The following is a 72,089-nucleotide window of genomic DNA, read 5'->3' as shown; positions in this document are numbered from 1 at the left end:
TTTAGTTCTTTCCTGTTGTGAATGTTACAGCTCTCATGTTGCATTGGCTTGTCTTTCTTTAGTTTCTCATTTCAGAATTCCTGTGATGCCAAGCAATGCCTGCAGGATTTGGCTCTTTGCTGGAGGAAAAAATCCAAAATTATGAGACATGAAAAATACCTGTGTAAATGTGTTGGTTCCCTGATAGGGACAATGTTATGGTTTAAATAATTTCTATTCATCTAGTCCCTTGGGCTTCATTCATGTATGCAACTTTCACATGCATGGACTAAAATTAACAGAGAACATGAGATAATGTAATATCTCATATCTACATTCTTCTTCTGTACAGATGCAGTTTTGCCAACCCACCAAATGGAGTCCTTCATGATGCCTGTCTTCTAGATAGATGGAACTGTTAGAATATCACGACTTTAAAATTGCTTGATTATTAGATTCAAGTAATGTTGCCAGTGCTCAGAGATCTTATTCAAACAGAGGAAAACAGCATACAGATGCTAATGTCCTGCCTTCCTCAAGCTTTTGCTGTAAGGAAGCCATCTCATTTGTTTACCTATGAAGGTTTAATCAATATTAGATTTGAAAAGCAAGATGAATATTAATAACAGGTAAGGAACAGAATACCATCCATGCAGCAGCTGCTTTGTGAAGCTTGCTGCTGTGGGATGACCTCATTTCACCTTCCTAATCCTAATTCTCAGAAGTGCTTTTGCTCACAGTCAGACTTACAAGCCAAAGCCAAAGTGATGTGATGTGGTTTAAAGCTGGGGTGCTCCCTGACATCCCAGCCTCTCCTTGGCTTGTATTGCCAAAACCCAAGTAGTTGTGTGGGCTTGCACAGACTCAGAGATCTGTGTAATGCTGAAGAAACTCCTAAGAGGACTCTTTAAAGAGGAACCCCATGGATAAGCCAAGTCCCAGCCCCTGAGAGCCTAGCCAAGCACACTGGAAAGGATGCACCACTGAGTAGCAAGACAAAGTATTCTCCTTTGGGCTCATGAGCTGGGGACAACTTCCCTGCATCCCAACAAGGACGGAGAAGAGAGTCCTACCATGGTTTGTCTGTCCATGGGTCTCTAGGCTTCTCCCTCCACAGCTCTGCAGGTCCCTGCAAAGAGCCTGCTCCAGCATGGGATACCTGGATATCTGCTCCAACATGGATTCCATGGGCTGCAGGGGTGCAGCTGCCTCACCATGGTCTTTACCACAGGATGCAGGGGAATCTCAGCTCCAGTACCTGGAGCACCTCCTGCCCTCCTTCTCCCCTGACCTTGGTGTCAACAGGGCTGTTCCTCTCATGTGTTATCACCCCACTCTTCTCTGACCACAGTTACATCTGTGCAATGACTTTTTTCTTTCTTAAATATGTTGTCACCAGTCATTACTACCGTCACTGATGGGCTTGGCTTTGGTCAGCAGCAGGTCCATCTTGGAGCTTCCAGGGATTGGTTCTGTTGGACATGGGGGAAGCTTCTGAAAGTTCTCACAGAAGCCACCGCTGCAGCCCCCTCACTACAAGAACCTTGCCACACAAACCCAATACACTTAGATTCAGAGCTCCTAAAGTTCCAGAAGCTTCATCTCAGTTTGCAGCAGAGGAATGGCTATCTTTAGCTAGTGCCTGGAAAAACTTTAGAAATGCAGCACCTTTTTTGAATTCACAAATTTTGGAAATGTGGGCTGGGATGGTGGGGTGCAGGAGGGGGTAATAAAATTAAAAGAGAGAAGATTTTATGAAACAACTAAGCTGTTTGATGCTCCGTAGTAAAAGACATTGACATATTGGAGAAAGTCACAGAGTGTGCTGAGTTGGAAGAGCCCCATTCATTGAGTCCAGCTCCTGGCCCTACACAGGACACACCAAGGATCACACCATGTGCCTGAGAGTTATGGTCACCCAAACAATCAGAGTCCTGGGACTCACATAAACACTGAGAGATCTGAGTCTGCTTTAAAAGGGAATTCTAAATAGAGAATTTGCTGTTCTTTTCAGCTGTTTAAGGGGAAAATCATACAGAAGATTAATTCGTTTTGCTCTCAGACCTGCACAGTAAAAGAGGAAACAAGCTCAAAGTGAAGAAAGGGAAAAGCCAACTTCATTCAAGAAAAAGGTTTCACCACAACAGTGGTCAAGAACAGAAACAGGTATCCGGAAGTTGTGGAATCTTCATCTTTGGAAGCATCCAAGGACAGACTGATCACCCTGACCCCAATCTTGCTAGGAGCATGGGCTTGAAGAGAATAGCATCCCATCCAAACTACATGATTCTGTGATTCTAAACAAATAATAATAAAAGGTTTGCTTTTTTGCCTAATGTATCCTCATACCCAACAAAATATCTCTAAAATATGAAAACAACATTAGGTAAATTAACCTTCTCCAGTTTCTCTACTGCTTATTCAACAACAACAGACCTATTAGATGCTATTTTTCTTTGGAAGACCATGAATCAGCGTCCTTGAAAATAACCTGTACATTTTGTCAACAAACCTTAGTCCATCTGGTTTATGCTAGATACTCTCACTTTATTAAATTAAAGTTTGGATATGCTATCTATCCAACAACAGAGAAAAACATTGCTGTAGACAATTGGTCCAGTCTGATCTCTCTCTGCTGTGTAAGGGCAGGATCTTCACTGAAGTCAAATGAATTTATGCTGGCATAATAGTGGTTCCTGGGGGAGTAGAACAGATCTTGGCTGCCCACATCTGTTTGACAATAGAAGAGAGCAGTTCAGCAAAAGCTAATGGGTTTATAGTGCTTACTTCTGTAGTCCCTAGGAAGGCAGAATACTTCTTCAATTAAAAATTTCATGCCTGGCTACATTGGGTCAACAGCACAAAATCACCTCTGGCAGAACAAAGACCTGTTCACCAGGTGCTGGTGGGAATTGCTGTCATGTATGGGCAAAGCATTCAGTGTGTTTGGTGTAGGGTTATAGCAGCAAGCAAAGGCTCAGGAAACACTCTAGAATTCATCTATCTTAATTTTATTTTTGTTTTTATGTCTCTGCTATCTGAAGCTGAATTAGCTCTACTGCTATCTGAGCTGATGGAAATGTTGAAGAACAACACCTGCAACCACCACATTGATCTTTGAGGAGGCCAGACAGAATGAAAACTGTGGGGGCTTGTTCCCTTTTATGGATGAAGTTTAATAAATACTCTGCTTGCAGCCTACTGATGAATTGCTCTGCTTAAGATGAGGAGAAGGATTGCTAGTGTTTTGTTCCGGGAGCCAGGAACACAAGATATGTAAGAACACCAGAATGTGACATACTTGTGGATTGGTTTGTGTTTTCTGCAAACATTACGTCTGGTCTTAGTCTGCACACTACTTATAGCCATCACACTAGAATCAATGAAAGCAAAGACAATTCAAGGAGATTAAAAGAAAATTCTGTTAAATAAGAGCTGAAGCAGTTCTCTTCCAAGGTGATACAGACAAAAAAGTTTAAGAAGGGAGCATTGGTAGTACATATGCAATCTCAAGAAAGCAGTAGAAAATGCTTTTATTGTTGCAAATAAAAGAACTTTACAATTTATTAAGATTTCCAAACCTCAGTTTTAAGGCCTTCTATCAATTTATGTTCCAGCAATGCACTGCTTTAAAACTTCTGAAAGTCTTCATAAGGAAAACATGAATAATGAACTCAGAAAATACAGATGCAAATAGCCGATCTGAAGATTTATAAAAGCTTATTTGGAAGAGGGCTACAGAAGATTGCCTCCATGAAAATTAGCCTTAGAAAAAACATCTGCATTTCTTAAACTAAATCAGCTGAAGTTTTGTGTGCCTTTAAGAAAATAATCTAAGCTCAGTCTTTTTAGGGTATATGCTTTTTCAAGCATATTGAGACTAATTTAAATTACAGAAGGTCCTCTCTGGTTGAGCAACAGCTTTCAATCTGAATATCACTTTTGGTACAATAGACTTTTATACAATTCAAGGTGGGCTTTTGTAACATCCAAAACTAGATGAAGTCATTACTGGGTGCTGCACATTGAATCATTACAGTATATAGAAAATATACATAAATGTACATAAATATATGTTTTTTTTCTACTTCTGCAGAAGTTCTGGAACTATCTTTGTTTAAACTGAGTTTTCTATTATTGCCTCACATCACACCTGATATTTTTTCTGAGTGTGTGCTCCTTCAACTTTCAGTCTCAGAACAGAGAGGGAGGCAAATGAAAGGTGTCAGGCCCATGTAAGTCTGCCTTGATTTTGCCCCATATCCCACAAGAGGCTGGTTTCAGGACAAGAGAAAGGGTAGGATGGGCTTTAGATCCCCTTCTGTATTCCAGATGTTAATATTTTGAGTGGGTACACACAGGAGGCATGACTTGTATTCCTTTGTCAATGGCACATCCCTCCCTCACACCATCCCAAGGCAGCTGGAGCTGGCAGGACATGTGGCAGGGACACTGCCTTTGCTGCTGGTGGTCTGCTTGTTGCTATGCTCTTCAGATGAAATCACCCACTTAAATTTTGCTTTTATTTACACATGAACAGTAGCTAAGTTATTCAAGTTCTAGCAAGCCTTGCTCAAAACAATCCAGCTAAAAGTAAAAGATGAACAGCAGCATTTGCATTTTAGGAAAACAATAGCACCTTTGAAGTAATTCTTGAGTGCTGTAACAATGCACAGGAAAGTGCAGGAGCAATTAAAGTAGGGATCGATTTGAGATTGAGTAATGCAACAGCGTGTGCTGCTGACAGTGCCAGAGAGCCAGGGAGAACTCAGAAATTATCATGTGTTCTGTCTCCATAAAAAAGAACCAAGACAGCCCTTATTTCCAATAATAAAAGGAAATTTACTGACATCAAGAGCTAATATGGGATTAGTGACCAACATACGACCAATTACCAAGGAAAGTTCCTCTCCATACCAATAGAGGTAGCAGGTGGAAACCTGCCTTTGACGTTATCCAGAGCCCTCCAGAGCCCTCACTGTAGCAGTCTGGTATTAGCCATCAGAATCTTAGCTGACCATTTCATCTAAAAGGCCACAAGGTTTTTACAGGCAGAAGGATGGCAGAAATTGCAATGAAAACTATATGAGCATTGCTGACAGCTGGTTTGCCCCTCTGAGAATTGAGACAACTTCTCCTGGGGGATATGGCTAGCGACTGTACATGGCAAGGATATTCCTTCTCTCACCCCAAAAAAATATCTGCTCAGGTTCACCAGAGCTAAGCAGCTTCAGTCAACAGAAGTTATGCCATATGAAGTGTGGCATTGCAATTTAAAGTAGACATAGTGCCTAGCCAAATGGGAGCCAATTGCAGCTGTATGGCATTGTGTACCTGGGTGTCAGGTGCTCTGCACCTCACAGAGGGCTCCTGAGGACACTGAGAGGCTGCAGCAGCGAATGCAGTAGCTTTGCTTTCCTGCATCCTAACCTGTTGTCCCTGACTGCCAGCACCTGTTCTGACACAGACCCCAGAGGAAGCTGATCTCCATCCTGTGGCGCAGCAGGAAAAGGCACAGCCAGCAGCAGTGGGAAAGCCCTGCAGCTGCATCCACAGGGTGCTGTGCTCTGCTGTGCATCCCCTGACTCCCAGCACAGCCCAGTCACTTGAGCTCATGGTTATCAGTGTCTGTGTTGGACCTCAGGCCTGGAGCCCAAAGTTTCTTCGATCAGCTATCCTCAGTTTTCTAAAAGGCAAAGATGGCCTCTGAGCTTGCACCAGACCAGAAAAAGTTTCGGCTTCATAGTAGGTTTTATTCTTCCCAAGCTATGCAGTCCTGGGATTTGAGAGGAGCTGATGTTTTCCATTCAGCTGATATATTGTATTAGCCTGCTCTATGAATGCCATTATAATTAGACACAAACCTACACAACTGATAAAATAAGATGCTAATTGTTGTATTTATTCCCCTGTGAAGGCACACTCTGGCACTATTAATTGTACTTAGTCACAATCTGTTCATCATCTAATTGTTTTCCACAGAGCTGAAGAGAACCAAATATTTACCCACATGAATGTATTAATATCCACTCATGAATCATTACTGCTCTACAACTATTTCTTTTTAAAGCCAAGAAAAAATGCAGAAAATGAGACTTACAAGAAAGAACAGAGTTTGGGTGTCAGGGCTTTCTGGGGACCAGAGCTATGGGGCCTCTCTGGAAGTCCAGGGCTCATCCCACCACCCTGTCCAGGACAGGGACAGCCCCATTCCTGGGCATCACCGTGGGTACTGTGGCCATGGGGGAAGGGGCTCATGCCCTGCCATGCGGGCACAACTGCAGCTGTCGGGACCTCTCAGCCTCTGCGTCCAAGAAATTCTCTGAGGATGTAATCCTGGCCTCAGCTGGCAGCTGTTCCAGACCTTGTTTTGCCTTGTCTGTGCTCTCAGGGTGATACTTCTGCTGCGTTTAACTTTAAGGCAGATTAATCTTTTAACTGCTGCAGCGACACCTTCTCTAAACCCAGCGTGAATTAAACGCATGAGCAGGCACTGCACTGATCAACCAGTAGGAATAATTGACTTTCCCAGCATGTCATGGAAGAAATGTACCAAAAATACTTCTCTGATAATATACCAGGTATTTTCAAACTCTAAAGAGAGAGTCCTCAAGTCCCCCAGAGAACTACCTTTGGTGCAAAGGTGTGAGGTGGGCTGTTGGCTCACATTAACTCTTGCTTTTTTCCAGATAGATTCACCCCTTTAAAATGTACATTTGCTGTGATCATAGATGTGGTGAATTGTTCGATCATCTTGTAGGGAGAAAAATGTTAGACTTTTCTTTAAGTGGGAAGGGACATTTTCCTTTTAACACATTGTAAAATACGTAAAAACATTATGTGCTTGGTAAAGCTCTATTTTGCAAATAGAGTCAATTTCATGATAAGAATTACAGGGGATTTTATAACTTTTATGTTGAAAATAATGCAAACTCTCTCACTGCCTGAACAGCAGCCAGATTTAAAGAGAGAAAATTGGTAAAATAGGTAACTGTAGTACAAAGTGAGTCTTATCAAAGCACACACAGGAACTGTGGTTCCACTGCACATTTTATAAGAGAATATAAATGTCCTCTGTGATCTTAAATTTGGTAATTTGAGGCCTCCCCTTTCCCTTTGGAAGTTATGCAGCTCTGAAAGCTCTAGAATATATAGCATGGATAGATATGTAAATATTCTTTTGCAGAAAACATCTTCCCCTTTGTTCTGGTGTTTGAAAGCCAAATTTACAGATTCAAATGTACCTAGCAATATTTTTTCTATAAGTCAAAGTGAAATTTATCTTGTTAAATTACTTAAAATACAAAGTACTAGAAAGTTGGATGTGCATATGTGACAAGTCCAGTGGATGTAGTACTTTGCTTGGGAAGCTTGAATATATGAAGTAGTTTTAAGTCTGATGAAACTCTGATACTCACTTATCATGACTGCTTCTCCAGAATCAGATTAAATCCAGAGCACAAATTTATGTTTGTAAAGATTGTGTACCTCATTAACTACATCCTCCCTGAGACACTATCTCAAAGTAAAACCAAATATAATGAAATACTGTTTTCTTTTACCACTGTCTGTGGCTTGCTGTATAGGATGTCTGGATAGAACTGCTATGTTTGATGACAAGGATGTATCACCAAAATAAAATCTCCTGAAAGTAAAAGTTCAACGTAACAATAAAAATCTCAAAAACAGATATCCGTAGTAATACTGATTTCTAGAAACACTTAGAGTCATAGATCTCAGCCCCTCATCTTTGGGGAAGGGCCATCAGAAGATGCCTGTCCCACTTCAATCCCATTGCTATGCCATCCCTATACCCTATCCCATGCTCAGAGTAGAGATAACTGATTTATACTAGTTGCCCTACTTGGATGACAGTCAGGCAACAGGAATCCCAATCTGACATTTCCACAACCACCTTGTATCCCCATCTCCCCTTCTTCACTCTCTAGATAATCATAATGCAGAATGTTGTGAATGAGGTACAATTGTTTAAGTTATAAATGATGCTGTATTACTTTCTGGAAAAAAGCTTTTTCCCCAATTCCTTAGAATTACAAACGAAAGGTAAGGCAAAAATTCTCTCTTCCTCTAGGAGTAAAAATAACAACCCACTGTAAACTCTCTCAAAAACTCTTCTTAAACAATTTTTTTTGCAGTCCACACTCCAAGGATCCTACATTGTGTCTATTTATATATGAGGAAATCTACATGACAGGGGAAAAAAAAGAAGATTCTGGAATAGACATTGTAATTTGAAATGAGTATTGTGATCATACTGGGCATTATATTGGACCTTCTTTTCTATCTCTATTTTCTCACTCTTTGTTGTCAGCATTTATATCTACAGTAACTCCTACAAGTAAGTATTTTGTGTCACTTTGTTGGGGCTGTTACCTGAAAATACAAAACTGTCCATGAATTTTGCTGAAAGCACATCTACTTAAGCAAAGGATTTATCCCACACCATTTTCTTAAGCTTTTGTGAATAAAAAAGATATGAATGAATTGCAAACCTATGCATTCTGAAGGTTTCCTAGAACTAGTTGATAGGGAGCACAGAACAGGAGCATAACAAATTCTTCTCCCCATTCTTGAAGTTTTGGTTGTTGCCAAACATTTTATTAAAGGTCAAGCCCATAAGCAGTTTCAGCTCTGCATTTTGTTATGTGAGCTATCTTCCTAAAGTGCTGAAGATGCAGCTTTTTTTGCATTTGGCAGAGTACTCCTGTTCAGTCCCTTCCTCTCTGTCTACTGGGATGTAGATGTGCATCTTCCCTCAAGGTGCTCCTCTGTGGCTGCAGGAGAAATGAGGTCCTCAACTTAGTGTTTGCCTTTGTGAGAATATCTCAGTGGTGACTAAAGCAATACATGGAATCAAATTCCATACATGATGCCATGCCTGGAGAACCTTTCCCCTGCCCTGACTCAAAGTGATGCTGTCTCAGGCCATTCTTTGGCCTCTCAGTGAGGGCATTCACTGCAGCACTGGGTGATCAGGAGTCCTTTGCTTTACCCAGGTAAGGATCTTAACCAGGAGTCACTGCTTTTCAGCCATTGTCTTACGTGGAGAAAGGCTTTCCCAACCCATCTTTCTCCTGAGTTTGGTCCATATGATGAAGTATAACATATTTTATCATGTATCACTGAGATGCCTGTTCTATCAGTGCTGTGTATTTCACCCTGAATTTTTAGATTGTTTCTCTCATTGAACTCATTCATACAAAGGTTGAACACATCTCCTGCTGTCATGCCATTAGTGTTACTGTTTTACTTCTTCTCTCTGCTGCTCTATTACCTTGCAAGGTAATAATTATAGAGATTTCTTCTTCTGTAAGTCCCAATCTAGAAGGGTTTTCTTACTGAAGACAGTCCTGTTTTCATGGAGAATATTGTGCCTCACCAGAATAAAAGTTTCACTGTCCCAGACTGAGGAGAAAATGAAATGTATGAAAACCTGCTTCAGAATTTGTTCAGACCTCTAAGTTTGCAGTGCAAGTCCCACAGAGAGTAAATCAGTGTGTTTCTTTTATTTATTTTAAATGCAGTTGAATTTTCTGCTTTGAAAAATATTTTTAAATAAATCTTCTGAAAAACTCGAGCTGGAGCTTGGTCAGTGTCTAATGATCTGGAAAATTGCTCATTCAGAACCAATTGCTCTGTGCACACTGGTGAAGCAGATGCTTGGCAAGGCTGCTGAAAGAGAGGCAAGATGCCAATTCATAGCAGAGAGAAAGGCTCCCCAAGTGCATCTTTGACTTCTTTGGAGTAAAATACATCTTATTGTCAAACTTTCCAAGACATGCAGATGGGCTCACAGATCTCCCAGGTTACTCCATTATGCAGATATTCAACCTATATAAGCACACTGGATTGAAGGGACTACTTTTTATTTCTTATTCTTAAAAATTCTACAGACATGTTTTTTTCCCACTCACTTAAGTAGTTTTGTCTAATTTTACTTTCACTGAATTTGCTCACATAGACCTGACATCTCAGGAAAGGGTGTGTGGAAAAGATACACATTTTTGGAACTCATACTAGAGAAATCTGAACTTGATCTGAAGCCAGCATGGGGGGAGAAGAAGGAGGTGAAAGCAGGTTCATACAGATGACTGAGATTCAGGATATGATGGTTTTGCTCTGTTTAACCACAAATGGAAGTACTCTGACTTGAAGTACTATTCCTCATCATCTTTATCCCCTTTTATGCATGATATTAATTCTATTAAGCATTCTATATGAGAATAAGCAACAAAAAGATTGTTTCAGAAATTGGAGCAATACTTACCCATTAATCACCTGCTATCAGAATAAAAGTAAGTTAGGGCATCAGAGTTGGGAGAACCCTTCCAGCAAGAACCAAATCTCCACATTAATAACCACAGTCACACTCAAGCAATGCAGCCAAGGATGGGCTGCAAACCATTCCTATTCAGATGTAAATGCATGTTTTACATGAAGCAGGTATTTTAATCACACTTAATTAGGTCAGTTTTTCTCTGAATGAGATCTTGCAGTTAGAAAATGGCATTAGCAAGTGATTAATATCCATTATTGATGGATATCTTATTGGATGGAAGCTTATGATATCAGTTTAAGTATGTGCAATTAATCCTGGTATATAGCAGTGCCCTGTCCATGTCTGCAAATCTTAGCTGGAGTCACTTAAAAGTTAGCTACCTATTTAATACTAAGATAAAATTGTTTCTCATAATGGCATAACCCACCATTTCCCATGGAAAACTTGAGTGGAAGAAGCCAGGTGCAAAAATATCAAAATTTTTTTTGTAACTAATACCACAATATTTCAAAGATTTCTTTATTAAAGTATTTTTTCATGTTGTCTTTAAGTTGTTTCTACTGTCTGACAGTAGAAAACAAAACAGTCTTGTGAAGTTTCAAAATGCATCAGATTAAAAGGATGTGTTCCATTTTTGGTAGCTGCATTTGTTTAGAAAATGGATAAAGAAATTCTTCTAATATCACTTCTTTACTCAAGAGTAACATCTCATATAAGTTTTATTATTTATTCCTTCAGACTTCTTTAAATATAGAGCATGGCTTGTATCCTGCTTGCAGATTACTTACTACAACATGATTAGTGAGAAATGCAATCACCTTTAAAAAAAAATTTATAGATACATACCATTTTTGGAGGATAATCTCAGGTTCCTCAAAACAGAACTGCCCAGAGAGGATCCCCTTATAAACTGACTTGACTTTGGTTACTGACTTAAAGCAAGTAGAAAAATGTAGTGAGAATTATCTAAATGCACCTTTGGGACATGGGCATGAATGGCCACATTGCAAGGGCTTTGGTATTTTTTTGGACTCTTATGTTACTAAAAAAATTAAAAATAACAAACCAAACCAAACAACCCAAACCCAAAAAAGAAAAAGAAAAACAAAAAGAAAAAGAAAAAACAAAAACAAAAACAAACAAAGCAAAAAGGAATGCAAAATTTTAGCAAAAATTGAGTTAGGTTGTCTACATATTGCTAAAGTAGTTGATATTTAAGACTGTAGGTAAGTGACACATCTCTCTAGATCACAGCAAGGCAGTTCTCAAGCCTCTGTGTTCTAGTGTTGGATGCCTGGCTTTTCACACCAAATTTCCCAGGATCATTATATGGCTGCAATTGCTACAAGTAATTTTCTAAGTGGCATAAGTTTTTCATTCTTAGACCAGTTACACATTTTCTGAAACAACTGTTCTGTAAAACTCTCTTGTAGAGTCATTTAATCAGTGGCAGACAAGGTCCCTCGAGATCAGGCTTTGCTATGAGCAAGGTCCACTGTGTACATTTATCTTTCAGCCTTATTCTAAGATACTTATTTTGGAGTAACCATACCCCTTTTCTCCAGAGCCAGGTACACCACAGTAGCTCTCACCTCACTGCCCCTGCATTGGCCTGAATGCTCAGTAGGCTTCTCCCTTTCACCCAGCTATACCCTCAGCTCTAAAACACAGTGTGGCAAGCCTGTAGCCTTGGTGTGTCAGGTCAAGGAGAAGAAGAGAAGCACACCAGCAGCGTCACAAGGACTCTGATGACACCAGGTGTGAGTCGCTTGCTCCTGCTTTCTGCCAGACTACCAGGAGAGAGACCTGTGCCTGGAACCTGAGTTGCACACCCCTCTCAGGACCTCTACAGTCACTAGTTATGACAATAAAGACAGTGCAAAATTCTCCCCTCGCAGAGGACATGCTTGGGCACTCCTACATATACCCAAGCTATATTAATCCATGGAACTCTGTGTTTTGTAGGATTCCCACCGTGAGCTGGCTGAGCCACAAAAGCAGTGATGTGGTGAGCTTGGGGATGGGGCTCCTTCTCTCTATCCAAGGTTCCCTCCAAGCTCTGGGTGCTTGACCGGCACTCCCAGCAGCTTCTCCAGTACACCTTCGGTCCTGGGACATGGCTGAAGTCCCTCAGCACCTCTCTGTGCAAGCTAATCTTCAAGGCTGAATTTACACAGGGTAATTTAAAGATGAAAGAATAAAGGAGAGGATGACAGGTATTTCAGCTTTTTTTTCCCAAATTCTTTCTCAGATTTACAGCTGGTTTAGAGATGACATATGCTGATGGATATTGAAGAACTATAGTAACCACAAATGTGACACCTACTAACAGATTTCCAGAATTTCTGAGGCATAGGCCGACATTCATAGTATTATGACAGTCAGCATCCTTCAGAGCTGCTCTTGAACCAAGCATGAGTCAACACAGTTGTTTCAGCCATGAAAAACTGGAATATTTGTAAGAAACTGATTAACATGTACACTCATCTGTGAAATTCATGTGAAATTTGGGGAGGAAAGTAGTCAATAATTCCACATTTTTATACATCTCAGTGTCCTAGCGACACCAGGTTCCCCATGGAGCAAGTCAGTCCAAGCAAGCTGACAGATATGGGTACACAGTGGCCTAAAGCAGCAATGAGAACACTTCCCAAAAGAAATGAAATTGCAGTGAATCACTATGATGAATAGCCTGGGGCAACAGCTCATCCTGTGAAGGACCATTTAAAAAATGTTTTTCTTTTCTGTCAATGAAATATTATCCCATCAGAAAGCACTGATGAATGAGTTATGCTGGACCCATCTCCGTAGCAAGATGAATCTGCCTATTCCCAGGGAATGCAACATGAGGCTTAGTGAGCCCATCCATGAACCAGAACACTCTGCAGCACTTTGGTGCAGGCAAGGATACAAAACAGCAGTTTTTGGCATGGCAAGGCTTGAGAAGAGCTGAGCCAGCAGCTCCCTCTGCAGTGTCCTCCAACACTCATCGGGTGCAACAAAAACTTGCTCATATATGATAAAACAAGGGGAGCTTGGGGCTGCAAAACAAAGCAAAGGGCTGTAAACCTGCTTCTAAGTGAGCCAATCATTACAAAATCAGTTATCTTGTTTTTCAAGAGCATAACAAGGTTTCACAATGGAAATTAGGTCAGATCTGTGTTCCTCATCTTAAACAGAGGTTAGCAGAGACCTATTCAGAACATATGTGCCATTGTCATACATTTAATGAGTAAAGCAGATTTGAAAAAAATGAGATTGAAATAGGGAAAACACCATGCCTTTAAAGGCTCAGGAATATTTCATAAAGATCACGTGCCACTAAACTCACAGCAAGGAAACAGGATTAAATATAACCCATTCATGCCCACACTTATGGAGAACCTCTTCTAGCTAAATTGAGCCAGACTGGATCCTGTAAATCTATAATAGTTTGAGGCAGTCATTCTCATCTCTCTGACAAACTCAGCTTTCAAAACAAATCTGAGGAAATTGCTAAGAACTGGGGAAGGTTGAGGTCTGCATCTGTCTCAGGACAGCAATATTGGACAAGTCCTTGCCACTAACACCTGCTTCCCACCTAACTCTGTGATTAACAGTCAGACACTACTGACTTTGGGTACAATTTCAAAGCACAAGGTCCTCTTCTGTTTCTTTTGTAACTTAACAAAATGTTAGCACTTCTTTCATGTTAGCTGCATTTCCCAGCAAACTTCTAATATTCATTCACTTCTCATGACAGCCCACAGTTAGGTGTTTCTGGGTGTCTCAGCCAGGACTCCTGAGCTAAGAAGTAAGTAATGTTTTCCATGTCTGGAAAGACTGACATTTGGAGATCTTAGCATCCTTCTCACTGAAGCTTTGGCAGAGGAGAAGGAGGTAAGACACCTGCCCACTCTTCCAGCACCTTCTGTCCTTTGAATCCTGACAGCACAGCAGCTTCTACAGTGGCATCCCTAAAATTCACTGGATGGGGCAGAAAATATCCAGCCTGTCTTTTCTAGTGATGCAGCAGAATTTTTAGATCCATTTGAAAATTGCTATTTTCTTTCTTTTCAGAGACAAAATGACTCAGGTTTACAGTGGTAGTTAATAACACATCCATAATAACCTCATAAAAATTTCATTTTTTATTTCATTTGCTAGCAAAGGGATTTGGATGTAAATTTGAACTCTGAGAGGGTTAGGATTACTAGGGATATATAAAATGTATATGCAGGTGAGCTGCTCTTGCAGCACTACCTGCAAGAAGCTGGTATCAAACATTTCAAATATTTTCAAATTTTTATGCTAAGAAGAGCCTTCATCGTATGTTTTACCAAGAGGTGATGACAAAGTTTCTTCCCTAACAAAACAGGCTTGGGACCCCAGGCATCCTGCAGTGAAGGATTTCACCTGGACAGGTGAGCAAGGCTCAGTACTCCAGCCCAGCTTCTGGGGAAGCCGTGCCAACAACAAAGAGCTGTGAAAATGAGTGTTGGCAAGGTCAGAGGCATTTGCAACATCTCTATGATTAATGCAAACCATGCTTGTAAAAGCACATGGAAAACTCTGACCTGCATTAATCACATTAAGAAGGGGAATTATTTTGCCTGTCACTGTGATTAAGCTGTGTCAGAAGGAAACTTTTTCCATATTGGCAGTTACTAGTATTTACTGAAATTCTTTAAGGCATTATTTAACTAAACTTCATTTCACTGTGAGTAAAGCCTTCTCTCTTGGTCTTTTCACCCAACTGCCTTCATCATATCAATAAAGGGGCTTTTGTCCCCATTTGTTGTAGGGCTTGGGGTTTTTTCTAGTTACAGAATTTTTAGTGACTTTTTGATTAAACTGAATACTGAGCCTTTCTAGTTTCTGGATTGTTTCACTTTGCTGTAGAAACATGAAGTAAAAATAGTATGCAAGGAATTTTTCACAGTATCTGTGCTCCTCCTGCCTACTCAGGAGGACTACAGAGCTCTCCAGGATATAAGAATTCTCTTTCACTCAGACAAAAAACATCACATAAGATCTGGTTCCATGTAGAAATGACAAACATTTTTCTGGAAAAAATTAAAAAAAAAAAAAAAAAGAGACACATTAGATAGTTTTTAGACAAGCCAGAATAAATTAACATTTGCAGCATCAGCAGGAGTTTGAATCTGGGTCTGCTGCATTTCCACATTCAGTCCACTCCCTCCCTCTCTCTGACTCACCACAATTAAAGCAAGAGATTCTATCTCAAGGGATGTCCTTCTGTAGGGATCTTCATCTTCAGCCAATCTACATTTTGTGATGGAAAAACGCTTCATACATCATACCTTCAGTCAATTGTAATATTTCCAGGAAACATTTTTTTTTTAATCCAAAACTACTCCAGATAGTGGAGACTTTACATCCAAAGATTCTCTTTAATTTACTTTTTTAAATTTCAGCACTGATCCATTAACTTATCAGGGATAATGGAGAGCATGTTGCTTCTTGTGTAACAGTGCTAATGTATTGCATTTATCAGATTTGGTAATTTTCTATTTACAGGAAGCCAACATTTACCAGTCATTAGTCTTTATCCTTTTCATCCTTTGCAGCAAGGAGTGATCTGTATTTTCTCCAGTGGAGCCACTGAGATTTGTAAGCCATACAGCCTTGAATCTGATATTATTCACAATGGGACCACTCTCTCAAATTAACTTATTGCAGAGAAATGTAAATCAATTATGTTTACAGCTCTCAACAAACAGAATTAAAATGTTCCACCAGTCTGCCTCGAATTCCTAATCATTTTTGTGATTAACCCAGTGTCTGGGATTTGCAAGAGAGTAGGAGATGAATTGGTTTCTCTTCATTAGCTGACACAGTTCAGTTATTCCTGAGGTGTCTTAAAAAAACAAGGAGCCAAGCAAATTCCCCTTAAATAGTTATCCACCAAGAAATGGATAACACCCACTGCCATTCCTCAGGACCACTGTGTAGCATATATGCAAGTCAGAAGGTCTTGTTCTTGAGATGGCAAATGAAGTAAATTCAATCCCAGGCCAAGAATGAGCACACAACCAACCTGGCAAGGCCAGCCTGCTCCTAAGCTCTGAGTGAAGGCAAGAGAATTGGGTGCATGAAGAACAGAAATGCAGTTTTTGAAAATAATGAGCAGCATCCAAAAATGTGAAGCTCAAAGTGCCACCCATCTCCCCACCACCACATTTTAATACTGCTCTCTGCAGTAGCCATCTCCCATCTATTCCATTTCATTTGGACCAGTACAATAAGAAGGTTTTCATGATCCCTGGGATCTTTCTGCTTTTGCAATCACATTAAAAGCTAATCCCTAAGTGTATGTTTGATTGTCTCCTGGCTCTGAAGAGTCTTTTGGGGCAGGAGAGGTCTGCCTTACAGCACCCTAAAGATCCTGCTCCCTGATGGAAACCGTCGGGGGTTGCATCCAAGCTCCCCATCCCACTCCTGGGGAGAGCAGGGATGTCCTGGGGGACACCTTGTTGCTGTCTACAACTACTCAAATATAGGCTGTAGTGAGGTGGAGGTCAATCAGTTCTCTCAAGTAACAAGCAACAGGATGAAAGGAAATTACATCAGGCTCTGCCAAGTGAGGTTTAGATGAGATATTATGAAAAATTTCTTCATGGAAATTGTTAAGTACTGGGAACAGCCTGACCAGGTGGAGTCACCATCCCTGTGGGTATTTAAAGGATATACAGAAGTGGTACTTACAGACATGGTCTTTAAGGTCTTTTCCAACCTAATCTCTTCTATGACTCTATGATTCCATTTCTGAAGGACACGTGTATTTCAGGTATGCCCAAAAAATACCAGGGCTGGAGCATTTTACCTTTTTGTACAGTAAGACACCATCATTATAATCACTTTTATCTTCCCAGCACACATGTGAAGCAGGAACTGCCCCATCAGACAGATGGGAGACTCTGGCAGTCTGGGCATCTGACAGCTGTCTAGGTAACCTTCCATAGAAGTGCATTAATTCAGGTGAATCCAGTGTGCTCATACTGCCCAAGAGCCCAGACAGCTTTCCTGAGATACAATGGCTGGGTCAGCTCTGCATGAGACATAGCCTGAGCTGCCAGGCCGACTCACACCACCTCATGAGGAATTTGGCCAGCTGGGAGGGAAGGAGCAGCCTTCACCCAGAGAAGAGATGAGCCTCCACAGCTGCAGGAGCCCAGCTTCTCCTGTGCTCCAGATGTGCAGGCTCCCATGGGACAGGCACTGCAAGCCCCTGCACCAAAGCACAGTTGCAAACAGCAGGAGCACTGCACTTACAAAGAGCTTGCTGTGCTCAGCAGGCTTCATCCATCTCCGAATTTCAACAGCCCAGATCCTTCACATCCATATGTAAATCTCTGCTCAGTCTAGACTGACAAAATACACACCTTACACAAAAGCCTGCACTGATTTCTACAAATCCAGCATTTAGTGGCTTGACACACTGATGAAATATCACATTTTTTATTCCAACCTTATAATCAGAAAGTCAGAATTACAGTAAATGGAATCTTTTCTATCCTCTGTTTTAAAAGGTCTAATTATTTTATTATTCAATGTATGTACATGCAGATAAGTAATAATTATTCTGAGTATTATCCTGCATAATAGAGCCAGTTAATGCTCAGAGATAATAGCACAGAGACAGCTCATTATACCAATTTGTACAAAAATAACACGATTATTTTCTTCTTCTGAACAAACTTGTTCTGGTGTGATAAGAGCAAGTTTCAATCACTTCTTTATTTGCTGAAAGATTAAACGCTACACAGCCAGTAAAGTGATTATTATTTTAATGATGAATCATCATGTGCAATGAGGAATTAGCTATCCAAAGGATTTGAAAACAAATTCGTATAAGGCTACATTAAATTAGGATGTTTCTGAAATGATTGCGTGTCTGTTTCTAAATTGCCTTCTTACCAGAAATATCACTTAGGAGTTCACCCTGTTAACAGCTGAGAAAACTCAGATGAGCATGGAGAGGCAGAAGTGGTGATGTTTCCCAGTCTGCAAGTTTGAGATGCAGAAAAGCAGTTCAGCCATTGAGTGTTTGGTTTCACCAAGGCTTAACTTACACTCCGAAGCCGGACAACAGCAACACAGAAGGTGGCTTTCCTGCAAAAAGACAGCTTTGCTCCCTGATAACCCAGTGGCCTGGATTGTTGTGGTCTGTGGTGGATCTAGCAGCCTGCTGTCCTCAAAGTGGGTATGGAAGTCCTGTGACAAAGTATGTGCTTTATTTTTCCAGCCCTTTTTTCCTTCATCACCACTGATCCAAGCCCACTTCATTCACCACTTCTTTATCTATTCCCTTACCCCACTTTTACCCTGAAATAAAAAACTTTGGAGAAAAAAAAAGCAGAAAATATAAAACAAAAGAAACCAATGCTTGCCACTCTTGGCTTCTGTCTCTCTTACTCCAGCATCTCCCCCAAAGTCACCTGGGCCCCAGAGCTGTGTCCTGGGAGCAGGGCATGGCAGGGCTGAGCAAGCAAGAAGGAGACTGACCTGCCATCATCCCCTTTTCTTGTGGGATGGGGCTGCCAGGGCCAGAGATTCTGGTGAGACAAGCTACTTTCAAAAAGGAAAATAAGGAAGGGCAATGGAAGAACTAGAATAAAGTCTCCATGGAAAAGGAAGACTTTAATTTAAAGTTTTTCTGTCTCGCATCCCTTGGAGTCTATCCAGCAGTGGAAAAAGAAAATCACCACTATATTGAACACAGTTTCATAACTCACTTCTACTTTTAATGAAAACTCCTTCGTGGTAGGTTTTATTCTGCACCAACATTTATGTATGTGCTCAGGGAATGGGAAGTTTCCCCTTAACCAAATGAAATACTGTTCCTGCCCCTAGACAGACATTATGGATCATTGCAATTTCTATCTTGCAGCAGAGCACCTGAGACTGTGAATTTGTCTGCAACTTTGGGGTTTTTTTACACCAACTACATGAGGGTGAGCAATGAGCAATGCTGCTCCTCAGCCACAACCTGTGCTGCTCTGACTGGAAACTCAGGCTGGTTCTCAGGCCAAAATGCTGACAAATCTCCTTCTCTAACACAAGCAGCAGGAGCCTGGCTCCATGGACACAGGTGAACCTTGCCACCTTCTCCCCTGTATCTGGGGCTTACTAGAGGAATGGTGCTTGCTCTTGTTCTCAATTCCAGTTAGTCAATGACTCTGCCAGCTGCAGATCTGATTTCTACAATGCTGATGGATTTATTTTCTGTGGATTAGAATGGGCATTTTTATCATCTGAATTGCATGAGCCAGCAATAAAATTCACCAGAATATAGTACCTCTAAAACTATTTCATGGAAATATGCCTAGTACTATAAACTGTTCCATACCCTGCTCCCAAGCACCATGGAAGCATGGTGCACCCCAAAGGCCTAGGAAGGCCTGTGGTCCAAAGTCTAGGAGGAGCTGCCTGTCCCATCTGTTGGGAAGAAAAGAAACTAAGTCTTGCACTAGCATGCCAAATCTCCATGCAACTCTGAATTTTCGCAGCATGCAATCTGGGCAGAATATCAGAAAGAGTAGAAAAAAACCCTTCGTATTTATGGCAGAGACTGAGTCTAGCAACCAGCCACATTCCTGGGACTTGGGAAGCCTTCTCCATGCTGAATGAGGCTGCCTGGGGATGGCACAGGGCAGGGCAGTGGTACATGCAGCAGAGGTTAAGAGAACAGCTTTATCAAGAGCTTCTTCACACCCTCCACAACCTCTTACTTCTGCTTCTCCCCACCCCTCACCACGCCCTCCAGAGGTGACCTCTGTGGCTGTACCCTCTCCCCCTGCTGAGCAGATGTGCTTTTTATGCAGCAGATGTTGTTGCACACTTGGTACTTGGCACAGGAAGTAAGAATCATTTCTTAAAAATAAATAAATAAATAAATAAAACAAGCAGCCTATTTAGGGGCTTATTGCCAATGTTTACTTAAAAGTTCATTTGTTTTATTTAAAGACATGGCATTTTAAGGCCATGTCCTTTAAAATGTTGGTGTTGCAGGTGCTATGCAGTGACCTGAAGCTAAAAACCACACATCTAAGCAGCCTGTCCACACCAAAGTATCTCAGTAATTTCTGGAAAGGCTCACTCTCAGTCCACGACAGATGGTACAAAGGTTTCCTCCTAATTCTCTCTGTGGTAAGTTAAAATTAATTCAGAAAATCCACACAGATCCATTGGAGTGACGACAGAAGCCCGTGCTCATTTGCACAGAGGAGACCTCTTGCAGAGGCCAGTGCAGTGGCTCCTGAGCTTCCAGAAGCTTCTGATGTTTCAGTAAAATAGCATTGATTTAAAAAATCTTAGCCAAGTTTGCATACCTCAAGCATATTATCTTACCTGCAAAGAGGAAGAGCTAAGAAGTCTTTCTTTCCAAGCCAGGCTTTCCATTTTCTCAGGTGAAAAGCAAAGAGTTCTGGTTAAGAAATGCCTCCTCAGGACTGGAAAAAACACAGTAAGAACAAACACAGCTGGGACCAGATTTGGTTTGATGCAATTTTCAGTTTCTTCCATTCTCTTTCCCCACAAGGTAAGGTAAAGGTTAGCTGTGGGCACACCACCACAGTCCAGAGATGCTTTGCTGGTGTGTTACACAGGGAAGAAGTGAACCCTTTGCAGCCCAAAACTCAGGCTGCTGAGAGCAATGGGCAACATAATGTCAGGATTTCCCTCAGAGATTTGCTGAGCTGTGTCAGAAGTGCCCATCCTCACCACGCAGAGAATGGAGGGGCCAGCCCTGAGTCCCCTGAAACTGGTCACACTGCCTGGGGACGAGGCAGGAGTGGGGACTGTGGGGACCCCCTTTCCATAGGAGGACATTCCCTGGCTCCCACCAGCACAAATACTCCTTTACACCCCAGAGGATGTGACACCCAGTGTTACCTGACTTAGAGGGTAGCCAAATGAAAGACAGAGTGTGGTTTAACCTAATCATGGCTGTATATCATGCCTCACATTTCTGAAACACCCATGCTACAGCAAGCTGTTAAGGATTGCAGCTATTAGAAAACAACAATTTAATCCCACAGGTAGCACTGATATTTCATATTTATTGCTCTCCCCAGCTATCTTTGTGCAGGGAAAAAAAATTGTTCTTATAAATGACTATTCCATCACTAATTACACAGTGATCATTTAGTTATAATAGAAGGGGTTATTAATTAATAAAATTATTAATTTTCTATACCTTTTTTTGTTGTTTTGTGGAGTATAGCCCAGGCATTTTCAAATTTCTGAAGTCTTAGTTACTTACAGGAACTTTTTATACTGGTGTTAAGAGCCTTTGCAATCAGTTTTTGTATTTATTCCCAAACTTGAAAAGAAATAACTCTAATTTTTAACTTGTCAAGTAGTTCTTATGGTAATAAAGAAATTAATTAAACTGAGCAAAAGAAAGAACAGAATCACAGAATCATTGAGGTTGGAAAAGACCTCCAAGATCATCAAGTCCAACCTGGCAAGAACTGTCTTCAAGCTAGCATCAGTGTCTTAACTTGCACATAGCATTTGAAGACACAGTTGGGTTAAAACAATCCCCCAGATCCCTTTCCAATTCTCTAGATGTTTTCTCAGGAGCTAATTTACTCTTCCTTTGAGGCTGATTTTTACACAAGCTTTTAAATTTATCCAGCTTTTAAGATGAGCGGAATCATATTTTGGCCTGTAATCTTGCTAAAAATTGATTTTGAAATAACTATACACATTGTAGGATGTCAATAACATTGAAATAGCTTTTAAAGCGTTGTCTCTAGCTCCACAGACCCCTGATGCTTTAAGTTTTAGCTTTCATATTCTCCAGATTCTGTACTGCATTAATATGTAACTCTGAACTTCATATAAAGTGTTAGCAAGTTCTCGTCACAGTTTAGTTGGACAAAACAATCTTTTTCCAGCCTGAGAAGCAAGGACACTGTTGAAGTGTCAGGCTCAAGAAGTATAAACAATAGTGAATAGAGGAGAGCAGTCTGGGAGGATAGGACTTCAAAATCTGAAGATGTAACCAATTTACCCAAATATGTCAATGGACCAAAACTTATAAAAGTGTGAAAACTCGTGACACCTCATCCATTTTGGGTCCATCCTGGGTGTAGCCATGGCCAGGTTCTTGTACTGCCCAAGGTGTATCCTTTGAAGGCCTTTTAATAAATCCCTGCTTTATTCCTTTAACACTGTCTAGCCTCTGTTCTCTAGGTAGCCTCTCAGGCATCACCACCTTAGCATTCAGGTCGATACTCCTTGCTTATTTTGTCTTACTGTATAGATTTTGGTGAGCTTTTGGTTTGATATCCTGTACAATTCGCACAACAGTTCAACATTAGGGATCAAACTAGTAAATTCCTGCAATATGTCTCCTGCCATCTCATTTTTGGGTTCTTTTTTACACTGAAAGCCATTATCCAGTCTTTTGGTAACTGTCAGACAGCACAGAAATCTGCACACCCTCTGCCTGGCTGCTCTTAATTAGAGGCAATACAGATGTTTAGGAACAGCCAGGAGAAACACTTCTTGCTCTGGGAGCCAGCTGCAGCTTTGCAGAGCTGAACAGTGAAAAAAGAAGAGAAAATGGAGAAGCTAATTCCACCTGATTTACTTGTCCTGCAGCATTTCCACTTGTTGCATCGCTGTTTCAGGACTGACACATGCATCACTGTGGAAAAGCATGTGGATTCAGTTAAATCCTGAGTCACAACAACCAGAAGAGTCTGCTGATGGATCTGAGTGGTCAGGGATGGGGCCATATGGCCATCTTCTTTGCTCCTTCCACACAGGATTTCAATGCTCATAAACAAAAATTCTCCACAATGCTCTGGAACCTGTCTGATCAGTGTTGGGGATGACTTCTCTCTCCACTCCAGGGCTTAAATCCTGCGACATCAAAATACCTTTAGTCTGGCAGAGTCCCACTTTTTTGTATGGATATGTTGGGGGGGTTAAGGGGGGTTTAAGTCCTATTACTCCTAAGAGTGTCATTTTTTGAAATTTCAGAGCTGCTTTCAAATGCTGGAAATTATTTATTTACTGGAGCAATCTGATCAGACACACTTCATGCTTTGATCTGCAATAAAGCCTGGTACAGACTTCATGTGCCATCATCATACCCTTCCTGATCATGTACTCAAGGAACAGGTACATGTTTGCTTCTTACTACACTGCCATACAGTCACTACAGCAGATTTTCCTTCAGCTGATGGACTAGCAAGGGAAGACCACAACCATAGCCATTTAGGAAGAGGTAAAGTCCCAGAATCCATATCCCTGTTGTTGAAATATGCATATTACAGATATAATGTGCGTAGGTCTTATTGTTAAAAGTGTAATATTGCTCTCTTAGCATCTGACCATGAGCAGGCTGCATGAACTATGGGGCTGGAGCAGTGGCTCTGGATAGGGAACACTGGATCCTCCAAAGAATATGCAAGCAGTGGCCGTTCTTATGTTCACTGTGGTCCTAGTCCCTTTTCTAACTTCCTCCTACTTCCTATTCTGTAGAAAGAGACTGCCTTGACACACAAACACTTTTTTCTCTTTATTCCTGTAATCTTTGTTTTTCTTTGCAACACTGCTGAGAGATTATTCAAATTGTAATCTCACGTCCCAGAGGTTTTTTCTGTGATATTTTCATGTTCCTTTTCTTTTTTCTTTTTTTTTTCTTTTTCTCTCTTTCTTTTTTTTTTTGCCCAAGATCAAGGAGAGGGAAAACAGAACAAGTCATTGCTGCATAAACTCTAGTCTCCATAGCAACAATGAAAAATGTTTCCTTTCCTCAGTTTTACAATTCCACTCCTATAGTCTCACCTGAGACTTGGGAGAGTGGCAAGAAGTTATAGTATTTTCTAACTTGCTTGTTCATTGCAGTTTTGAGAATGGGCTACTGGGGTGAGTAGCATGGGCCAAATTAGACCCAAAAACATTCCTGAGATCTGGGGTGTGAGCAGGGTCTTGGGAAAGGCAGGTAGGAAGTGCTGGAATTACTTCTGTAGGACTTGTATGCAGTAAAGCACACTGCTGTAACATGAACTGCCTATGACAAAGGAAGAAACGGAGAAGGGAAAATGTTAACACTAAGCAGTGCCAGTCTTCCTCTGACCATGCCATCACTATGGGATCAGGAAGGCAACACTGTACTAAATCCCTAGAAAATACGGGGCTGCATTGCTATATTTGCACCAAAATCAAAGTAATTGTCCCAGGTTACTGCCACGAACCTGCCACAGCTATGCAGAGAGCGTGAGGCATGCAGGCAATGCCGCACTCCTGAGCACAGGGGAGCTCACAGACATGACCGCTCTCTCCTGCAGTGGACAAGCTGAGTTTTCTGGGACAAACTGTGAATTTTGAGCCTGAGGAAGACTGGACCCCACAGACTGAGTCAGTGTCTGGCTCCAAGACCTTGACTGGGGCTTTGGAGCTCTGTGTGACGGAGCAGCGCTCAGCAGTGGCTCTCCAGAGGAAAGTACCTTCAAGTAACAAGGAATGTTTCGAAGACTTACGTTTCAACAAAGCCAGTTCTTCCTAAATCCTTTCTTCCCTGGCTGCCAGTCGCCCGGGCAGGGGCTGCCAGCAGAGCAGCAGGGAGGGGCTGCAGATGTGCAGCCATGTGTGCCATGCTCCTGTCCACACCACAGCAACGTGTCTGTCACACATCATTAGGCACCCAAGTCGTTTGTGGAGAAGGTGTCGATTCCTTCTCTCTCTGAGTCTGAGCTAAGCTCCCCCATATGAAATCATCAACCAGCAGCATGACTGGCCAACTTTGCTGGCCATTCTGTCTGGTGACCAGTGAGAGGACCTAAGGGATTGTCATAAAACTGTGCCAGAGGAGATTTAGGTTGGTATTAGGAAAAGGTTCTTCATCCAGAGGGTGGTTGGGCACTGGATCAGGCTCCCAAGGGAATTGGTCACAGCATCAAGCCTGACAGAGTTCAAGGAGTGTTTAGACAGCACTGTTGGGCACATGGTGTGATTTTTGGGGCTTTTCTGTATGAGGCCAGGAGTTGGACTTTGATGGTCCTTGTGAGTCGCTGAGGTTATTCTGTGATTCTGTGCCTAGATAGACAAAAGCAGGCTGAAATACAGATGCATCTGAACAAACCTTATTGCACTTTAAAATACACTTAATTTCTTTTCCAAGATGATCTTTCAATTGACAATCTTAATTTGGAATAGCTGAACTGGACAGGAATGGTGTAATTTAACTCAGAAGTAAAAAAAAACAAAAGCAGAGTAGTTCAATTTCATCATTTGTAAAGAAAACCCACAAATGAGTTTTCTTTTTTTACTGTATCTGAGGGTATGTTCTGGGAGCACTGTACAATATCATCTAAGGTGATACTTAAGACAGGTCCATTTTCCCACTACCCAGTGGTGCTCACATTATAAATTGAATAGAATGGAGTTCTCAAATCAGTTTTAACTGAGTATTTGATTAATTTGACTAGAGATTTGTTTTCAGCTTTGAAAATTTCTTTTAATTTACTGGATTATAATCAAAGGTGACTTAACTGATAACAGCGTGGTATTTTTTACCATTTACTCAAGCAGTCTGCTCTGGCAAACTTTCTGTGCTACAGATTCTGTACATTATTCCACCACAGTAAAGCTAAGTGAAATCCTACCTTTGATGCCACTCCAACAGGGAACTTCTATCTTAGATTCCTCTGCATATTTTATTTGTTTTGCTGTTAGTCTCATAGTATAAACACTTATCAGGGTTTCAGATTCTGTACTTGTGTTTTCTCCAGTCAAAACCAGAAACAGGAACCTTTGGGGGAAAATCTGGTAAATAAGTTCATTTGCTTAACACAAATTTCACTTCAAACCTCAAGGAATGTAACTGGCATAAACCAGAAGGCTCGTCAGTAAGTTGTCTTACAAGTGGTGATGTATCAACAAACTACTTATTGAGGGCTTTACAGTGGTAATAAGTACTGATGATCCTCAGTATTTAGAACAAGTTGACAAATATTCAATAACTAGAGGTCATTTTATTAAACAAGGAATTCTTCCTTGTTTATACTTCAACTATCTTTGAAATGGTTACAGAGCAGATTAAATACTGAACTCCCCAGACACACATATCAGTTGTGCGGGATCATATATTCTGTAAATGAGCTTGTTGAAACACCTGATTATTTCCTCATAACACACTGCTACAAGTAGCAAAACCATTCAGTTCTTACGCGCTGAATTTATGCACTGACTTACAGCATTCAACTTCAATGAACAAAGAATACTTTGTATGTACATATGTAAAGGTTGCATCTAAATAAAATTTGGTTCTCTGATCTATATGTACCCTACCTGGTAGACAGATCACTGGAAAAGCTGGAAGGACTCAGCATTGTCAAGGCTGTTCCCAGAGCAGAGCTCTGGCCACTGAAACTGCCAAAAATGTTCTTACCAAAGCCAGTGGTTTTGTAGCAGATGCATGACCTCCATGAACAAGAACAGATCATTTAGAAGTGCAAATGTTATCACTTCTAACACCATTTAATTTGTATCAGTCTTTGCAGCCAACTTCCTGATGTGGCTCAATTGGGAAGACCCCTCTGTACACCATTGTCTTAGGTTACAATGTAAGATGTAACCAAAAGTACACATTCTATTGCCATCTTCATAAGCTTAAAATAGGCGTTATCTTTTCCATGACTCATCCCTGATAACTCCCTCTGGGGGGACTATCTCTGCTAATGAGACATCAGTGTCTCCCAGCCTGACTCATAAAATTACATCATCCCATTGGGAGATGCCCCACCCAGGGGGAGGAACTAGACATTCCTACCTGGATATAAGCTGAGCCTTGGAACACCAAGGAGGCAGTACCACTGGATTCCCAGGGAACAAAAGCTTTATACCCACTCAAGAGAGAAAGACCAGATTGTTCTACAGGATCACAGTTTTGACAAAACCCCATCCATCACTCCAACAAGATTGCAGCCACCACTTAATCAGTGTTACCACCACCCTAACTTGTAGAGGAGACTAATCCCTCTGCAGACAGCCCTGTGAGGGCCCCCTGGAACTTCCTTTGAGATAAGAAAAACTACTTGCTTAGAATGACTCATGTTAGAAAAAAATGTAAGCTCTTCTTCTTATCTTTTTTAAAATATTATTGATTAGGTTTGGTTCTTTATAATTGCTTGTCCCAAACAAAGAAAGATAATGTAGTTGGCCAAAATGTGTTAACCCTATTTTCCATTGGTTTACTTGTGATCCCCCCCAAACCCTATAAAATTACATGTGTGATCCTCCATCTTTGGATTTGTAGCCTGACCCCTTCAAGGACAATAATAAAGCCTGTGGAAAAAGTCTGAGCTGCTCTCCCCATCTTTTTATGCCAGCTGGAAACTGCCGGTTTTTGTGAGAAACCATGAAGCTAAGTACCTGAAAGGCCAGTGCTCACAAACCTTGGAAGTTCCCACTGCCCAACAACAACAACAGGGCAGGGGACACAAGAAAAAGTTACGCTGACTGACACGGTGTCAGGTTGTATTCTGTCAGTTTAAGCCAGTGTTTCTGTACTATTGCCTTTATTTTAATTTTCCTATTAAATTCTAGTTCTGCCTTGCAATCTCCCACTGGTTTGTTTTCAAACTGGCACAACCACTGCCCACCAAGCCTGATCCAGCACCAGGACAGAGCAGTAGGAGGTGGGTCAGGCAGTCCTGTTTATCAAACAAGCCCAGCAGCACCTGTGCTGCTGCATCTATGCCCTCCTGCATCTACACCATCCAGCAGGAAGGATTTACCTTGAAACTCTTTCCAAGAGGTCTGAAAAATCAACAGTTAAGCGGGATAGCACATAGAAATTTATTCTGCCTAGAATGTGAGCTGTTTTTCACAGTGATTCAGCTTTCCCACTACATCAAAAGTACGTTGGTCCTCCATGATCCCACTTGGGTATATCAGTCTGCTGAAGATTCAGCCTTCCCTCTGCTATTAGTTTAGCTATAGAAAGTAGAAAATAATGTACATTATGACAGGCAGGGAAAGGCATGTTTCCTTCATTAATAGTCCAGTATTTTTACCTAGAAGCCAATGAAAATTTGGCCACTGACTCATCCATATATTGTCAGTGTCTCACAAACACGTATTCAAGAAGAAATAGAATGTCCACAAATAATTCAAAAACATTAAAGTCCAAATAGCTAAGGAATAAAATTTCTTCAAAAATCCTACCTTCAAGATGTTACATTATTGATTTACTTTTATGGAATAAATATGTCCTAATAGTTCTTGCCAGGCAGCCAGTTAAAAAAAGCATAAACCCACATCATAGGAGGACTGCTCCCAGCAGGCAGTTTGGATATGTCCACCCTGCTTTGGAGCATAAGAGTTTAGCAGCATGGAAATGGGCTATTCCACTGCATGATGCCATTCATTTAGCTGAAAAGCCTGGGGTCATTTAGAGGGGATACAACAACTGTTTGTGTAGGAAAATGTGAGGGGATGTCAAGGGGAGTGAGGAAGCATTTTTGAGGGGATTGCTGAGGTAACTGAAGGGATCCCAGCAGGCAATTTCTCTGGGAAATCTGAGGCCCTTGGGGAGCACAGCCAGGGCTCTCCAGGGGAAGTAGGGAGGGCTCAGCACTCAGGACTCTGTGTCCTCCTTCCCTGGCAGCAGCCAGTGAGGAAGGCAGGAGAGGCTTCGTGTGGGATGAGGCTGGAGAGAGTGAGCAGAGGAGTAGCTTCAGGCTGGAGAGGGGCAGGAGAAAGGCAAAATGACCTCCCTGGGGCCACAAGGGCAACAGAATGGACACTTGGATGACCAATGGAGGTGAGGAGTGGATCTGAGTTCATCTACAGGGAAATAAGTAGGGGATATTTTGGAGGGAAAACCTGAGGTGAACTCATCACTGACCTTGGCACAAGTTGTGTTTGCACAAAGTGGGACCAGAGGTGAAGGTCGATCCAAAGCCAACTGTGCTTGACCTCTGAATTCCAGGATAGTCTGTTAGCACATGAAGCTAGGAACTGTTGGGAAAAATAAAGCAGCACTGCCATTCTGGACCTCTGCATGATATTCACCCAGAACTTGCCTTTCAAGGACTAAAATGGAACAAAAGATATAAAAGAAATGTAATTCCAAGAGCGAAAATAGTCCACAATAAAAAGTCCACGTGGGCCTGGATGCTGATCCCTATTGCTGGTCCATGACAGCATCTGACAGCTCAGATTTCAAACTGTTTGATTTAACAGGCAACTGGTTTGCTCCTTCTCATGAGTAGGATCACTGGATCACTCGACATTTTCCATCTAGGCAAAGAGTTAGGACAGAGCGTGGTACTGCAGTCATCCCGAGCTGGTGCCCTGCTCCTCACTGCTGCTGGCTGACTGGGGCAGGGGTCGGGGGGTGTTCCTGTCAAGCCCAGCAGTCCTGCTTTTTCTTGCTGACTTTTCAGTTTTCAGAGGACGAGGGATTTTTGAGTGCTGGTGTCTGCTGTCTTGTTCCCCAGCACCACCTTGGTGATGCAATCCTGGAAGCTCCCAGTGGCCGTCCAGGAAAGCCTTTGCTGGTATTGCCAGATATCACTGCCGAAGACAAACTTTGTGCTGAACAGTTTCACGTGGCAAATGCAGAAGAAAGCCTGGTTCTTTTTGCTGATGACACCTGTATAGGTGTTCCTTTCTTGTCCTGTATGTTCTCCCTCCTGAAAATTTGATGGCATACTGCAAAGCATGACAATCAACACTGAAAATCTTTATTTCTGTGCAAATGTTAAATGGCTGAAACAAATAACAAACATGCCATCCCTAGAATTAAAAAAAAAATGAAATTATTGGTGCATTAAATTAAAAAGCTGCTCCATGGGCTTAGATCTAGATTTGGCTTCAATCTGTATTGAAGTAATGTGTAGAAATGCATCTCCTCTTTTCACTGTGAGAACAGTCAGGCATAGAAACAGGTTGTGCAGAGAGAAGCTAAGCAGTCCCCATCCTGGGAGGTTTTCAGACCAGGCTGGATACACCCCTGAGCAACATGGCCTAATATAGTACCTAATCCTGCAGTGACTGGACTAAAAACTACCTGAGGTCACTTCTAACACAAATAATTGTATTCTGACAAAGTATTGTGATAGAACTACTCCTAGTAAGAATCTACGAACATTTCTGTTTGAAGGTTCACCATCACTTACTTCCTTAGACAAAATACCCTCAACTGGTATCCGATAATTTACAAGCAAGATTGCATTTGAAACAAAACTTTGTTGGAGCTAAGTTAGACTGTGATACTATCAAGTGTTGAGAGCCTGAAGAATGATTCAGCAAGAATGATTCACCTTAAAAATAAGAAAACAGACTGAAAAGTGTGGAAAACTTTATACCTGGATATCAAGCATATTTTTCGTACACGTTTTACATTAAATATACTGTAAGAATGACAAAGATCTAATTTTTGATGAACCATCAAGTGTATCTTTACACTGGGAGCAAGAACTTCAATAGGCAAATGTGCTGCTCCTGCCTCCTAATCATTTTTGAATTCCTCATGGACTGAACACAGAGCATTGAGGGCTTCCACTGTCACTGTGAGCTTTCCAATTACTTCACTGGCATCTTGTGAATCAAAAACTAGAAAGGAAACATCTGAAAACAGCATTAGCTATTTAACTTAAGATATCACTTTTGTTTTGATAATTTTCCTTAGTGTTTTTATACAGATTAAAGGACAACTAGCTGTCCTGGTTTACAATACAAGATATATATTCTATTACCATCTGAGAAGGGTGATCATCCTTATCTCTGTGGGAAATGTCTTCTGTTGATGGGCCATAACTGATAAGGGTGATCATCCTTATCTCTGTGGGAAGTATCTTCTGTTAATGGGCCATTGAGTCCTACTGTATAACTGATAAGATTACATCATCCCATTGGGAGATGCTCCAGCCAGGAGGACCAGCCAAGCCTTTCCTACCTAGATAAAAACTGAGGTTTAGAACGCCAAAGGCAGCCTTTTTCCACTGGATTCCAGAGGAAGAACCAGGCTTTTCCCACATCATCGCTGGACCCTTTGGAGGAAAACTGTACCAACACCCTGACTGACAGGGTATCAGGTTGTATTCTGACTGTGTCAGTGGATTTATTTTTTATTATTGCATGTATTTTGTTTTTCCTTTTTCTCTTCCCTATTAAAAATTGTATTACTGACTTGAAGTCTCACTGGCTTTGCTTTTCAAACCAGTACACTAGCACATGAAAATAAAGGAGAAATAAAGAAAGAAATAATCTTGCAGTTCATGTCCTCAGGCTACTGGAAATTATCCACTCTTAGCACTAGAATATACATCAATAAAAGTATTGGTGTTGAAATTCATTCAAAAAGGAAACTATCTGTATAAAAATTTTCTATATAAAATAATTATTTTTCAGAATATGGAAATAAAGATGTTCCAAATTCTATTAAAGTTGTATCTACATACACAGGAATGGTTTTAAATAAAAAAATACATAAATTAATGTGTTTTCTACACTGTGTATGATGGATGGGTCCAAACGAGCCTCAACAAATCACTTAGCGAACTGTCAACTTCAAGAGTAGACTTCAGGGGACTGTATCTTTTTTACTTAAAAGAAGAGCAGAGCAGTTGTAGTTAATTATATCAGAAGATAACACTAATTATATTTTCTCACTTTTTATACTATATTTTTTCTATATTTTTATACTATAATATATATAATATACATGTTAGATGTTTTGACTATAGTATTTTTCAACCATCTTCTTGCTTAGCCATTTGCCTAATTGCTTCAAATTTCACATAAACCACTTTCACACAATCAGCAATGAAAGGAACAAAATATGAAAAATATATGTGGTTTCAATCCTCAAAAAGAATAAAGGAATTTTAGTATCTAACTAAAGAATGACTTCATCTTCATGCAGTAGTGTTCTATGAGCTTCCCTGTGTCTAGGTTTATTATTTTTCCTTAAACCAATATCCAACTCGGAGAATGTGTATAACACTATCTAGGAATTCTGTTTATTGTGCCCTTATATTTTATTGACATCTGTGTCCAGATCTGATGAACTGATCCTTTTACAATGACTTAATCCGAGAAAATATACAGATATATTCTTCTGCCATGATCTGACATACTTTAACATAAAATTAATTAAAATTCTCTGAAACATCTTAATTTTCAGAAAATATGCACGTTTATATGTTATGGATGCAATAAAATCTCCAAAAAACTGTACAGCATATGCAGGAAAGGGGAGAAGCGCAGAAAGGAAAAAAAGTATTTCTAGCCATTATTATAACTTTCATAGATATAATTAACATAAAGGGAAAATTAATTCAAGTGTCTGACAATTAGGGGAAGAAATGCTCCTCACAATACTGAAGTAGTTGTCATTACATGGTAGCTATTAGCTTACAGTAACTAGCAATAAAATCCAGTCCTTCTGGTTCTAATAATTCTCTCAGACGATGATTAGGAATTTAAGAGTTCTGTGAAAAGTGACTTTCAAAAATTATGTTTACATAACTAATCAATCTTATCAAATAGGAATTATGGCAGTTGGAGATATGGTCATAAATTCCAGAACAAAAATCAATTTTCCAGAGAGAGATTACAAAATACATTTTTGGAGGAGCTTTTGTACTTGGAGAGAAATTACTGGTGGAGAAAAGCTTAAGTTGCTCAGCCACAGCAGGAATTGCATCAAATCTGTATATTATTTTTCCCGAGTATGGGAATTTCATTCTTAGGATTTTCCTTATCACGTTCCTGTAACTGAGTATTTTAGCAACAGCATGGATGCAAATCATGCCTGATTATGGGCATGGATAAGAAAGCCTATTTCTTTCCCTCATTACTCAGCTCCCCATTGCTCAAGGTAAGAGATGTATGTAAGAGATTAATGCTTCTGTTCCGAAAAAAAGCTCACTGCTGTTATTTTAACTTATTTTTACCTCAGGTTTGTAAAATATTTAGTATAGTTATCTAAGTATTTATAGTGGAAATTGCAGCACACAGACCAGGTATAGTTTTACTGTGTTAAGGAATCCATCCAGTGCAGGTGGCTCGGGAGCAGCCGCAGGTTGGGCACTGGTGGAGCCCAGCCCAAGGCATGAGGCTGTGAACTACCACCCTTAGCACAAGAAAGGGCCCAGAGACCTGTGGCCCAGACAGGACAGGGACACTCAGAGACACAGCAGGAGCCAGTAACTCCCAGGCAGTAACTCACCTGGCTGCAACTTTGGGTACAGCCAGGTGAGGGACACTTGGGGACACAGCAGGAGCTGATAACCCCTAGACCGTCCTGTGAGGGTACGAAAGCCCAGGAGTTCCTTTGTTCAGGGTCCCTTCTCTGTGGCTCCAACTTGAAATGTTATTGTCTTATTTAATTACTGCACCAAAAATTAAATTAATTTAAGAATCGGGACCTCTAAGACTCAGGGTGGGCAACCTGGGCTGGAGGAAATATGAGGAGAAAAGGGTGTAAAATGCAACCGTCCAGGAGCTCCCTGGGGGCTCCCAAAAACCACCTGGGATACCTCAAAACCACCCAGGATCCCCCTGGTTCACTATAGACATCTCCACTGCCTCCCCAGTTTGGCCCAGTTCAGCCTCACACTGCTCCAACTACAATCCCAGTATGGTCCAGTAGAGGTGCAGTATAACCTCAGCATGGTTTCACTGTCTGTCCTGCACGAGTCCAGTATGATCCCTGGGATGACTCAAGCCCCCCAGGACTCACCTGGGCACCCTCCCCCACCCCTGGCACAGCTCCAGGACCCCTCCCCGACACCAACGTTGCCTCTGGGACCACTCCCCCCTCTCCTTTTTTAGGGGGGGGTGGGGTGAATGCTGCAATTTATTCTGGAATTGCCCAAATCTGGGAGAATTCATAGAAAATCCACTGACCCCTACCCCCACCCCTCCAAATTTTTTTTAATCTCCCCCAGTGTCCCCCCCCCCCCCCCCCGATCCATCCCTCTTCACTCGACTGCTCCTCCTCCTCCAATCCATCATTCCACGCTTGATTGCTCTTCCCTTGTTCGATGATTCTGCACTTGACTGCTCTTCCCCTGGTCCTATGATTCTGCACTCGACTGGTCTTCCCTTGTCCAAGGATTCTGCAATTGCTTGCTCTTCCCTGGTTCGATGATTCTGCACTTGACTGGTCTTCCCTGGATTGATAATTTGGTGATCGATTGCTCATGCCTGGATCGATCGATTAGTTTGGCTATCGATGGTTCAGCGATTGATTGCTCATGCCTAGGTCAAAATATTCAGCGATCGATTGCTCACGCCTAGATCAATCGATGGTTTGGCGATAGATTGTTCACGCCTAGATTGATCGATGATTTGGCAATCGATTGCTCTTCCCTGGTTCGATGCTAGGCCCAATTTGTCCCAGTTCGCCCAGTTCGGGACACCCAGTCCGATACTGGGAGGGGGCGTGGTTAGAGCAGAGGGCGTGGCTGGGACCCATGCTCATGGTGTCACTGTGGGCGTGGCCAGGGAGCCCTGGCCCCGCCTCTGCCGTGTGAAGCAGCAGGTGCTGTGACGTCATTTCCGGGAGAGTGGTCAACATGGCGCTGTTCGAGCAGACACGGGCGAATTGGGGAAGCTGTTGCGGGGCATCGACCGGTGCGGGGAGTACCGGGAGGGCACTGGGGAGCACCTGGAGAGGATTGGGGGGCTCACTGGGGGATCCCTGGTGTGTCACAGACCCCCCCTCTCACCTGCACTGGTACAACCCCGAGAACCTGGTGACCCTGGAGCGCTGCTGCAGGCCAAGGAAAACACCTATGACCTGGAGGCCAGCCTGGCCGTGTTGAAGCTGTGAGGGCTCCGGGGGGCTCGGAGGAGCGCGTTTGGGGATCCCCGAGCCCCCCAGCCCCCTCACCTGGGCTCACTTCTGCAGGAATCAGTTCAAGCCTGCCTTCTTCCAGACTGGGGTGACGGCGCAGGTCCTGCTCAGGGCGCTCACCAACCTCCCTTACACCAACCTCACCCTCTGCAAGTGCATGATTGACCAGGCCCACGAATTCTGGGGGTGGAAATTCCATGAGGAACCCTGGGATTGCATGGGGAACCCCACCAGTTCCAGCTCTGGATCTCTTGGTTCCACCCCGGAAGCTCAGCCCTCTTCAGAGGTTGATGAAGCAACATCTTCCTGAATTTAGGGATTTGGGGGGGGGCTGGATTTGGGGGTGAAACACCTGGAAACCTGCCTGATTCCATAGGGACCCCCCTTTTCCATGCCAGTTCCACCTCAGAGAGATCAAATCTGGTATTTCTTGTCTCAAAATCTCCCCCAAAACCTGGATTTGGGGGACCTGGGAGAGGAAGATTTTGGGGTCCAGCGGAGGGGGCACCTCTACTCTCCCTTTTTTTTTCCTAAATTTTCCCATGACCTCCTCAAAACGCAGCAAGAGGAACGATCTATCCAGCAGATCCTGTACCTGGGAGAGCTGCTGGAGACCTGCCAGTTGCAGTCCTTTTGGGTGAATTCACCCAAAATACAAAGGGAGGGTTCCGCAAAACCTGGGGGGGTGGGGGTGGTCCTAGAGACAAAGGAGGAGCCATAAATGTGGGGGGGACCCCCTTGGAATTCTGGCAGCAAGCGCTGGATGAGAACATGGAGCTGCTGGAGGGGATCACCGGCTTTGAGGACTCCATCAAGAAATGTGTGGGGGATTTGGGGGGTCCTGGGGAGGTTTGGGGGTGTCCTGGGGGGCTCAAGGGGGGGCTGGGGTGGTCCTGAAAGGATCTGGGGGGGCTTGGAAGGAATCTTGAGAGGGTTTGGGGAGATTTTGGGGGTACTGAGTTTTCTTTAAGGGTTTCTGAAGGAAGCTGGGGGTGGTTCAGGGGGGATTTGAGGATCCTTAAAGGAGTTTTGGGAGTACAAGGGGGTCTTGGGGGGGAATTCGGGGCATCCTGGAGAAGATTTGTGGGATTCTGGGGAGGTACCAGGGAAATCCAGGGGTGTTTTGGGGGTTCTAGGCAGTTTTGGGAGGGTCAGTGACCCTTCAGGTCTTTTCAGTGTTACCTGCCAGTCTCTTAGTCTTCTTTCAATCACTGTCCCAAGAAAAATTACTTTTTAAAATAGAGACACTCCTATGAATGATACTTATAAATCCAAACACATTTATTTTTTGAGACAACAGAAAGTTCAGATACATGACAAAGTGAGATTAGGAAAGTATTAAAGTATTAATCAGTGTAATATATGAAGATACTGCTGTTTCTTTCTTGTCTTCCAGTGCAGAAAATTAAATGTTGGCCAGAGAACTAAAGAATGCTGAAACAATGTGAAAAGGAGGCACATGAAGTCCTTAGGACGGCCTTTTCCCCCTACATTGTTACACCCTTCAGCTGATATAAATTGATTCATTTCCCTAGTGAATCCAAAAATATCTAGGAATCCATTGGCATATTAACAGTGACATTAAAACAACTTGCATCAGAAGACAGAAGTGACATAGTACAGCCCACAAACATTCCATGAAGTATCTCTTAATTTTATAAACATTCCATGAAGTATCTCTTAATTTTATAATCAAAACTACTGCCTAAGCGATGCCTTTTTTCTACCAGTAAAGCCCTCTCTCATAAACTAGTCTCCATATGGCTTTGTCTTAAAGGAACAGAAAGGATTAATGGAAGTTCAGTTTCCAAGTCAACCTTGCTTTCAGTCTTTTGTTTTTTCATCACTAAAATTTAGAATAAAATAGCAATTGTTACCTGGACAGATCCAGATGCTATGCTGAACCTGGAAAATTTAAATCAGATTTTATCTCCAAGAAGAGTTACCATACAGTCACTTCAGCACTTCTGTGAATATGTTTGCAGCTTATTCCTGGCTAGTGGAAACATAAATTTCCTTTACTAAAAGTCTGAAAGTTTGCCAGTTGCAATGTCAGCCTTATCCCAAGATGAAAATACAGTGTTTTCATGAAAGCTCTGCTCTTTCAGTGAACTTTGGTGGCAGTAGCACACAGGTAACTAGCACCCCATGCTACAGATTCGCAAGTCATCAAATGTCCCCTTAGCAAATGACTCGAAAAATAAAAAAAAAATCCTGTCCTTGTAAACAAGAATTAGTGTTAGCAGTCTTACAGCTTAAAATACCGTAAGATAAAGCCCAGAGTGTGTGTTAGTAATTAGCCAGCCTGAAGGCTGAATGGGCAGACACCCATTCTCAGAAACCGTGCTCTGGCATGGACTCTACTGCAAGGAAACAAAACCAGGTCAGTGAGACAAGCTGTGCAACGTTTTCCCTGTGCTAGATTAGCACCTATCACTCCACAATACTTGCATTTATTAACCTTCAACTTGCTTCCAACTACTGGAAGTGGATCTATGTAATCCCAGTAATGTTCATAAGACCAGAAATATTCAGAGCTCTGAGTTTGTCCTGTTAGCCATGTCAGTGGTGCCTTTTAAGCCAACTCAGAACTCCAACCCACTGCTTTGCTTCATTGTACTTCAGTACCCTCAGAAGGAGAATTGCACAACTGATGCCTCCCCCAATCACGCTGGAGTCTCACAGCTCAAGGACTGCCTTGGGACTGAAAACATCTGGTGGCAATGAGTATTAATGTATGGCAGAGATGTAAGAGCAGCCCTAAAAATGCAATCCTCTCTTCTTGTCGGACACGTTGCTCCTCAGCGTGTTTTAAACTGAGATAGGTGTCCCGTACCCTAGGGACAGGGTGGACAAGTGCCAGCTGGGTCACAAACCCTTTTCTCAGAGCAGCACGCTGTTCCTGGGCGCTCCTGAGCACAGCTGGGCTGAAAAGCGCTCCTGAATGTATCTAGATGGGAAGGGGCCACAGCAAGAGTGGCTAAAGGCACTTGGCCTGTTGAGCCTGGAGGAGGCTGGGGTCAGAGCTCACCTGGGCTGCAGCTCCTCCCGAGGGGCAGCTCCAGGCTCTGCTCCCTGTGGGAGACAGGGATAGGACCCAGGGAACGGCTGGAGCTGTGTCTGGAGGGGTTTATGTTGGATACCAGGGAAAGGTTCTTCCCCCAGAGTCTGCTGGGCACTCTCCAGGCTCCTCAGGGAACGGGCACAGCCCCACAGAGCTCCAGGAGCGTTTGGACAGCGCTGCCAGGGCTGCCCAGGGTGGGATTATTGGGGTGTCTGTGCAGGGCCAGGGGTTGGACTGGATGGCCCCTGTGGGGCTCAGCCAGCTCAGGACATCCACATATGCTCTTTGTGTTGTCAAATGCTTTGTGTAACCAAGTACCTTTCCCTGGTTACTGTGCAGGTAGATCATATATTCAGAGCTCTGGAGATAAGACTGAGCACTACTGAGCGGTGTGTGGCTGCTGCGCACAGGCAGGTCTGACAGGAAATGAATGCTGAAATGCAGAATGGCCAAGGAATCCTCTGGGGCCTGTGGGGATGTTGCAAGGATGTGAAAGGGCTGCAGACTGTGGGTGACCTGTGCTGTGGGGGAGCAGTGCTGACCCAGGCTGTGTCCCAGCCAAGGAGTTCTTATGTCCCTAGAGGGGGCACCGCAGGGGTTTTTTTTTTTAATAAGGACTTCTGATCAGTCAGTCTGTAGATTCATGGTTTAATGTAAACATTTATTTAAAATTTTGTCTCTGAAAGCAAAGCATTTGTCTCCTAAATTCCCTGCCATTCAGTATCTACTGAACTGGGTGTGCATTTTCCTAAGCTAATAAAAATCCTGCCTGTGATTCTGTAATTTCCAAGGGAGCAGCATGAAATCACTTTTCTTTTTCTTGTCTCTATAGCTTTAGCTTGACTTGTGCTCAAAGACAGGAATGACTCGATAGCTATATGTGGTGAATTGTTATTTTGGTGAGGTTTTTTTGCAAGTCCAGGGCTAAAATATGGTGTAAGAAAAGGCTTTTTTGGTAGCATTAGAAAAATGCTTTTCCATGAGGTGTGGAAGGTCAGTTGTTTTACAATTTCAAGGGGAGTAAACCAAACCAGGCTGATGGCAACACTCCTTTCAGGAAGGCTTGGTATATATTTGAGCAATTAATTCAGTAGGGGGTTTTTGTGTTAATGCTGCTATTTAGGTTGTGTTTGGTTTTCTGTGCATTTGGCTCATTGTCAGTGTTTCTCATACAGTAAGTGTTCCACATAGTGTTTTTCACTAAAAGCAAGCAAGTGTGGTATAAAGCAAGAATATTCTCAAAAAGTGGTTTTGTTTTAGGTTTGGTGGGGGGTTTTGGGTGGGTTTTTTTTGTTTGGTTTTCTTTTTGGGGGACGTGTTTTCTTGGTTGGTTTTTTTGTTTTGTTTTTCCCAACACTATTTAACTTCACTGTATTTAACTTTTAAACTGTGAGTGTTACTGTTTTCTCCAAAAATTTGGAATTAATTTCCCCATTCTGCCACACTGGTAGGCACTGTTTCTCTTAGAAAAGCTTCAAAGCTTCTACCCTCCACCTTCACTGCCCTGTTTTGAAGTTCTGCTCCAGTTTAGCCTGTAGTGATGGGTCTTGCATCCTTTTCTGTTCAGGTAACTAAAACATTTTGTTATTGATGTACCTGCAGCCTACAATCCCATCAAAGAATTGGGAAGAGAGGTAAAGGAGAAAGAGGCTGCTCCCCAAATTGCTCCTCACTCCATTAGGATCCAGGAGCGCAGCTCTGGCAAACAGCATGTTGTCACAAATTGAGACAGATGGAAATGTGCTTCCTTGTCAAAGCTGTTATTTCCCAAGAGCAAAGAAATTTTGTTGTCTTGAACGTGCTGTGGGTAACAGACAGACAAAGGTCCAGAAATAGAACAAAACTGATAATATAAAACTAGGTTTAGAAGATGAAATTAAAGCTGTCTTTTGCACAGAAAGGGGTGTGTTTTTCTTAACAGATAACCCTCCCTTATTTTTCAGTTCCAGCAGTATATGTTACAAGAAGCACACATTGCCTTACTGAAGACTTAATGTATTAGCAATATATTGCTAATGTTTGCCATACAGTATTATTAACAGAATAATTTCTGTGAATGAGTCATTTACAAATTCTGGTCTGTACAAAATACTGCATAAAACGGGATCTGAAGTTTTTAAAGAACCTTTGAATTCAAAGTACAACACAACTCACTCATGAAAGGTTTATAAAAAATTTAGATCCTAACAATAATCTGAATTTTAAAAATGCAGAATTTTCTGCATAAGAGTGATTCAAAGTTAATTTAATAACGACCTATATGTTTTATTTTTAAATGCATTTCACAATAAAACCCAAGAAGAAAACCAACTTCCAATATCACCAGCAGTATGGTTTTCTAATACTGTTCATTTCTTTCCATCAAAACAAACCCACTCTAATACCATGCCTTTGTCTACTGAATCCTCACTAGAAAACAAATGCAAATAGCATCTTTTCCATTAAGGAAGAGGATCATAGACAAATCGAAAGATGTTCTGCCCTACAGGTGCCAAGATTACAAAGCAAGAAACCCCAAAACTAACAACTCCATATTTTAAAAATGTCAATTTACTTTTCCCAAATTCTTTCAGTCTTCAACATCCATTAGCAGGGGGAAAAAAGGAGAGAAAAATAATGCAATTAACATAAAAGTGTTGAGATTATTCCAGTTTTCCATTTATTCTTGCACAGAAAGCCAAACACATCCATTTCGGACAAGTTTTAGCATCAGCAGTGTCCATTATCTCACAGAAATCACATTCAAATACAGCTGAAAAAAGCAGTTTCAAAATGCTTCCATATGCATTAAAGTAATTTTTTAATCCTTTAGGTTTTATATTCTGAGTCTTTAGAAATGGTAATTTTTTTATTAGGTTTGGTAGCCTCGTCCATCAGTTCCTTCAGCTGCCCAATCTGTTCATCACGGAAGTCATTAAGTTTTTCTTCTGTGAGCTGAATTCCATATACAGCCTTTTCTCTCAAGTTTTGTTTGTCCTCATTAATTTGTTGCTGGATCAGTGCTGCATAGTTCTAATGAGAAAGAAATATAAAGGTCACAAAACTGACAAAAAATAAGATATTTTATTGTAATAACATACTCATACACAATCTCCTACAGTCTACTGAGTGACAACAAATGACTAAAACAATTTTCACTTTTTATAAGAAAGGAAACTTATTAAAGCATTTCTAGTATCTACAGTCAACTTTATGTAGCTAATTTAAAATGCATATACATACAGATTAATGCCCTATCTACTACTGCTGAAAACAAAATTTAATTATACATCTAATGTATGTATTAAAATAATCTTTCCTATGTAGCAGAATATTAATAGGATACACTTTGTAAACTCTCACATCCAGAAAAGCATTATTCCAAATTTTCAGCTAAAAGAAACCTCAGCATTGCATACTGAATTGTTAATCCAATTAGCAAAGTAGCTAGAGCCACTGTTTCAGCTGTACGTCCAATAATGCCAAAGAAGCAGGCAAGAAGAAAAATATCCATGAGCCCATGATATATTTCAAAATTATACCATTTACTAAAATAAATACATTGTTAATGAACCATGACAAGCCTCACTGAAGTCAGCAGGATCTTACTAGTCCTGTTGCAAAGCTTAATTCATGGCTACTTAAAGAAAACAGATAGCTAAAACAAACTGGGGCAAACAAAAGTAGATTTTTATTCGTACAGACTCTTGACTCAAACTGATTCTTCAAGGCTCTTCCCAACATTGCCTCTTCTGCTTTTAAATTAAATAGGCATTCAGAAACAGTGACACCACAGTAAATTCACAGTAAACCTACACCTCAGTGCTATTACCTCATGATAGAGCTGGTGTAGGGTTTAAAAGAAATTAAACAGGTTGTTCCCTAACGATTGAACAGTCACATGGTAATAAGACAAAAAATTGTAATGGGTTAATTCTTCAACTTTGCAATTTACAGAATTTTTTATCAAGGCAGATGGACAAATGTGATCTCTGAAGCTACCCAGCAGACCAGTAACATGCTGACAGTTATACATCAACCATTCCACCTCATTCTATTTTATTCTGTCTTCAAATTTCTTCACAGAACAATCCAGTCAGCCCTAACCCTGGACTAGGAAAAAAACAAACAAACAAAAAAACAAAAACAAACCCAAAAACTAACAAACCCACATAACAAAACGCCAAAACAACAACCAAAAAACCCACACAAACAAAAAAACCCCCACACCACTTTCATTATACCAAATAACAACATTCATAGCATATAATTCAGAAACAATACTGAAAGCAAGCAATGCAAAACTCTTCACATCAAGAGATCTGACTGAACATACAAACCCCAAGAACCCCTCCGTGCAGCATCCTACCAGTGCAGGTCCCACAGTGGGAGGAAAGTCCTCCCCACTGCTAGTATCAACAACCTGGGAGCAGCCTGTAGCTATTGCTGCAGGCATGAGCTCTGGTACCTAGAAACAAGTCCATTTAAAAATCAGTTACAGTTTTACAAACTGTTGACGGTTTTCCAAAAATATCAAATTAATTACGGGTAAATAGCCTGCAATTTTTTATTTTTTTTTTAAATCTAACATCACAGCATCTCCTCTCATAGCACATCAGCATTACAGAGCCCAGACCTTGGAAGTGGTGCTCCTCACAAAGCAGAAACACCCACTCTCACAGGTGTCCTGCACCCAGACACGTGGGCATGGACTGCACACCCCCTATTGCTTACACCAGCTGTTCTGCTTCACAGCACTCCAGCGGGCTCCCATCTCGACATTACTGCTGGCTCTTCTTCCCCATGCACCTTCTAGCTCAACAAATGTTTTTGTACATACCAGAAAACCTCAGTGGTTGGAGTTTCACATTGATCTGCAATGTGACCAGAAATTCAAAACTGGACAGTGGAAACATGCTGGGCACTGGTTGGCTTCTGACAGAAAATGGAGCTTTCTCACTTCATTTTACCAAAAGTCAGTGATGCATCAAAGAAAATATGTTTAAGCCTTTATAGAAGTGCAGAAAATAACATTAATTATATGGCATATCTCTTTTTTTCTGCCTGTGTTACCAGATGAGGAACAAATAAAGCCTAGGATATTTAACTGTTTAACACATTACTGTTCCCTCAGAAACCAATACTATTACGTGATCAGTGATTTGTGCAAAGGTACTACATGATTTGATGACACATAGTAATTTAAGATTCAGCTTCTATATAGAAAATGTGCCATTTTCCTATCAGCACGTGAATTTACGTACTGAACTCCAAAGTTTTGTAACAGGTTTAAAAGCATAATGAAAAAATAAAATGGGGAGAAGCTACCATTTGTTCTTTCAATAATATAACTTTCATTATAAAACACAATGATCACACTCCTTCTCAGGTAATAAGGAGCAGTATGTTCATGGTTGGTCTAGTTTTCATTAGAACTTAATAAATATAGCATTTAAATATTTTCCAGTGTCATCTTCCTTACCAGCAGAACTGAAACAAACTCTTGCTTAGCTTCCTCAAACAAGGAAAATTACTTCACTTCTGCCTTTCATTTTATGCTATATTTAACTGCATCTTCCAAATATAAAAAAACTCATTTGTCATCAATCATGACACAAATCCTAAGCAGATTTTGCAAGGGCATCTTATTTCAATGATGGATCACACTGTGCTCACAAAGAGAGATGGGAGACAAAATGGAACACAAGTAATGCTGCACCCTCACAGAGCCAGGCTCAACATACACAGGGGTGGCAGAGGGACATAGGAGCTCTCTTCCCTCGCTGTTTTTTAGGTTGGTTGGTTGTTTCTTTGGAAATAGTTCTTACTGCAACGATCCTCTGCCTGTACCAGCTGTAAACTTTCTGGGCTTTTACATGAAAAAAGCAAGCAAAACCCAAACCACCAGCTGAATGGCAAAAGCCTTTCCCCCTTGTATAGGACTGCCACCAGAAACACAGAGGATCAGAATCAAGTTCAAGTTACAATCACCTCTCCTGACCATTTACCATCAAAAGGTGGCTGATTTATTCCGTATTAAATCCCAGCCTGCTGTTCATCCATATCACAGACACCCTTCTTACCTTAAAGGAGGCCCAAGATAACAGTCCAAAGTGCAGACTGGCCATGTCACTGCATTGCCATCAGTGTGTGCAATCACACAGAGACCCCGAAATCTTCTGTATTGCCAGTGCAGAGGCAGATCCCTCACCTGAAAGGTGTGATGCACTCCTCAAAGGCGATGCTGAACCCAAGCATCAGGCTCTCTTAAAATCCTGCCTGAGTAAATGGTTGAATCTCTAAATGATTTATATAAAAAAACAGAAGGTGTTTGCTATAATCAATAACCTTAGGGGTTTTTTTTGTTTAAATTCACTAGATGAAGCAAATACAGAGTTCTCCTCTGCTCTCTGACTAACAGGCATTCACAGAATGCACAAATCCATTTAAAAGATAAGGGAATGGGTGACATCTGAGGCTTAAAATACCACACGCTACAGAAAGAGCATCAGCCTTGTTTTCCAAGTTGAGAAAGGATCAAACAGAAAAATAAAAGCAAAAATCATACATCCAAAAAGCCCCACTTCCTGACTGCCAGATAATATAGACTCCTACCAGGTCTAGTCCATGCTGACACACATTTATCTCATATGCTAACACAAAGTGCTGATAGGCATTTACAATTTAATCATAAAATTAAATTGGTTAGGAGCCCATTTGCTCATTTTCACTGGAAAGAACAAATATCATTTTTATTTTCTCTGTCATCCTCCTAAACATATACAATGCTGCATTTTAAACAATTGCTCCAAAAATCTCAGTAAGATATGTCTCTTCACAGTAACTACCTGTACAATTCACTTTATAGTCAGATTTTCTCTTTGAAAAAGGTCTAAAATTTTTATCTCCTTTAAGCAGTTGAAATATAAAAATATTCATCCATTCCAAAAAGACGATCTCCAATTGCTGCCAAATTAATGACAGCACTGATAAAAAACATTACAGTGGCCAGATCAGAAAACACTAAGATGTGTTAAATAGGGCACAGTCAGGCACTAGAAAAATGAAATCAGTTTATTTTAAATTTATTCTTTTCAGGATGACATTAAAAAAAAATAGCATGCCCTAGCAGGCCACTGTCATGGCTCCCTGGAAGTTAATTAAGTTAATTTCAAATTGCAGCATTTCAAGTGTTTCTGCTGCTACTCAGAGCAAAATCAAACACATGCTGCTAAGGGTGGCAGCATGAAGAAACAGCTGTGAACGAGCAGCACAGCAAGGAGCACCCTGTCCTTGTTATTGTGCAGAGATATGTTGAATTAATTATTTCATATTCATTCAGATAGAATTCTGCAAAGTATTTACTATTTTTTACTGTAGAATTGTTTTGATGTTAAACTGAGAATCAGAAAAAGGTACAGTATTACAGAAGTGATTTTTAAATGGGCACTACACTCCATGAAATTCCAGAGTATCTTCATACATTTCACTTGGAGCCAGAAGTATAGTTAGAAGTGCACTAATAAACCCAGAAAAATTCTACTACATTTAAGCTCAGCTACATACACAACTACAGAGGACATTTTCATGCACTCACATACACATTAACTTATAACAATCTATGTATTTCACCAGATAAGACCATTTAAAATAGCCCTAAACATTTTGAAAATTGCATAAAATACAATTACTGCTAAATTAATTAACTGATGTTAAAAAACACCTATGTAAAGTCCCACATCCTCTAACAGGAGTAATGAATGATCGATTTCAAAATGTGAATTTCAAATCACTTTTGGTTTTGTAAAGGTCACACCATTAACAGGTAAAAAAAAAATCAATATACTACAAAGAGTTCTGTGTAAGCCTTCCCCCTGCTATTGAAATACCTATCAAATGGTATTTGAATGATATCAAGTAATGACATGTGGCAGCATTGGAAGAGTTTCTTAAGTGAATAATTGGAACAGTAACTGCTAGGAAAAGGGCAACAGAATGAAGAATTAAGACTTTTACTCTGAGGTACCTAGCACAGCAGAGGACCTCTGGAGAATAAAGATGACCAGCTCCTACTGCAAGTCTTGACAGAAGGTGAAAAAGCAACTTTCTCTTGTGGCATTTGAATCACATCAACATCCAGAATATACATATATAAGCAAGAAAGAAATACATAAGCATATACAAGAAAGAAATAGCAAGAAGCTATTATAATTCATGAGAAGCTCTGGAACAAGTTGTGTGAAGTGCAGCTTGGATAAGCTATTTAGTATTTCACTCCATTACTAGATGGAAAAACTTGCAGAGATCATTTCAAGCCAAGTTGTGCACTTGCAGTGGGACAGCCTACACCTAAATATCATGTGCCTAAATGAAGCTAGAGAAGTAGCTTGTCTTTGTGCTGGGCACTGGAGAGAGAAACTTCTGTCTTAAACGTGATGTGATGACTGGATACACTGTCCTCCAGAGATGTGGGTCTCATCACTGAGAAAGCTACTACATGTCTCTGCATCTCTGGCTGTAGATGACTGTCTAATCAACTTCCATGCTTATGGGAAAACGAAAATGTTCATTACTTATTTTGTTTTGTGGAGTTTTTTAATTACAAAAGGCAACAAAAATACCATTTCTCCTTGAATGACTCTACAATATGTCCCCTGGTGTTTGTTTTATCTTTTCCTAATGCTGCTGATAATCAGTCTTGGCAACATTCTGAAGTGGAACACACGAGTGAAAAGAAACTGTACTTCCTCTTTATCTTTAGAACTAACTTTGAATTATGCATAATTTCATTTCTGGGGATGAAAGACCATGTCACCACTTCCAATTACAATGCACAGAGGTAAAAGAGATTATTCCAGAACAACATCTCTGTATCATAAAGAATAGGAGCAAGAAAACAAAGTTTACTAAAAGTTCATCTGAAAGGAAAAGCTATGAGAACTTTATCAATATCAGGTTTACCCAGGATATTCAAGAAGGATGCTAGCATGTGACTATCCACCAATTTCAGGGAACTGATCATATTAACACAGTGATGCACATACTGTAACTATACAGAATTGTTACCATAAGGGGTTTCATTTGTTTTTTGGTTTTTTTTTCAGTTGCTTGCTTGTTTGCAGTTTGGGAGCAAAGAATGAAAAACCGTTCAGCTAAAATGGAGCCAGGGAATTTAATTATGTAATACTTAGCAATCAGCATGAAGAATTATTACCTGATCAGGAAGGTATAAAATGGACTGCTTTTTCTGAACACAGTTAACTAATATTGTTAAACTGGAAGAAATTACATTTATTTAGAGGAACGTGAAAAAAGCTTAAGGACTAACTCAGCTTTTTTTGCAGCTTAGATAACATGCTATTTTAATGTCCTTTTTTAATGTAATATTTATGAGATCATAATTTGAGGTGAAAGTGGGATGTTTATGGCCTGGCCATTGAAGTAAACATATATAAATGCTATGGCATCCAAAATGGAACCCAGCACCATTAGAGTACATCAGAGTGACTACTGTCATTTGTGGAAAAACATGGCTGTGACTATTTCTTTCTTTCTGGGTACAGAATACTTACACCACTATTGTACACTGGGGCCAAAATACAGGTCATTAAAAGTTTTTTGCATCATCTGGTAACAACCATAGTCTTTTAAGTCTTTAAGATTCTCTCCACTTAGGTCAATAAGCTTCATCTCAGGCCATACATTGAAAGCCTGATCTTATTCTAGAGAATAAGGAAGTAAAAAATTGGGAATACTCGAACATTTAAGCAAAAATTAAATGGCCAATTAAATTCTGGAAAGGAAGATCAATCTGAAATGTGGGTGCAGCACATGAAATGAAGCAGGAGGAAGAGATGGGAGGTAGAATGAAAGAAATGGTCATGTAACTGGGTTCCAGTGGACAAAAAAGACTTTGCCATGGTTCTCTATCCTTGGACAGATTGTATCATCCAAAGTGTGAGTTTCACTGGAAAAAAACCCAGTTATTTTACGAGAGACTTAAAAAAATATTCTTCTTTGATGTACATATCTGCATCTGAAAGCCTTTTAAGTTGGTATTGGAGACAAAAATACTTGAAGGAGAACTATATTAAAACCTCTATGAGAAAACTTATTAAACTTAACAATTTAACAATAAAACATGGACAATTATTCAGTCCAGTCCTTCATCTATAAAAATTAGGATAAAAACACACTGTTGCTAACACCAAACTATGAGACTGCTGACAAATAAGGACAAATAAACTACAGACCAGAAAAATTAAATTTCAAGAATATTATTTCATATTTTCATACAAATCCCAAAAAAAAGTCCAGCAATTTGAAAGATGGTTGTTTCTTGATTAGTTCCTATTTACTTTGACATTTTATGTCATGCATGGCAGCTCTCTGGCTAATAAAAAACCAATTTTTTTTCAGGTAAATGTTACTTTATAATCTCACAGAATACTCAAGGATTTATCACATGCTTTTAATTTAAAATAAGGCAAGGGAAAACACTGGAAGTCATAGCATCAGTTTGGTTTTAGGAATTTCACTTCTAATGCATCAGTTATACTGTAATATTTCTATTTAAACATTAAGCTAGGAAATCTTGGCAAAGTGTTTCATTGCAGATGATTCCCAGACAAATATCAACATTAAGTACAGGCATTTTACCTAAATAAAACCCCACTAAAGACTGTTTTAGCAACATAAGCACACAACTATAATTAAAGCTCACAATGCAAACATCACTTACAGACTTCTGTTTCAATTCTTTAAATAGTGGACAAGCATCTTAAATCATCAGTTATCTATTTCAGAAGTATTACTTCTAGATTTTCAAGGAAGATGATGATTTCATATCTAGATATTCACAAAAGGAAAATAAAGCCTGTTTCCAAGACAACCACATTAGTTGCCAGACTCCTAGATACTAAGAACATGCAAAAGAAGATGCAAAAGATGATATATCCCAGATGATAACATTTCAAAGACTTCCATGCATGTTCTTCTACTCAATTTATACCTAATGATGCATTTAAAGTGTACATATATATACAAAAGAGATTTGGTACTCTTATTTTTCCATTGCATGCATTTCTACATGCTCATTACAAACAAAACCTTAAAGTAATACAGTAACGAAGAAAACCTCAAGTAAAAACAAAAAATTTATCCACTAATAGGCATCTTGTATTGATTTCCAAGACACCACAAATAACCCTTCTCTGACAGCATGCTGTATTTTTTACTTTAATGGACCTGTAGAAGAAATACATGCTTGAAAGAATTAAGTAAAAAGTCATGGGCAATATTCAACAAACATACAAGAAGGTCATTAGTGTAGAAGTCAGATTCACTCCTTAGGACAAAGAGACAGAAACTTCCCCAGTTTTAAATGAACATAGTCAATGTTACCAGTTCCAATACAATACATGGGATACTAATTTAGCAAACCAAATTTGGCATCAGAAAACACTGAATCAGAGGCTGCTTTCTTTGGCCAGTATTACCATGGTTCCTCCAGTAACAGGGGACAGAGGCAAGTTCTACCTCAGTGCTTGTGGAGGCATTTAAAACAAACAAGGAGTCATGGAAGTTTATGTATCTGCTTCAACAAGACACAAACATTTTGAGGTGTTCTCTCCACAGAGCACTGCTTAGGAGACCGGCCATCAATAAAAGAAAGCCTACACACAGGTAGACTCATGATTGAAAAAAATGGAAAAAAATACTGCCAGTGGGAAGCACAGGTGAATTCTTATAAGGATGTTACTTATCTAAGTATGACATTTAGTCTGGAACTTCTGTAGGTCCTAGTCAGTCAAAATAAATCAGTGTATTTGGCCACAATCATTTGGTTGCAATTCAGTCCTTCTTACTTTTAAACAGCAGCAATAAGACATCTCTGTGAAAAGAAATGCAAATTGATGTAACTGACATTTTCCCTATGACAACAAACAACCCACTGGTTTATATTTGTAAATTCACTCTGTGGAAAGAAAGCCTGTCACTGCAATTAACATCTACTTCACAGTACTTAATAAAAGGCAAAAAAAGTTAACTTATTACTCTCTGTGCCAGACTCAGTGCAAATTTTTAAAGCTCTTGTTGCTGCAGCAAAATATGTTAAATGGCATTCAAGTTTTAGACCAGAAAAATGCTTTGCATACACATACACCTACCTCTGTCAAATGAAATTAGCAACATACGTTGTTTTAAAAGTCTTCCATATCCTCTATGCAATATAATAAATCATGGCATTTCTTTCATCTTTAGCGTTATTGCTCCCAAAATTGCAACATCAAGTTCCTTAATATACCTAGCCAGAGAAGTCCTCTGGTGCAACTGCAGACAAAGACACTCAGAGAAACTGAAAGTCCCCGTTCTAAACCTGGGCTTATTCTTTCAACAGTTTCTTAAGGTAAAAAAAAAAACTCTAAAGCCTACCAATCCATGTATCTTACCAAGAGTTTTTAACTTGCAGATTTTTATATAGTTTCTGAGCTACTTGAGAACTAGCCACAGAAGTTAACTGAAGAAAACAAATGTGTCATCAGTATGGTCAAGAGCTGCTAAAAGGGAGCATGAATCTTTATTGACTACATGAGAACCCTCCAAGCTGAGAAACCAAAAAACTTCTGTAATCATCTGCAAGTCACTATCCGTTTATCCAACAGCTCTGACATTTAAGAGCATTTTTATAGTGTCTGTCACAATACAGCAAGTGACAACCACATTGTCACAGAATACTGGAGAGATTAAGCAGAAAATGAAAAAGGAAAATTCAGTCATCTGCTAAACAAGTTTTGAAATCTAATAAAGTACTGTAGAGACAGTTAATCTGAAAGTACTTCTGAAAAAAATACATATATTCTGTACTGCTCTTGGGGAGATCAAATACACTCAAGCCTCAACATGTTCTCCTGTAATCTCTACACAACAAATACTTTAAAAGCAACTCACCTATATCTTGTTCTATTTTTTTCTTTCTTTTTTCCTGCTGTTGCTGGAGGTTTTCCAGCTATTAAAGCGGGCTTGCTTTCAATTAGCAAATGAGAGGAAACACAGGATAGGGGGGAAATAAAGGGATGGAAATCAATATGTCAAATAGCTTAGAGCTGTATGTACTTCATTTTTAAGTGAACACACTTGTTAACAAAGCTCTAAGGTTTCACAGAAAAAAAACGGACTGCCTACATATTCCTAAAAATTCCCACCCACCTAGAACCTCTCCTTTTTCTCTGTGCAAAAACAGGCTGTTGGCCCCAAGCAAACAGGTATGTGTTGAACTAGAATAGAAGTTCATTACCTCAATACTTCAAAAAGCATGTGATGAAAATTGACCAGAGCCATGAAAATATCAGGGGAACCTTTCAGAAATGGGGCTGTACCACATTAAGTTTGGTCAGGTGAGCTCAGCTCTGTGCTCTGGCACCCTCACAGGTGCTTCTACAGCCAAGTGCCATGGTCTTCACTTAGAAGTAAAGAAAGCATTAACATTTGGAGCAGAAGGAGCCTGCCTGTGGCAAAGACAGCACAAATGGGAAGTGTCACATACTAGTTCTACTTGTATGTCCAAAACTCCCATGATAAACTACCTCTGCTCTAAGTGGTACCATTTAATCATTTTGGTATGGTGCGCCCACATCTGCTCAGCTGCTCTCTGCACACTAATACAATGATACTCCTATCATTAGCCTCAATGTCAAACCACTGCACTGTTTGCTTATACTCAATTAAGAACCAAGTTCTTTTTCTACTGTATATGATCAGGAGGTTTTAAATTGACTATATAGTAAGTTTAGAAAAATCTCAGCCTGCCATCCACTGATGATGTAATAAATAGTTCCTACCAGTCAGAGAATACTAAAGCTATTCAAGAGGTCTCATTTGTGTTTCAAGACTTCTACACTAAGGAATTATCTCAGCTTGTATTTGCACGGCTTTAAAATTACTCTTATTTAAAACAATGCAATGCTATTTGAGCAATAGAAACTTGAATTATTTTGGAGTTGTTTCTACATTTAATGGATTTTGCTTGCTAGCCAATATGAACATGAAAAAGGAAGTCTTGTATACATCTGCCCAAAAGCACAGCAGGACCTCATGGATCACACTGAATGGCAATTCATGGGGTATTTGTGTGCAGGAGTTTATTTTAGTCTTAAGGGGGGGGGGGGGGGGGGGAGGATGAATATTAGCATGGTTTGCTGTCCTGAAGAATATTTCATGTACCTTAGGAAAAAAGTAATTTGTGAAGGCACCAATTGAGAGGGGAGCCTAGACCAGTCCCACTACATCTGTTCAGTGATGCAGGGGAAGGCCCTCCCCCTCACTTCTATCATGAGATGCAGCAGGTGAGCACAGCACGCCTTGCTGCAGGTCTCAGATCTGAGCATTGGCCATGCACAGGAAGGCATTGGATTACAAGGGTTCCTCTGCCATCCCAGCATGAGCATCATTTCTATCACAGAAGACATAGATAAACTGAAATAAACACTTCTTCCAAAGCCCACTTATGGGCTGCCGTGAAATGTCCCTATGGGCTAGACACTGAAAGTTCCCCATGGACCTCTGACTCACAGGCACATGCACTACATAAAGTCAGCCTGAAGTCCACCTGCTGCTATAGTGAAGGACTAACCTTGACTAGGGACTGCTGCCCTAGAAAGCTGGAACAAAATGTAACATCTCTGCGTCAAAGCATAACATTTTAACCTGAATTTTTAATGTCTCAATAGACAAAAAACACTGAAACAAGACTATACAGCATTATGGAAAAGTGATGGGATCATCTTCACTGAACTCTTTGCTAGATCCACTACAGCAGTGAATTTACAAGTAACAGCTTTGCAAAACATCTTCCTTTACAGAACCCAGCTTGGTAATGATTTATTTAATCAGGTAGGTATAGAATTTCCCTGGAAAAGTTCCACCACAGCTCCTGTTAAAATTAGACCTATTTGAAATGTTTTTCAGAATCTATTGTCCCTCAACAATGCTCCTAACAAGCTATCTAATCACAAATGAAAACAAAAAAGTTCCATTACTCAGGAAAAAGTTGGCAGGTAACTTGGTATGTACTCAGTGATAGGTGCATCACTGTACCAAAAGCTTTAATCAACAAATGGGATATGTTAAATAGTACAAGGGATCATGAGAATTTCATCACATGCAACAGTATTAAACATCTGAAGATGAAGCAAAAAAAGACAAAGCCAAATAAAACAAATTCAAAGTACTCATTCACACTGCAATTAAATCCACTGCACACTGCTCTATGCTTTCTGCTAGACTCCTAAATAAATTCAAGTGAAACTGTTACATATCAATTGAATGCCATGAAAAAGTGGAACTGATTCTTTTAGATACCATGGCATTGATTTTCAAAAGAAAAATATGCACAAACTCGTATACTTCATTTATTCTTATACTTGTTACCATGCGTTAGAAGTGTATATTTGTGCAAGTACACAAACAATCAATCAAAAATAATACAATAAAAATTAATAATTATGTAGACAGTGTTCACATCAGTATAATTCAAGTTTCCAAGCTCTTGCTAATTACCGTGAAAGTTGTTCCACCACAGTTATATTCCAAACTGTCTAGCACATTAATCCTCATTTCAACAACATATGCAATTTATATGGCTGACTTGTGTCTTATAAAAACAGATAAACTAAACTAAAGCATACTAAACAGATTGTTGAAGCATAAACACTGCTAACATCACACCTACATAGTGACATTTGTATATATACTTAACTAATTCTTAAGCAAAACCCAATACAGTATGATTTTAAATTGCTCAGGTTATATTACTCTTGCATTGAAAGGATACCAAAGGATACCAATGTGTGTCAGTGATCATGCACCTTCAGAGTGCTGAGTCAGCACTTGTACTTCAGTACCATTCAGCTGTCCATACCACTTAGGTTACAACTGACTTTTAGAATTTTAGTTAGTTTTGCTTGAACATAAGAAACTCTGGGAACCTTCTCAGCTAACATTTGAAAATTTTACATTAAGTCAAATCTTTTCTACATATTCTCTACATCAAAACCCAGAAGGGTTTGTCTAAAGGACTGGATGAGGCCACAAGCAACCTGATATAAAATGGTCCTTCCAGTCAAGGTCTTCCAGGCAACCTCTGCTTCATTGCTCCATTCATTAAAAACCCAAGATTAGTCCAAGTTATATTTTAATGCCTACCCCAAGTTAGAAATATTTAGAATACAAATCACAGGTTATTGTTAACATCTGACATTATGTTTTGAGGACTATCAGATTTTTTTCAAATGTTTCAGTACTGAAGATATACTGTATCAAGCAGTTTTCCTCTTACCCCAAGGGAATTGTTTCAAAATAACTAAATCAACTACAAAGCTCACTGAGACAGACAAGTTCACATACTTAAAAGATCAGTAATAAAATACTGTCATTATTCAGTAATCAGCTGATTTATTCAAACTCTTTTAGTATACAAGCTTTTACTAACACAAGCTAGTTTCCATCCTATTCTTTCATAACCAACACAAAACTTTATTAGCAGCTATTTTTCAGAAAAGAAACAGACTGTATTTATAACTTTCCTCACTATACCAAAGTCAGTGAAGCTTTACTTGTACAACATGCAAGTGAAAATAAGAACAAAACTTCCTTTCCACTAGAAACACAATACACACTATGCGACAGCACTCAAATCTGATAAAAATTTACTAGCAGTACATCTTAACAGTTCACCAAAATAGGCTCAGTGACAGCATAATTAGAAACACTAATACACAAATTGGCATTACCCAAAGGTTTATTTTCTGCCTGCTTGCCCTTGAGGTATTGTGTAAGATGACAGTAGCTCTAGTTTTTCCAGGGAACTCTGGAGATCCTCTATACCCATCATCACACAAACAAGTTAACAGGGCTTCTTCATGCAGCTTTTCCTTCACCCATACAACACCCTCTCAGAGGCACCACACAAAACAATCTTCCCAAACTCAGTCTCATCTCTGTGGCCCATGAGAATGTAAACCTGGCCCATGACCTTTCAGAAGCAGACCAGTAAAAGGGAATGATGAAAAAGTGTGTGCTTACTTGTCTCATCAACACAAAGCACAACTATCAACAGCAGCTGGACTGTGTTCTCCAGAGGCCTCTGAAATACCAGTGAACACCCCCTTCAAATTGAATCAGAAATGATTTTTTTTAAATGTTAATATTCAAATATTTTACAGATCTAGGATGCAGAGTAACAAGACACATGTCTGGCAATCCCTCCTGGTTAGAAAGACAGTAAAGGTGCCTTTTTTCACTTGCTTTTCCTTCCAGGAACATACTTTTCACCTCCCCAGAGCTGAATATTCACAAATGCTACTGTGCAGACACAGTGCCCAGCTTTGTCACACAATTTCATTGTGGCCTAGAGAGTCTCCTCTCGTTTGACCAGACCAGCAGCAGAAGAGCACTAGAGAGCTCAGATCTTGTTTCTCAGCTTAATCTCCACACAGATTTCAGATCTGTCAGCTCTTGATTTGGAGGAAGGTAGATAAATCCAACAGTTGTTGAAAATCTGCTAATGTGTGACAGAGATAACTCAGAGCAAAAGCAGCACTTGCACTTGGCAGCAGAGGAATCATAGCTCTGTCTGCAGTAACAACTTACAGCAGTGCCAGGGAATGCTTTGAGAAGGTATCAGAACTCAGCCACACACCCTGGGGCTTGGCCCCACAGTCCTGGCACAGGCTTTGATCAAGGATAACCATCTTTATGTGAAACAACTCCAAGTTCATCCAGTGAGACAGCACAAATCAGGGACTGCTCCCAGCAGGCAGTTTGGATATGGCCACCCTGCTTTGGAGCATAAAGTTTAACAGCATGGAAATGGGCTATTCCACTGCCAGCTGCAAAGCAGCCCAAGCACATCAGTTCAACAGGACAGACCACCTTTACCTCGACAATGCTACAGCCAAACAGCCCCCAGCATACTCTGCAAGAGGTGTATTCCTATTCCTAAGCCAAAAGCTTATTTAATACACTGCCTGCTTTTGCCTTAGTATCTCCTCTGTGGTGTGTAGTTTTTGTACTGGGATAACTTTTTCCAAAACCCCATCACTGTGAAGGGTCTGAAAGCTCTGCATGGCACAGTAAAACATTTGAAATGTTGTCAAGCAGAATTAATACAAAGGTTTGCTTGCATGCAAACAGGAAATGTTTAAGCTCTCCAACTGCAAAATTCCAACTCTTTTCTCTTAACTAAACACTGATACATGAATGGCTTTACCTTCATACTTCAGTAAAAGAGCTGAAAGGAACTTCAACTACACCCACAGCTACTGTCCACTGAGGAAACTGTCCAGCACGCTTGCAATTTCAGAAGAACCCACTGAAATCACCCTCTGATTTCAATATGCTTTGCTTCGAGTCAAAGACATTAAACACTATTTGAAGTAGATGGTGCCAAACCTCTGAAATACACCATGCATGTGTACTGCACAGCTATAAATATATGGATACAGAAAAAAAAAATCCCAAAAGGTTGGAAACAGTTAACATCTAGAAAATTAAGTCTGCAAAACACTTAAGCTTGTTAACACTGGATAACTGATACTAACTAATGCTCCAGAAAACATCCTTAGGAGAAACAAGTTTGTTGTAATGTCAAATGAAGTCAGAAACAGTCTTTCCTGAAAGTGATGGGAATAAAACAAAATGCAGAATATACAATTTCCAAGGAAGAGCTGATGAATCCCAAACTACAGAACACAAACTGGAAGTTAAAGGAGAACTTTCCCAGGAAACATGCAGGAATGCTATAAAACTGGCACTGATGGCTTTTTTCACAGTTAATTCTCCAGAGCTCAAATGGCATCCCCAGATCTGCACAGGCTTCCCACCAGCCATAAGAAAGTGGTACACATTATTTTTAAAGTTGAGGAGGTGAAATGTATGTATGTGTGTGTATATATATATACCTATGCACACATATATACCACATCTTCTCTCACTAGGAGTCTAAAACTAAACCCTTTAGAAGGAAACAACACACACAGGTGGTTCTGTGTGAAAAATCAAAAACTTGTTAATCAGGAGTATTTCCATTACTGACAGACAGATGGAAGGAGTCTAGGCTGGAATGGTGATATCCATCATCTCAATCCAGGGTCTGGTGGTTCAACCATATTTACCAATTATCAAAACAGTCTTCTACTGCAGATGTCTACAGAGGCCAAGCCAGGCCTTGCCCATATCCAAAACACCAGCTGTTGAAAAGATGTCTGTGGAAGTTTAGAGATAGCAGTATGTCATTACTCATGTCCCAGGACACATAATCACAGGACAATGTCTTTTCAAAATTTAGAAATGACAAACAGAATATTCTTACCAGGATTTCCTTGTCTATTTTCACTGCACAGCTTCTTAGTTCCTTCTTACACTTAAAACTGGGTCACCTATTTTTCCATATGCTGAAAGGTTTTACAAGGACTTAGCCTTGCAAGCCATCAAGACTTCAGCTTCCAAGGCTTTCTCATTTTATCTTTTCAGTAATTCCAACACAGACACTTTTGCACCTTCTGTAATGCAGCTCCCTGAGTCCTAAAGGATTTCTGGGTCATCCTCTATTCAACTAAAATACTCTGAAGAACAAAGGCATCTTACTCCACACAGTACCATTTTTGCAGCCCTGCAGTTTAATGCATCAGCAGGAAACAAACCTTTGAACAGCTCCATTGTAAAATATAAATATTTAATTGTTTATAGCAAAGGTTGTTCTTATTGAGGAAAACAAAGACAATCCTAGGCAAACTGCCATCAGTGTTTCTAAAAGCAAGGGTCTACCACAACTATTTTCTTCTATTTGGTTAAGTCTGGGAAACTGGTCTGCTGCTGAGGAGTGGCATCTGCTGGCAGACAAGCACTCCACAAAAATCATATTCACCAGTAAAACAAATAATATTTTTTTAAAAAAAATACAAATCAGAGCTCACATTATTCACAAAGCAATTCTCACTTTCTTCTTGATTGATAGGATGATGATGTTTTACTCAACAGTGTAAGTCCTTTCAGTTACACTGAATTGCCCATGAACCAGAACACTGCTAGTGCTACCAATGAGATTTCTTTTCACTTCTCCATCAGCAGCTGAACTCAAGAACAAAAGACATGTCTGCTATTTAATTAAAACCCTTCACATCATGAATCTCTTAAATAAATTCTTAAAATGACTCACTGTAATGGATGTTAAATAGCTCACCAAGGTACTTCACTGTGAAAAACAAACTGAATTTAAAAGACCCAGAAAACAACTGAAAATCATGATTTGCTGAACACCTTAAAATTAATTCTAAGCATAAAATCAAGTTTCAACTATTGCAAATAAAGTACATACACAGAACAAGTAATTGAACATGAACCAAAATATTCTTCATTTTAGAGCAGTCTACTTGTACCACAGCCAAAAGATGACCTGCACCTTCTACAAGGTTTTATTATTGGAACTGTGGCAAACTGTAACTTTTTGGCTTAAAATATCATGGTGGATGACTGACACATGCTGCATTTATTTTGAAAGGGGCAGAATAAAACAGAAAAAGATCCAGTTTAAATGTTTCACTGGCATCCAGGAATAAGAGCAGGAATAAATAATATTTTATACTATATTTTCATTTTTAAAGAAAACTTCCTACTCTAAACAGTACTATGCAATACCAACGTATTTTGTAACAGCAACTGAAATGTGACATTGCTAACAATAAAGTTTTTCATTTGGTGAACAGAACATTTGCATTTGGGTTATTACTATACACTTCCAAAAATACAATTGGTTTAAAACTCAATAGATCCTTTAAAAAATAAACAAAACCAACTTTTTTTAAAGAGTTTTGTATCTACATAACTGAGGCTCCATCTGCTCTGGGCATACTCTCCTGGGGACCACCATGGCTGATCTGAATTTTGTAATCACAGAATATGCCAAGTTGGAAGGGACCCACAAGGATCAGTCCAACTCCTGGCCCTGCCCAGCACCATCCACAAAAGTCACACCCTGTGCCCAAGAGTACTGTTTACCAATACAAATCCAAACCAGAAAGCACATTATGACAATATTATGACTAAACCAGGTAGAAATCCCAGTAAAGTTTTCTAATAGAAAAGCCTTCGCAAAAGCTGCAACAGTAAGTTAGCAATTCTCAGTATATATTTCAATAAATAATTTAGCAATAATTGAATGTGGAGGAATTCCAGTTTATATTAGAAAATTCAGCAGCCTCTTTTTCTAGCATAGGAACAAGGCTTCTCTAGCTAAGTATTTGCTGCCATCATGTGTACACTTCAAAAACTGCAAACATATGAACAATACTTTTCCTTCATCAGGTCAAAAATCAGCCATGAAAATACATATAAGGGCATTACAGACTTCAGTCAGGTGATGAAGTTTCATGGATTGCTAATGTAATATGAATTCTTAACCTCAATACAGACTGCCTATTATAATCCAAATTCTACTACAAAGACCACATGCTTTCACTATGCAGCCAGAAGAAGCAAGAAACTGATTACAAGTAAATGGTGTTTGATGGCCCACAAAAAAATAAACCAGTTCCTCTCACTTATTCCATGCAAATATCAGTACTTCCAACACCACCCAAAACCTTCAGCTATGACATCTCCAAAGAAGCAACAGTGATAGGGACTTAAACCCTTCCACCACATTTCTTCTGGTCTAGGGAAAGGAAGGGAAAGGAAGGGAAAGGAAGGGAAAGGAAGGGAAAGGAAGGGAAGTTGCAAGGCAAGGCAAGGCAAGTTGCAAGGCAAGGCAAGGGAAGTGGCAAGAGAAAAAGGAAGAAAAAAGGAAAGAAAAAAGGAAAGAAAAAAGGAAAGAAAAAAAAAGGAAAGAAAAAAAAGAAAGAAAAAAGGAAAGAAAAAAGGAAAGAAAAAAGGAAAAGAAGAAAATAAAATAAAAAAAGAAAAATTAAATTTAAAAAAAAAGAAAAAAAAAGAATGTTGCAGTGACGTAATGTGCATTTCCTCCAAATTACGGAATAGAATAGTTCAACAAGAAGGAAAAAAATACTATAAAGTTACAAAACTAGTTTATCAAGTTTACACCATTCAGTAATTCCCACAGAGAAAGGGAAGATCCATCTACACTTTGTCTGTTGTTAGCCAGTCTTGAAATATGGGTGCAAGGTCAATCAAGAAAGTATTTTACACATTTACCTAGTTAGTGCAATGAGGAAAAAAGTGCATCATGCTCTCTTTCATCTTAGACTTCTCTGTCTCTAATATCACTGAAACAATAAAAAAAACACAATAACAGGACTCAAATCCCCAACATATCAAAAAGCCTAAAATTCAACACTCAGTAACTCTGCTTCTAGTAGGACTTCTAACTTGTAATTAGAAATGCCTCATTACTACACATCACTTCTGGAAACTACTTTTAAAAGCTAGAAGTCCAAACATTTTATGATACTATGATGAAATACATTTTCTAAATTATAACCTACAAAAATACAGTTTGAAATTAGCAGCTTTGAAACACAGAAACAAAATATATTTCAGGAGAAATTTTCTGCTTGATGGATTCCCAGGAGAGAGCTGCACAAAAAGCAGGATATCTCTAAGAGGACGTATGGTTGTAAGTACAGTCAGCTTCAGCCTCCCAAACAGCCAAAGCTCTCAGCATTACAAAAGACAGCTAAATGAATGGTGATAAAGATGCCACTAAATACAAGATTATGAGGTCAAAACCTGAGGTTCAACTACTTGCAAAAAAGAATATTCAATTAAATTACTTTAATATCAGCGAACTGTGAAAAAAAAACCCTTTCATTCTTCAGTGGGTACACATCAATATGTCTTAAGTGTAGCTCTATATATAAAAAATCTGGGGCTTTAATATCCCCCAACATTCACAACTCTATTTGTGCAACCTCACATTATGCTGGAAGAAGAAAAAAAATTAAACAGTTTCTAAACAATTACTCTGATGTGCTCCAGATGCCATTTTAACTTGCAGAAAATATAAATTTTCTGTTTACACAGGGCTGAAAGGCACATCTATACAGTACATGCAATTACAGCACTCATAATATTATTGCAGTAATTACAAAATATGGTACTTGACAGCACTTGTAGAAAGTTGGCAGTGTTTACAGTGTTGATAGTGGAAATGCACTGACAAGGCAGTAAAACCTACCATGCTTACAAAACACTACATGCTGACAATATTCACACAAGTACCAAATAAATGCTAGAAGGAAGGTGTCAATAAAATACAAACAAGCAGAAATCCTTGTAACTTTGCAAGTGCAATTTATACTCAGTTTGACCCACTACATTGTCTTAAAATGCAACAAAGTTGAGACCTCGACACCTTGTGCTCAAGAGCAGAATGAGTTAAACTACATGAACAATGCACTTGAATTGTTGAAGACTGTACAGCAAGAGCTGTGAGCAAAAGCTATAAGAAAGAACTGTACAAAGTGAGAAAGATACATAAAGAAGGAGCTGCAGAAACTGTGTCCTCCTCCCAAAGAACAGAACTGCCTGCTGTGATAAGTAATCGCACAAAAGAAAAAATATACATCATGGCCTGCTATGTACTAAATTGCATGTACACTAAACAGTTGGAAATGGTTATGCAGAAGCTAGAACAATATAAATATCTCAATATAATGTTTGTCATTAAACGTCCTTGCAGCATCACACTGCTTGGCCTGTCTTCCAATTGCTGTTAACCTTCATCTGAAAACCTAACCTGGTAAGGTTTTCTAAATTCTACTGCAAAATATTTTAAATACTAAAAAAAGGGCTATAACACTGGGGCAAAAGAATCAGAATACCTATCCATTCCCGTTTCCTTTTTTTTTTGTTTTGTTTACACGTAAGAGAAAGCAAGAAATCTGACAACACTCACACACATACAACTTGAAGAAAACCTTTTAAGACACCCATTTGCTTTCAGTAACCTGTGTCAAGTTAAACTTTTTGAAATTGCTGTCAAGGAATACTGAAAAAGAAGAATCAGCCTAATTCACAGCAAATAAGATAAACTTACATTCAAAGAGTATTTGGATATCTGAATGCACAAAATAACAGACTGCTGGTCACTGCAGTTCTAACTTTAAAAAAATCTGCAGGTCCTGAGAATAATGTGCTATACATATGTAATTTATATATAATAAAGAGTTTTGATTCCCTAAGTTTCACACATATACACAAGTACAGTGGCATGTTAGGAACAAGGCTATGCACATGCTGTCTCATATGCCTTGGACAGAATTTCATACCACCACTAGATGGAAACCTGAATTACCTTTTAAACTGACAATTCTGTAAATGCTCCATTACTGGCTCTCCTCCTACCATCTGGCTGTTTTCTTATTTAGAGCTCTATTCTCACACTGGCCATCATTAACCTGTACTCACTAAGAGAGTACAGTACAGGTCTCTGCTTGTGGAGCAGACATTCACAAAACTTCTACAGAATCTTCAATCCTGAGAGCATTAACACTGAGAAATATGCCCTGCCAGTGCTAGTCAATGTAAGGAATAAACTGTTGACACTCATTAGAGATGCATCCCACTTCTACACCAATTCAAACTTCTCATTCTAAGTCACACCTAATAAAAGTGCTATACTCTGCCAAGAAATTTCAGCTCAGGGATTCAATTCATGCTACTTTTTTAATATCAAATGCAAGCTATGAAACCATCTGAAATTTATAAACCAATTTACACATCATGTATTTATACTTGCAATGTACCTGAAGTGACTGGCACATGCAAGTGACTGCTGGATGTCACCCCTATGACTTGGATGATTTCCTGCTGTGTCAAAACAGTTGTAAATAAAAACTTCAACTAGCAGATAAGCAGTTATTAAAACAGTCATCTGACTAGCTACATGCTATCCTAGATATGATAGCATATAAATAATTGGTATGGTAACACGACAGAAGCACTGAGAATACTGATGCCAATATTTATAAAATTTTGAATTCAGGAAATACAGTAAAGGTCTAAAACCAGTATATACACAGGGAAAAAAAAATCAACCCAGCAAGAAATCACTGGCCTCAGAAGTGGCCAGGTAAACCTGAACAAGAACAATGATGTTTTCCAGGTGAGAAGTAACAAATTCCCCTTCCTGCAACAGGTGTGCATCATGCACAAGGCAGTTGGTATCCACCAGGTTATCCCAAATCTCACCACTTCAGAATGAACCCAGACTGCGTGGATTCTCTATGGAAGAGAAACAGACACCAGCTCCTACTTCTAAACCCAAATCTAAAAGAGCATTGAAAGGATGGAAGTGATAGCATAATATGAAAAAGATGTTCTTTGCAGGAAACTTCACAACAGGGATTCACAACAAAAGGTCAACCTTTGCAATTGCACATAAATACTAATTCAGGACACTCACCAAATCATGGGTGCACCCAGGCAAAATTTCATCAGAGGTAGACTTCAAATCCTACAAGCAAGCAGGCCACCAGGAAGGCCAGGTCAGAGCAGCATCCTGATTTTCTGTGGCTATTCATGCCCAAATCCCACATGCACTTCAGTTTATCAGCCACAACTCCCTGGCTCTCAGAAAAGTGCAAAATTCTTTCCTACCTTTTGAGAAATAGAAAAGAAAATAGAGTAAATTTACTCCAATTTAGTTCTTAAAAATTAATAACTAGTGAACACCCTAAGTGGGGAATAAGAAGTGGGACTCAGTAGGAATTTACTCTTAATAAGAAAGTTTTCATTCAGATAGTCATAAAAATCTCTAAAAGCAAATACCAATGTATCCAGTAATGTTAAAATGAAATACTACTCTAAAATCCTATTTCACAACTTTAATAAAAGTAATAAAATAGAAAAAAAAAAACCTAAAGGCATATTTTACTTCCAAAAAAATGTATTTCTTTGTCAGGCAAAGAAAACACCTCTTATATAATGTACTTCACTGAAACTGAGAGCACAGTTCAGAATGCCAGCAGCTGTTTTATACTTATACTACCTACATTATTTGCTGAAAGACAGCACAAAGGGCAACCCACACATCCCATTCCCATTTCAGTCTGACTCCAGTACTGGCCACAATTTCCTCTCCCACCCTCTGACTACTTGCTCTTCAAATTCACCATTCGACATTTCAAACATTTCACATATTTTTGAGTGCAAGCAGTTTAAAAATAAATCAAGAAAGGGAGGGAAGATCATACTCGCCCAGAAAATTAAGAAGCAAAAATTCTAAATGTGTATCCACTCGTGAGTAGAAAAAGACATATCAGAACAACTATATTCTCTGAGATATGACTGCATCCCACAATCATCCCAGCAAATACTGCAAATGACGCAGGCAACTGAAAATAAATCTGATGAATGACAATTATTTGTATTGCATCTGATTCAAAAAATTAGTCATTCCTGAGAGGCTACATGACAGTTCATTTGAAAGCTTGTAAAAAGGTTTTCAGGGTCAAGAGTGGCCAAAGAATTTCAAAGGCAATTTATTCAATCTATTAGATTGAGAAAATGTTGTGTAATTCTGCAGAATGATTCTGCTTGTCTTAAAGACAGTCCAGGCCCTCTCATCTACAGGGTCAGGCTTTTTAAAAAAGAGAAGTACAAAATGGTAATTTTCAAAACTAATGCTTAAATGTCAAACAAATTGTTACTGAAATTATTTAGCTGAATATTGTACCTACTGCAATCTGAAATAATCGATACTATCTCAATATTACTTATCTTATGTAAGCATTCTCATCAGCTATCATGATTCAGAAGACTGCTGAACTAATTGACTTATCATACCTGTCAACATTAATTCAATAGCATTCCAAGGTAATAATCAGTATCAATCTAATTATATCAGCAGTCTCTTGTAAATGAGTACCAATTATTTTAATTAAAATATTAAATATTTAGAAAATAGATAGGAACATATATTAATAATTTATATGCTTAATTTGAATCTACCTGAACAAGCATAATTCCTGAACAACAAATCTTACTTTCTTTGTATCCCCCTTTAATATTTTCCGGCAGGTTTTCAGACACAAACTAGCAATCCAATACCAATGACAGGAAAACCACAATACTTATATTCTTCTACTTTTATATTAACATATATGGACTTGCCATCTATTATTGGTTGTACCCACTTAAAAACTCTTCCAAGAATATTTAATGGATAGTTTCCCTATTTTATAAATGCAAACAGGTCAGCTTAGGCTCCCTACAAAACTCCATTAGCCATCTACATGGTTGGCTCTAACCTCAAATCCCTCAATTCCTGCACATTCTAAACAAGATGAGATCCCTTCTCATCTCTTTTACAGGAAAACAACCTGAACTACTCACATACTACAGCAATAGCATTTCAGAGCTTTTTACCTCTTTTTTCCCCTTTTATTTTCAAAGCTGACCTTAGAAATCTCCCTACAGGTTTTCCACCATGTTTCACAAGAAATAAAGGAAATCTGCGCCATTTGTGAGATACAATCACAGAATCATTCAAACTGGAAAAGACCTCTAACATCATGGAGTCCAATCTTTGATCAAACACAACTTGTCAACTAAAACACGGCACTAAGTCACTAAGGAACATCCAGTCAGCTCCTGAACACTTCCAGGGATAGTGACTGCACCACCTCCCTGGGCAGTCTGTTCTTAACAACCATTTTTGTGAAGAAATTCCTTCTGATGTCCAACCTGAACTTTCCCGTGGCACAGCCTGAGGCTTTCACCCTGTCACGAGCTGCCTGGGACAAGAGGCTGACTCCCACCTGGCTAAACCTCAATTAATTTGCCCAGTTCCCCTGAATCAATATAATTTAAATGGCAAGGAGGGCAGGTGCATTATTTGAGGCAACCATAATGTGACTGAAATGCCAATCCTGTTTTCTAAACGTTTAGCTAATATGTATCAAATTGGAGGACACAAAGACTATGAACTAGTATATTCAAGCACACCCAGAAGGTCTGACTACCCAAAGAGAGCCTGAAGATTTTTACCAATAGTCAAGTAGTTTCATGTTAAAATAAGACATCCTTGGAAATTTTCATTCAAAAAGCATTTCGGATGACTTATTAAGATTACACTTCATATTAAAATCCTCATTCAAAGTCAAGAAACATCACTGCAATCAAAAAATTCATAATCTTTACCCTCTGATGAATATACATAAAGATATATTAATTTAACATAAATTAAGAATACGAATCTTCTGCAGCATGAGATATCATGCCACTCTCTACCAGATGTCCTGCCCTACATGCAAGAGGAGGCATGAGGAAAGAACATTTCCAGATGGAAGCTGAATATTAACAGAACTAAGTGCTCACAGCAAGTATATGCTCAGTATATGCTTAGCCTAACAAGCATACAGCAAATTGGGAAGAAAAACCATGAAAATGCAACACACCAAAATACTGTTATCAGAGCTGTAAGTACTCATTTCTCCCAAAAAAATAAAGAAACTTAACAGAAATTTTAAACAAGCAGTTTGTATTAATGCTGTAGTGATTTGTTTAGGTGAATCTTTAGTTTGTTTTTTTGTTTTGTTTAATAAAATTAGAAGCAAGAAGTACAGTTATGTTCATATACACAAAGCAGCAGCATTACCTCAGCTTCACTCGTGGCTAACTGTGTGAATCCTAGGCAAGAACCAGGCACTTCACAGCTATGCTGGCATGTCCTGCAAGAACTGTCCTGGAGCTTCCAGCCTTTTTCTGGTCATAAGACTGCCCTGCTGCCCAGCAAGGGTGCAAAGGATAAAACACAAGAGAAACAAGTGGTGCACAATACAACTGCTCACCACCTGCTGACTGATGCCCTGCCCATGCCTGAGCAGTGATCAACCCTTCATGGCCAACTTCTCCCAGTTTATATACTGAACATACTACAGATTGTACAGCATGGAATATCCACTTGTCCCATTTGGGTCAGCTGTCCTGGCCATTCTCCCTCCCAGCTTCTTGTGCATAACCTCACTGGCAGAGCATGGGCATCTGAAAAATACTTGATTTAGAGTAAGCACACCTAGGAACAGCTAAACCAGTGCATTACCAACATTATTCTCATACTAAATCCAAAACACAGCACTGAACAAGCTACTACAAAGAAAATTAACTCTATCTTAGCCAAAACCAAGCCAGAGGACTGACTCCAACATGAATTAATTAGCATGAAAGTCTGATTTAAATCCCACACTTGAAATAGATTATTATTTGGGTGAGAAAAAGACCCCAGAACAAAACAAAAATTAAAGATGAGAAGAGACACGTTATCTACGTGCTAATATCTCCCAGTATCTTTCTAGAAGACAGACATATTTGCAAAGTTCTTTATACTCACACACTCAAAACAGTTATTAAATTAAGTTTCCTTTCCTTGAACATATCATAGCTAATAGCACTAAATGTCAGGTTTCAAAATCCAACTTCTGTTACTTGTAGTCTAATTTTTGTCACCATTTTCTCTATAATCTACTTTTAAAACATTTCAAAACTGAGAAATATTTTCACTATTTGTTTACTTCACTTCAATAATGTCTAAAGATATTTCAATGCAAACATTTCAATGTAAACATTTCCTTCCTTTTCTAAAACTATTTTAAAGAAGATTTTCGCACTGAAAATAGTAACCTGTAACTTGTCTCTTTAGCTCATGTTAAAATTGAAAGCAGTGATGCGGAAACATTTCAGCAATATCAACTAAACGGCAATTGAGAATTACAATAGCATCAGGCATTTGAGAGGTAGATACAAATTTCTGTGATTTGAGGATCTATCAGTTGGCAAGAGGCAATTAAAATACACTTATTCCTTTCCTCTGTAGAGAATACCAGGCAGTCTTCTGCCTGCTTATTCCTGATACCCCAGCCCAAGTTACTTTAACCCACAAGATTTCAGCTACTGCAGGTAGAAAGGCCAGGGCAGTTCTCCCCCACTACCCTTCTACTGGTAAACTGGGAGGCAATGGATGCTACCTTTGCTAAACACTGCAAAGCAGCACAGAAATTCCATCCACAGAAAGAAAAATTGTTTTGAGATTCAAATGTACTACCAAGCCAGTAATTCAAGAAGCATGAAAATTAATTGGAAGCTTCTCTATACATCTGCCTCTTGCAGCTGCGTTCACGTGTTAACTGAAGCTTCTCCTATGTGAAGTGTCTGTACATTTGCCTGCCATATGGACTTCTTGGGGAACCTATTAATATGATGATATCTACTGGGGTCCAGGCATGTGGGGAAAGCACTTTACGGGTCTCCTTTCTCTGCTGCTTGTGAAACTTGTTACAACCTCATCACTTGGGAGTGATCTGCTTTTTTCCCCTTGGTGAAACCAGGCATGAGGTTCAGGGGAAGGGATGTTAAGCAGAGAAGCAATGTTCACATAAGACTTGTTTCCTTAGGAAATACTGAGAAGGTGTTAATCAGAAATGAAATGCAAGTTCACAGGGAAGCTATTTACACCTATGGACTTAACTAATTATAATTATACGATCGGTTATGTATGTAGTTATAAGTATTTATGCAGACTTCTATAATGCATTATTATAAATCATACAGATAATTTTGCGTATAGTCTTATCTACATATTTATACATAACTAATTATATAACTGATGTCACTCTTACATATACCTGTGCGTGCACAAGTATAATCCCGCACATTCGAGGAAAGGCAATGACAGCCATAACTCAACCTGCCTAGAGACATGGAGTTACAAGGCATTCTGCAGCTCTGTAAGGAGCACGCCCGAGAAGAGAGAATCAGGCGGGCTGGAAGAGCCCTCTGACATCACCGAGTCCGAGCTCTGAACAGCTGCGACCGCCCGGCGCAAGGCCCCTGACCTTGCCGGGGCCTGCCCTGCGCCCCGCCGCTCCCGGCCGCGTCCCTGCCCCGCGGGGCAGCCGGCACTTGCCTCCCATTCCCGCAGGAAGCGCTGGGCCTCGGCGGGCCCGGCCGCCCTGTGCCTCCGGAACTCCTCCTTGACGTAGCGGTCGCCCAGGTCGCGCAGGGCGGGCGGCAGCGCACGGTGCAGCTGCAGGATGCGGCGGTACAGACGGCGCGCTCCGCCCGCCATGGCGGCGGCCCTGGGGCGGGCCGGGGGACCGAGGGGCCGGGCCAGGGGACAGAGGGGCCGGGCCGAGGGACAGAGGGGCCGGGCCGAGGGACAGAGGGGCCGGGCCGAGGGACAGAGGGGCCGGGCCAGGGGACAGAGGGGCCGGGCCGAGGGACAGAGGGGCCGGGCCGGGGGACAGAGGGGCCGGGCCGGGGGACAGAGGGGCCGGGCCCAGGGACAGAGGGGCCGGGCCGAGAGACAGAGGGGCCGGGCCGTGGGACAGAGGGGCCGGGCCGGGGGACAGAGGGGCCGGGCCGTGGGACAGAGGGGCCGGGCCGGGGGACAGAGGGGCCGGGCCGTGGGACAGAGGGGCCGGGCCGGGGGACAGAGGGGCCGGGCCGTGGGACAGAGGGGCCGGGCCGGGGGACAGAGGGGCCGGGCCGAGAGACAGAGGGGCCGGGCCGGGGGACAGAGGGGCCGGGCCGGGAGACAGAGGGGCCAGGCCTGCTCCGTGGCCGCCGGGCCGGGCTGCGCTCGGTGCTCCGTGTTGGGCGGCGCCGCCCGCACACTTGGAGCCTGTGCCTGACAAGTGGCGTTTACAGTGATAGTGAGCAATGTGGTTGCTAATAGTGCTTGTGAAAATGCGTGGAGGATGTTGTTTCACAAACTCGGGTCCGAGTGTCAGAGATCACGATTATATAGATATAGATTATAGATATAGATAGATATAGATTAGTTAGATATAGATTAGATATAGATATAGATATAGATATAGATATAGATATAGATATAGATATAGATATAGATATAGATATAGATATAGATGATATAGATATATACAGAAAGAAAACAGTTCATTTTTGGCTCCAGGTTCGCCACCAGAAGAAAGAAATGTGCACTTTATGCCAGAGTAGAATGTGGCCACGAAGCCCAAGCTTCATACGCTTAACATTGATTTACTTGCATTTTCACTGTGAGACGAGAGGAGTCATAGCAATAAACCTTATGGCCTCCGTGGGGCTGCTTGGGACTTTGTGCCACCACGTTGTCACTACCGAGCTCCTGCTTGCTCCCTGTTACAGCTCAAATTCCAACTCCCTAGCTTTCCATAAAGCTTTTTCAGCAGCTTAACATCACATCCAACTCACCCATGTGGAAAAACCTTCAAATGTCAACAGTCATAGGTATTATGGAAAAAGCAGAGTCAGGCAGTGGCAGCAGTGGCAAAAGTCCCGCCTCATTATGGGTAAGTGTTAAGCTCCTTCCAGCCAGTGAAATTACTCATTATTCAAAACAGAAAGGAAACATTTCCATAGGGCTGAGAAGCATTAAGCTTTACTAAAGTACTAGGAAATTACATTCAAATGTAGTGCCTTATCGAAAGGCCAAGTCATATGAGAGCAACAGAGTAAAGAGCAAAGTACAGGCTGACTACTGACTACTATTTCTTCATTTTCATTTATTGTCCTGAGCACTTCTTTGATGGAAAACGGAAGTTCCCAGTAACACAAAGTTACTGAAATTAAGGCAGGTGCTTATAGGTTCACTATTCTCAATGACAGTCTCCTGTCCTTTCCAGCCAGTGATGCTGTCGGAGAGAGCAGTGGGGCCCTGGCAGAGGTGGCCTGATCCTCAAATTGATTGATCTTGCTATATTTTCAAACTGTATTTTCTGCAGACATTTATTTGAGGACGGATTTCTAGACCTAATATATTATGTCTACCATAAGTCTTTCAATATGTTCACAGTTTAAAAGGATTGAAGTTAGAAAACTGGTTTGCTTTATCACTTATTTGCAGTGATGCAATTCCTCTGAATCGTGTTAGGGTGCTTTCATTTAGAGAATTTATTTAAATATTTTATTGTATCTTGACCACCTCATACTCATGTTGCACATTGAGAGTTTTCTCCTTGCTACATCCATCCTGTGTGGTTTTTAGGAGTCCTCTTCCTTCCATGTCCTGCTTAAGCCCTCTGCTGGGCACTCACTTTGCCACTCAGATACTCACCAGGCTCAAATACCAACTTAGGCAGATCTGTCATCTTCAATATTTCTTACATCTTGTCTTTCTGCCCACAGAGACCAAAAGCCATTTTTGCCCATCCTGTGGGGCAGGCAGTTCCTGCACAGGAGGATTCCTGCAGCATCTCTGCATCTCCAGGCTGCTTCAGCTGCAGCTCTTGAGCCTTGTCCTTGCACCTTCCCTAGGTGCTGCTAGAGGAATGAGGATTTACCAGTGAATTCCCCATGGAGCAGAAGACAGAGTTGTAAGCTCATCAAGCTGCTGATAGCAGTCTAAATTGTCAGTCTTTGTCTATTAACAATTTTTATGTGCCTGAGTCCTTGAAGGTTTCTGTACTATCAGGCAATGTGGACAGGCAACAGAGGCAATTGGTATAGGCAGAAAAGGACTCATCATCAGAACTCATTAAGATATGATACGATATCACAGGTATTATTTCCATATAATGACTTCTTAGTCATCAGTACTCAAAATATCTGTGCCACACTTTGAATCCAGACACAATTTTAGTTAACGCACAAGAGTGCAACTCCTTTGTTTGCCTCTTGTTGATTCCTGCCTCTGCTTCCAGGCAGCACTGCTTCTGGGCAGGGGCATCTGTCCAGCTGCTCCTGGTGCTCCACAGCCTGTGAGCACTTCTTAACTTACGTCAAAGAAAGAGGCATCTCAGGAGAGTGGGTCGTCCCACTCCTTTTTGGGCAGGTGGAGGCAATTAATCACTACTTCCTTACAAGTGTCGATAGAAGGATGCACTGTGGTACATGTGCTTTAGACAACCCTCAATGGATTATTCTGTATCTGACTGGGCTTTAGAGCATTAGCTCAGTGTTTGCTGTGCTGGAATTGA

At 40.3% G+C, this 72,089-nt stretch overlaps 2 protein-coding genes across 2 annotated transcripts; one reads left to right on the top strand and one right to left on the bottom strand.

Moving 5' to 3' along the window:
* Positions 1-34,836: 34,836 nt before the first annotated feature.
* EIF3K (eukaryotic translation initiation factor 3 subunit K) lies at positions 34,837-40,175 on the top strand. Its single transcript, XM_062500722.1, is given in 8 exon segments — positions 34,837-34,864; positions 34,867-34,893; positions 34,997-35,029; positions 35,032-35,089; positions 35,172-35,292; positions 35,680-35,754; positions 35,871-35,966; positions 40,125-40,175. Coding segments are annotated over 8 exon segments (489 nt in total).
* Positions 40,176-40,738: 563 nt separating this feature from the next.
* Positions 40,739-69,266, bottom strand: SDHAF3 (succinate dehydrogenase complex assembly factor 3). Its single transcript, XM_062507968.1, has 2 exons — positions 69,077-69,266; positions 40,739-41,193 (listed from the first exon to the last, which is right to left on the bottom strand). Exons 1-2 carry the CDS (start codon positions 69,236-69,238, stop codon positions 40,990-40,992), a joined length of 366 nt encoding a protein of 121 aa, XP_062363952.1. The 5' UTR covers positions 69,239-69,266; the 3' UTR covers positions 40,739-40,989.
* Positions 69,267-72,089: the final 2,823 nt, after the last annotated feature.

The sequence above is a fragment of the Cinclus cinclus genome, chromosome 1 (genome assembly GCF_963662255.1).
Source record: "Cinclus cinclus chromosome 1, bCinCin1.1, whole genome shotgun sequence".
Classification (NCBI taxonomy): domain Eukaryota; kingdom Metazoa; phylum Chordata; class Aves; order Passeriformes; family Cinclidae; genus Cinclus; species Cinclus cinclus.
This window is presented reverse-complemented; position numbering and strand designations above follow the sequence as displayed.

Coding starts and splice junctions, on each gene's coding strand:
- SDHAF3 (XM_062507968.1), bottom strand. CDS start 69,238: ATGGCGGGCGGAGCGCGCCGTCTGTACCGCCGCATCCTGCAGCTGCAC. Junction 41,194..69,076: donor GCTTCCTGCGGGAATGGGAG/GCAAGTGCCGGC, acceptor CTTTCTCATTAG/AACTATGCAGCACTGATCCA.